General features: G+C 46.8%; 2 protein-coding genes across 5 annotated transcripts in view; both read left to right on the top strand.

Annotated features, from left to right (window-relative positions):
* Positions 1-17,016, top strand: part of PPP2R2A (protein phosphatase 2 regulatory subunit Balpha) — a 19,851-nt gene extending 2,835 nt beyond the window's left edge. The window contains exons 1-10 of one of the 3 annotated variants that reach the window (XM_040414867.1): positions 1,299-1,425; positions 4,249-4,323; positions 7,079-7,170; positions 7,446-7,608; positions 10,351-10,463; positions 10,552-10,729; positions 12,489-12,653; positions 14,360-14,529; positions 15,731-15,822; positions 15,909-17,016. In XM_040414867.1, coding sequence (XP_040270801.1) covers positions 1,377-1,425; positions 4,249-4,323; positions 7,079-7,170; positions 7,446-7,608; positions 10,351-10,463; positions 10,552-10,729; positions 12,489-12,653; positions 14,360-14,529; positions 15,731-15,822; positions 15,909-16,188 — 1,377 coding nt within the window. In that variant the 5' untranslated portion in view covers positions 1,299-1,376 and the 3' untranslated portion in view covers positions 16,189-17,016. Of the gene's footprint in view, positions 1-1,298; positions 1,426-4,223; positions 4,324-7,078; positions 7,171-7,445; positions 7,609-10,350; positions 10,464-10,551; positions 10,730-12,488; positions 12,654-14,359; positions 14,530-15,730; positions 15,823-15,908 lie in introns of those variants that run through there. The other 2 variants (XM_040414869.1, XM_040414868.1) reach the window with 2 other exon arrangements.
* A 15,192-nt stretch (positions 17,017-32,208) lies between these two features.
* Positions 32,209-53,624, top strand: BNIP3L (BCL2 interacting protein 3 like). Of its 2 annotated transcripts, XM_040414866.1 has the most exons (6): positions 32,209-32,346; positions 39,690-39,870; positions 41,603-41,669; positions 45,908-46,011; positions 48,601-48,750; positions 52,933-53,624. In XM_040414866.1, exons 1-6 carry the CDS (start codon positions 32,307-32,309, stop codon positions 52,979-52,981), a joined length of 591 nt encoding a protein of 196 aa, XP_040270800.1. In that variant the 5' UTR covers positions 32,209-32,306; the 3' UTR covers positions 52,982-53,624. The 2 variants fall into 2 exon arrangements, with proteins under 2 accessions (XP_040270800.1, XP_040270799.1); XM_040414865.1 differs by lacking the exon at positions 32,209-32,346 and having other exon boundaries at positions 39,111-39,870.
* Positions 53,625-71,832: the final 18,208 nt, after the last annotated feature.

Below are 71,832 nucleotides of genomic sequence, written 5' to 3'. Positions count from 1 at the left end.
CGGGCTGACCAGCGGTGGCAGCGGTTACTCCAGGCTGCGGGCTGACCAGCGGTGGCAGCGGTTACTCCAGGCTGTGGGCTGACCAGCGGTGGCAGCGGTTACTCCAGGCTGTGGGCTGACCAGCGGTGGCAGCGGTTACTCCAGGCTGTGGGCTGACCAGTGGTGGCAGCGGTTACTCCAGACTTGTGGTAAAACTACAACACGCCAGGATACACACTTGCTTGGCTGTTCTCAGAACTGCATAGATATGAATGGAGCATGCTGGGAGTCGTAGTTTTACCAAAGCTGGAGTGCCGAAGGTTGGCCATCACTGCTGTGAGCCGACCAGTGGTTACTCCAGGCTGCGGGCTGACCAGTGGTGGCAGTGTATACTCTAGGCTGTGGTCTGACCAGTGGTGGCAGTGTATACTCTAGGCTGTGGTCTGACCAGTGGTGGCAGTGTATACTCTAGGCTGTGGTCTGACCAGTGGTGGCAGTGTATACTCTAGGCTGTGGTCTGACCAGTGGTGGCAGTGTATACTCTAGGCTGTGGTCTGACCAGTGGTGGCAGTGTATACTCCAGGCTGTGAGCTGACCAAAAATAGCGTCGTCTACTTTAGGTTGTGGGCTGACCGGCGACAGCAGCGCTTACCTGCAGCCACCACTAGATGGAGTTTTAATGACCACACAGTGAGCTCCCTCTAGTGGTGGCTGCGCACAGCCATTGTTATAGATCTATGATGTTGGGCTCTGTCGTCACATTTACAACCAGATCTCTTCTGTTGTGGGACATCTGCGCTGTGTTCCGGGGTCTGCAGAAGTTTGATTGGGGGAGTTGATACGGCCAGTGGTGTCCTCTTTTAGAGCCTCTTATACAGATGGTACAAGTGAGACCCAGAGGGTGTGATGGGAGTGATTGTCCTGGTGAGGGTGGTGGTTCCTTATGCCATGGTTGCCCATTCTGGCTGGCGCTTCCATCAGTATAGCCCATCCATGACTGCCCCCTAACAAGCAGCAGGACTTCCAGTCTCCTCTGACCCCTTTTTTGGGACCGGATGCCTGCTCCCCACACCCGACCCGGCCTCGTCATCCTGCGCGGGGGGGGGGGGTTCCAGTCTTTATGTGCTCGTACATTGTGTTGGTCACCCCCCCCCCTCCCTCTTCTTTCCCTCCAGAAGTAAATCTGACAAAGCACATCAGTCACGGAGCTGGTTTAACCCCCTGTTAGCTGGTGGACTTTCCTTCTGTGCCGGGCATGTTACTACAGGGCCTGATCCTCCCCAGGGCCAGGAGGTTGAGACACAGCTCCTTCCTGTGCCAGCGGAACCAGGAACTGTCTGTGGCCAGGGGCGGTCCTGGGTTTCTGTGAATGGCAGCCGCGGTCCCAGGAGCAATCCATGTTTCTGAAGTTTTCTCCGAGAGCCGTCTTCCTGGGCAGTGTATCCGGTAGGAGTGGTAGTGCGAGGACTAGGAAATGCTTGCAGCGAGGGCTCCATAAAAACTGAGGTGTGCCGCCACAGGCTTCTCGCTTTCTGTATCACCTTGGCACAGAGCGATTCCTGGCAGCACGGCTGGGGGTTGTAGTCTCTCCATGTGGTGCATGGTTGGCCTCCTCTTCCTTTCAGTCTCTGTAATGGAGCTTTATGGCTATAGAACATCATGAGGGTCGCAGAGGTCGGACCCCCGCCCATCGTAAAATCGTGGTGTTCGGCCATCACTGTGAGAAGGGAGGCTCCGGGTAATGTAGGGCTGTTTTTAGATTTTACGTAATGTGCTGTGTGTTATTCTACATCGTAGCAGTTTTGTGACTTTTGGGTTATTTGAGGGGTTGTCCTGCCTGGCACCCCCAGCCGATCACCAGAGCGCTGCGGCCTTTTCCTAGGCCAGCGACGTCACATGGTCCTAGGCTGCAGTACCACGCGTGGCCACTATACAGTGGATGGCGCTGTACTCAGTAAGGGTACTTTCACACTTGCGTTGTTTGATCCCGGCAGGCAGTTCCGTTGCCTGAACTGACTGCCTGATCAGGCAAACTGTATGCAAACGCATGTCATTTTTTCTGACTGATCAGGCATTTTTCAGACTGATTAGGATCCTGATCAGTCTGAAAAATGCCTGATCAGTCAGAAAAATGCATTGCAATACCGGATCCGTTTTTACGGTGTCATCCGGCAAAATGGATCCGGTATTAAATTTTTTTTCTTATTTTTAAAGGTCTGCGCATGCGCAGACCGGAAGGACGGATCTGGCACTAATACATTCCTACGGAAACAATGCCGGATCCGGCGTTCAGGCAAGTCTTCAGTTTTTTTCGCCGGAGATAAAACCGTAGCATGCTGCGGTTTTCTCTTTTGCCTGATCAGTCAAAATGACTGAACTGAAGACATCCTGATGCATCCTGAACGGATTACTCTCCATTCAGAATGCATGGGGATATGCCTGATCAGTTCTTTTCCGGTATAGAACCCCTGTGACGGAACTCTATGCCGGAAAAGAATAACACTAGTGTGAAAGTACGGTACCCTACGCTGCCAGGAGGCTTATGGGTAGCCTGGGGATAGATTCTCCAGCAACTTCATAGAGTATGCGTGTCCGCCTTGCCATTCAAACAGGGCAACACCGGGCCCCTTTTCGCATAATCTGTGGGGCCCCAGCGCTTCTGAGGATAGGGGATTACCCCTTTAACGTGACAGAACAGAGCGGCCGTCATCTGAATGCCTGTCCGTCCTTTATGTTAGTGTGTGAGAATGTTTAAATAATCTTTTTATGTTAAACATATATATATATATTTTTTTTTAATGTTGGAGTTATATTTGATTTTTCATGTCAATATAAGTTTTGGTTTGTACAGATCTGTTTTCTGCAGTTATCTGCTTATCACAGGCAGGATTACAGTTACAGATATCACCTATATATGAGATAACACAGGATCCACCATTCACAATAGGTGATATTGCATCTTATTTGCTCCCTCCTGACCTCTGCACAGGACCATGCCTAGAAAACTCTACTATAGAAGTCAATGGGGTCCGCTCCTGTCCATTGTAGTCCCTGGTGGCTGCTGTGAAGCACATCTCTAAATTCTGTTAAGAACAGCTCAGGCAAGATGGCCGCCCCCGTAATTTTCAGGAGACAGAATAAATAAATCTGTAATCAGAGAATAAAAAGATTAGAAAAAAGGAGATGTTAGGCCCCTTTCACACGGGCGAGATTTCCGCGCGGGTGCGATGCGTGAGGTGAACGCATTGCACCTGCACTGAATCCGGACCCATTAATTTCTATGGGGCTGTTCACATGAGCGGTGATTTTCACGCATCACTTGTGCGTTGCGTGAAAATCGCAGCAAGCTCCTCTTTGTGCGTTTTTCACGTAACGCAGGCCCCAAAGAAATGAATGGGGTTGCGTGAAAATCGCAAGCAAGTGCGGATGCGGTGCGATTTTCACACACGGTTGCTAGGAGACGATCGGGTTGGGGACCCGATCATTATTATTTTCCCTTATAACATGGTTATAAGGGAAAATAATAGCATTCTGAATACAGAATGCATAGTACAATAGCGCTGGAGGGGTTAAAAAAATAATTTAACTCCCCTTAATCCACTTGTTCGCGCAGCCGGCTTCTCTTCTGTCTATCTGTGAGCAATAGGTCCTTTTGATGACGTCACTACGCTCATCACATGGTCCATCACATGATCTTTTGCCATGGTGATGGATCATGTGATGAACGCAGTGACGTCACCACAGGTCCTATTCCTCACAGATGAAGACAGAAGAGATGCCGGCTGCGCGAACAAGTGGATTAAGGGGAGTTAAATTATTATTTTTTAACCCCTCCAGCCCTATTCTACTTTGCATTCTGTATTAAGAATGCTATTATTTTCCCTTTATAACCATGTTATAAGGGAAAATAATACAATCTACACTACAACTAACCCAAACCTGAACTTCTGTGAAGAAGTTCGAGTCTGGGTACCACAGTCACTTTTTTATCAAAACACATTGCGATAAAAACTGAACATCGGAACGCAATCGCAGTCAAAACTGACTGCAATTGGGTACCTACTCGCGCGGGTTTGCCGCAATGCACCGGGACGCATCCGGACCTAATCCGGACACGCTCGTCTGCAAGGGGCCTTACTATCCGGTTTTAATTGGTGACCCATTCCTTTTAAAGGGTGGTGCAGCCTGTGCTCTCCGGTCTGTCTGCAGCATCCAGACTGTAGTACGTATTTTGGTCTCTTCTAATGGCCGCTTTTCTTCTTTCCCCAGGAGCTGGTGGAGGCAATGATATTCAGTGGTGTTTTTCTCAGGTGAAGGGAGCTGTGGAAGACGATGTCTCCGAAGGTAAGACTGACTAAACTGCTGGCGTCCCTGTACTGTACACAGACCGTACAGTGGGCCGTGGTCTGACCTCTGCCTCGCTTTATCTTTGTGGTCTTCGAAGTGCTGGACCACCAGAAGGTGTGTCACTAGAAATTGTCATTGGAGGTGAGGTGACAAGGAAACGGTGCGGGCGGCCACTGTCCCCAGAGTTCTCCCGTCACCCCATGTAATTATAGGAGGGAACCTGTTGGGTCACATTACTGTGCCTCTTCTGTGCCCGCTTCCCACGGTGTTGGGTGGAGGGACTGGGCCACGCTGAATTTGTCAGTGGTAGATACTACTTGTTGTATTGCTCCTACAGAATTAGACTACTCCCCTCAGCATTTCCGTGTGTTTCCCTGTACACATTGAGGTGCCAATATCCTTCGTCCTGACTTACAGAAGGCCTTTGGTCTTGTGCGGTCCTCCACATCGGAGACCATCAGCAAGCAGGCATCTACTGCCGGATCCTGCTATCAGTGGAAACCAGTCTGGCGCTGAATGGGGGTTGAGCGGCGGTGACATCCGTGCCCTACTCCAGCGGCGTTTCCCTGTGCTGCTCCTAGGAAGTGGCAGTTCACTTTTCGCCTTCTCCCTCGCAGTAAGCGTCGCGAGCTTGACTTGCAGGTTTTTCCGTGATTACTTTGGCGTTTTGCAGGATAACTTTGCATTCTCCACCCAGAAGTAAACTCCCAGACCTGTTCTCCCAGACTTGCCTGGAACAGGTTTGGACTTGGCAGCGGTATGTAATGCCGCTGTGCAGCACACTTGGCGGGTTTCTTCTCACAACTTCTCCAGGTCCAAGATGTCACTGATGGACCCCTCCCTCCTGCAGGGCTGACTGGGGTGATAATTCTGGCTCCAGAGCAGGGATGCCCAATCTGCGGCCCTCCAGCTGTTGCAAAACTACAAGTCCCAACATGCTCTGATATCTGTAGGCTGTCCAGGCATGCTGGGAGTTGTAGTTTTCCAAGAGCTGGAGGGCCGCTGGTTGGGCATCCCTGGTCTAGAGCCTTCCATCATCCATAGCTGTATAAATGAACGCCCGCATGCCCCGTGGTAATCTGCCACTGCTGCCGGATGAAAGGATTTTCCCTGCTGTCAGAATTGTACGGTTGCTGCTGGGCTATGTAGTTCTCCCTTATACTGGTGGAGGTAATGCTGGGTAATGAACTTTACCTTCAGTGAGCCGGGACACCACACGACCCTGAATCTTGCTGCAGGACAGGGGTCTGCAACCTCAGGCACTGCAGCTGTTGTGGAACTACAACTCCCAGGGTGTATGGGACTTTCCTGAACCACTGTGCTGGGAGTCGTAGTTTCACCGGAAGTTGCTCTGCCCTTGTATAACGTATATTCTCCATATCTATTTGTCCTTATGGCAGCCCTCCCCCGCCCGGCACTCTTTCCTGCCAGTGTTGTCATGGGGAGCATGGATGTGGATCAGACAGAGTGGTCACCACCGGTAGTTTTATGGGGGGTGTTGGTGGTGGGGCCGCAATCGCACTTTATTGATTTTAGACTAAACTCCTCTCTGACAATTTAAATTTTTACTTTTTTTTCCTGCAGTGTAAATGTGACTGCACCGATCTGCTCCTTGTAAAGTTGGGTGCTTCTTGAATCCCTGTGGATAAATTGGGGTGCATCGGTCTTATTGACAGAGGGTGCGCTCTCTGCTTTATCTATAGGACCCCGGGTGCCGTGCAGAGTCTCTACTGGTCACATGATTGGTAGCTGATGTTGGCTACCAAGCTGCACATGACCGGTAGAGTCCGCTGCCCGGGACTCTGGATGGCACAATATGCAGGTTATAAATTAAGGGGTGACGGTTTAGTATTAGCCCCCACTATGTTCATTTCATAGGAGTAAAAGTGTGTGTGTGGGGGGGGGTCAGCTTCTTCTTAATTCCAGTCTACTGCAGACTTAAAGGGCCTGGCCCATCTCACACATTGGTGGCATATTGCTAGGGTCTGCCACCAATGTCTGATAGGTCACACCCGTAGAACAGAGCCCGCCAGTGAAGGGGCATGTGCGGCCGCCCTCCATTCATTTCTGTGGTAGTTCAAAAAATGGCCTAACGGCATGCTCGGCTATTTTCGGGAGTCCAATAGAAATGAATGCTAAGAGCACTGCGCAAGTGTGGCCGCCGATCCATTCACTTCTGTAGAGCCAGCGCTCAGTTGTTTCCGGCCCTCCCACAGAAATGAATGGAGGGCGGTCGCACATGCGCAGTCTGCTCTCCTTCACTTTGTGGGCTCCGTTCTATAGATAGGTGCGGCGACATTAGTGGAATACCCTAGCGCAGTGATAGTTAACCTCCGGCACTCCAGCTGTGGTGAAACTACAACTCCCAGAATGCTCCATTCATTTCTTTGAAGTTCTGAGAACAGCCAAGCTAGTGTACATCTTGGGGGTTGTAGTTTTACCACCACTGACGTGCCAGAGGTTCGCCATCACAGCCCTAGCGATATGCCAGCAATGTGTGAGGTGGGTGAGCCCCTTTAGAACTGACGCATTCTCGTAGCTCTGCTGTAGGGGATGGGTTTGTAGAAATCCACAGGCTTTTGCTGCAGGATCAACCCCATCCACATGTTCAAATCTGCCATATGTGAATATACCCCAGCGAACATGTCACGGTCCCTAGAGGCATCACTGCTCTGCATCCTAATAATCAGCCATGTTCGCCTCCACCTTCCAGTATTTATGACATACGTATGTGATGCTTCTGTCGTTGCAGCCGATATCATATCTACAGTAGAATTTAATCATTCTGGAGAATTATTAGCCACTGGAGATAAAGGAGGACGTGTGGTCATCTTCCAGCAGGAGGCAAGTATGGTCAGATGCTTGTTTTTACTGTGAGTACTTCTCCTGCCCATACTGCGGTGAATATAGTAACCTGATCAGCCCTGTCCTCTGCTGCACTGCTGAGCCGCGGGCGTCTGAGGGGCGTTCCCGGCCCTGGAGCTGTTCGCTTTCCTAACATTCCTATTCTGTCTTATGAGACAAGGGGACTGCTGCCATCTAGTGGTGCCGAGCAGACGTGCATGTGAGTTGTGAAAACCTATGCCGAGCTGACTGATCCCATGTGTTGTTCCCTACAGAGCAAAAGCCCTTATCATAGAGGGGAGTATAGTGTCTATAGCACTTTCCAGAGCCACGAGCCAGAATTTGACTACTTGAAGAGTTTAGAAATTGAAGAAAAGATCAACAAGATCCGATGGTTACCGCAGAAGAATGCGGCACAGTTCCTGTTGTCTACAAACGGTGAGTCTCCGCTTTGCTGTTTTACATTTAAACCCAAATACAAGCTGAACTCTTAGGCCCCTTGCAGACGAGCGTTCCTCCCGCAGCGAGTCCGCATCGCAGCACCCGTCCTAACCTCCCACCACTGACTGGATTCACATAGCATTATAATGATTTATGATGCTACGTAACCCTTAGGCGCCTTTCACACGGGCGAGTATTCCGCGCGGATGCGATGCGCGAGTTGAACGCATTGCACCCGCACTCAATCCCGACCCATTAATTTCTATGGGGCTGTTCACATGAGCGGTGATTTTCACGCATCACTTGTGCGTTGCGTGAAAATCGCAGCATGCTCCTCTTTGTGCGTTTTTCACGTAACGCAGGCCCCATAGAAATTAATGGGGTTGCGTGAAAGTCGCAAGCATCCGCAAGCAAATGCGGATGCGGTGCGATTTTCACGCACGGTTGCTAGGAGACTATCGGGATGGAGACCCGATCTTTATTATTTTCCCTTATAACATGGTTATAAGGGAAAATAATAGCATTCTGAATACAGAATGCAAAGTACAATAGCACTGGAGGGGTTAAAAAAAATAAATTATATAATTTAACTCACCTTAGTCCACTTGATCGCGCAGCCCGGCTTCTCGTTTGTCTCCTTTCCTGAACAGGACCTGTGGTGAGCATTAATTACAGGTAAAGGACCTGTGGTGACGTCACTCCAGTCATCACATGGTCCATCACATGATCTTCTACCATGGTGATGGATCATGTGATGACCGGAGTGACGTCACCACAGGTCCTGTTCCTGCAATGAATGCTCACCACAGGTCCTGTTCAGCAAAGAAGACCGAAGAGATGCCGGGCTGCGCGATCAAGTGGACTAAGGGGAGTTAAAAAAAAAAAAATTTTTAACCCCTCCAGCGCTATTTTACTTTGCATTCTGTATTCAGAATGCTATTATTTTCCCTTATAACCATGTTATAAGGGAAAATAATACAATCTACAGAACACCGATCCCAAGCCCGAACTTCTGTGAATAAGTTCGGGTTTGCGTACCAAACACGCGCGATTTTTCTCACGCGAGTGCAAAACGCATTACAATGTTTTGCACTCGCGCGGAAAAATCGCGCGTGTTCCCGCAAAGCCCGTGTAAAAGGGGCCTTACAGTTCTGGAATGTATGGCAGCATGCCAGTGTTATCCAATACATTCCAGAACTGTAAGGGTTACATAGCATCATAAATCAATATAATGCTGTGTGACCCCCGGCAGCTCTGGGAGGTCAGGCCGGGTGCTGCGATGCGGACTCGCTGCGGGAGAAACGCTCGTCTGCAAGGGGCCTTAAGGTGCAGATTTAGTAAGACTGCGACAGTCTTTATAGCCTCTGCACTGCTGGAGGATGCGCCAAATTTATGATGAGGCACAGGCTTTAGCATAAATGAGGCACATCCTGCGGCTGTCCGTGCGCCTAAACAGAACTCTGCGGCTACTCTGAGCTGCCATACATTTCTGGCTTTATTTGCACCAGAAAACTGTCGCAAGAGAGGTGATAAATCTCCCCCTAAAAGTCATACCCGTACGATGAGCGTAGATGCCTGGCGCCTTGTGAAACGTCGTCCAGAGCCTTACACTTGCAGGCACCTTCATGCAACTTTTATCAGTTCAAATTTGTAGCCTAACTCAAGAAAAGGCTTAGACACACCAGACCTACTGAAAACGTCAGGATGTGCAAATCTCATACGTGTTGCTTTCGTCTGCACGCACATAGCTTCACGTATTCTCCAGAACTGAACAGCCCAAAAAAAAAAAAAACGCCTGCACCTCGGAGTCAAGACGTGTCCAGCTTAGGAAAAGGGAGTGAGTAGATGTCGCCGCTTTCCTTCCTTTTACTAGAGAGATCCCTCACCCAAATAGTGACAAATACAGAGCATATCCCTCACCCAGTGACAAATACAGAGCATATAGCCTGTACGATTGGTAAGAGGGGTGATGCCTGGAAGAAAAGTTCTGGTATTCGTGATAAAGCCAGCCGTAGAGTTCAGTTGATGGACAGTCATCGAGCTGACATCCCAGACACCATATCAGCTTGTCCATGAATGTGAAGTGGTGGTGCCGTACTTCTGGGCTGTAATGATACAATGACTTTAAGGGTCCATTCACACGACAACACTGCAGAACTGATGCAGACCCAGAACGGGTGCAGACCCATTCTTTTCAGTGGGGCTGCAAAAGATGCGGATGGCGCGCCATATACTGTCCGCATCCGTAGTTCCGTTCTGTGGCCCCGCAAAAGAGAGAGCTTGTCCTATTCTTTCAAATTGCGGAACGCACACATGCCTGTACCCGTGTTTTGCGGACTGCAAAACACTTACGGTCGTGTGAATGGACCCTGACAGTGCCTAAACCATGAGAACACCCTTGTCTACAGTCAGAGACAGGAAGCCTGGGTATAGCTAGCCCTGGATATAGGAGTGGATACCATTGTGTCTCGGACAATGTTCTGTCAGCGGAACGCAGCAGCTGTCACACTGTAGCAAACCAGCAGAGAATCAGTTCAGGCCGTTCAGCTCGCAGAGCATTGTCTAGAGATGGTACACTATTGTATTCACTTCTCAGCTGAGAGCAGAACTGGCTATGGACTGCCTCTGGGTGTAAACGAGAGGGTTTTCATTCACTGACCTAAAGTATGTTAGTAAATTTGTAGAACTTTTCATCTATAAAGTGGTTAACCTCGCCAGTTTTTTTTCCTCCCCTCACAGATAAAACTATCAAGCTGTGGAAAATCAGTGAACGTGACAAAAGACCAGAAGGTTACAACCTTAAGGAGGAGAATGGGAGGTATAGGGATCCGACCACTGTGACCACTCTCAGGGTGCGTTCTTCTCTCCTCCCTGTTAATATTGTGCGCTGTGTAGCTGGTTCTGTGGTGCCTGGAATGAGCCTGTGTGTTTTTGTTTTAGGTGCCAGTTTTCCGCCCCATGGACCTGATGGTTGAAGCTAGTCCTCGTAGAATCTTCGCCAACGCTCATACGTATCACATCAATTCCATCTCTGTCAACAGCGACTATGAGACTTATCTGTCGGCAGACGACCTTCGGGTCAATCTTTGGCACTTGGAGATCACAGACAGGAGCTTTAGTATCCTTTTTCCAAATATAAAAAAAACGTTTCTGCTCCAACAGCTCGTTTTGCTGAGTGACGATGCTTTCCCTGGTCATTTACATCCAGTGGCTGCTACAGGGTTAACTAAAAGGGTTATTTGTGACATTGATAGTCTATCCGTAGCATAGGTGATTGTCAGGTCAGTGGGGTGTCTGACTCTGCACCCGTGTCGATCATCTGTTTGAAGGGACAGGGGTGCTACTGTGAATACCCCATTCTCCTTTATGTACCAGACACAGTGCCATATTTTTTTAAAGTACCAGACTGTGCCCGAACCCATCCATTTGGGCTGTATTGAATTGTAATTCCCTTTAAACAACGGCATGGCAGAGGGGCTGAGGGCTGCACCCCACCGATCTAAAATTGATGACCTAGCTTAAAGGGTTTCTACCACCACATTTTGACCTAATCTGTCTGACACTAGCGATCTTTGCTATGCAAATGAGCCTCTAGGTGCTATGGGGGCGTCTTTTCAGCACCTAGAGGCTCCGTCTACTCACCATGTCTGCCGCCCAGCTCGTCCCTCCAGCCTGTCCATCTCCTCTAGATTGACAGCCTCCATCGCAGCCGAATTCTCGCGCCTGCGCCGTGTGCGTCTGTATTTGGCGCAGTGACTGTCGGGCCGCGCCCTGCGCCGCCATCTCCACTGCGCCGATGACGTCAGAGTGCTCCCAGGAACAGACGACGCCCGGCCTCAAGCAGTGGAGTTGCGCAGGGAGCGGTGTGACGGTCACTGCGCCTGCGCCGAATACAGACGCACACGGCGCGAGAATTCGGCCGCGATGGAGGCTGTCAATCTAGAGGAGATGGGCGGGCTGAGGGACGAGCTGGGCGGCAGAGATGGTGAGTGGACGGAGCCTCTAGGTGCTGGAAAGACGCCCCCATAGCACCTAGAGGCTCATTTGCATAGCAATAAAAGTTCGTTTTTTAGGGTAACCGCTGCAGAGAAAGGTATTACAATAGCATGGCAAGGTACAGCAGACACTAGCAGATCGCTAGTGCCTGACAGCTAATTAGGTCAAAATGTGGTGGTAGAAACCCTTTAAGGATAGCCCATCAGTTTTTAAGGGGGATTCTGGTTATTAGATTGGTTGGGGTCCCAGAAGTTGGATTGCAAGTACTGGGGCCCCGTCCCTCCTGCAGCCACATTGAAATGAGTGAGGCGGTCATGCGTGCAGCCGCTCCATTCATTGTACTGTCCTCTCCGGAACTCCCATAGAAATGAATCGAGCAGCCACACGCATGTGCGACGACTCTCCATTTATTTCAGTGGGGGTACGGGTCCCCAGTTTTCGTGATCAGTGGGGGGAACCAGTGGTAGCCTTCCCCCACCAATATAAGAGTTATCCCCTATCCAGCTGTGGTAAAACTACAACTCCCAAGATGTAAACTTGCTTGGCTGTTCTCAGAACTCCATAGAAATAAATGGAGCATGCTGGGAGTCGTAGTTTCACCACAGCTGGAGTGCCCGAGGTTAGCCATCACTGACCTATCCTGTGGTTTCGGGATAACTTCAAACAACTGGAATACCCCATTAAGTCTTGAGTAACCCCTTTTAAGCATTGGCTTCAGTCATTGAAATGAGTGGCCCTCGGTGCAGTCCCAGGAGGGCCTAGTCTGCATGTTATCAGCTCTCCGCTGTGACGCAGTCTCTATTATAGGGCATGGAAAATGCCAGAAAACAAATCCGTTTATACTCCACCTCTGCGCGTGTTTCCTTCACTCCCTGCTCCAGATATCGTAGATATTAAACCTGCCAATATGGAAGAGTTAACAGAAGTGATCACGGCCGCCGAGTTCCACCCGCATCACTGCAACACTTTTGTATACAGCAGCAGCAAAGGCACCATCCGCCTGTGTGATATGCGCGAGTCGGCGCTGTGCGATCGCCACTCCAAGCGTAAGTTATAAAACGTGAGGCACCACGGTTATGAGAAATATGTTTTTTTACAGCTTTTGTAGAATAAGCCCTGCATGGGGGTCCTGTGCCGCTTTAAACTGGAGCTTAGCTTAGTGGCATGATCAAAGGCAGCCCCCTCCTCAATCAGGCCACCAGGAGAACCCCTGTGCAAGACCTGGGGACCGAGAAGGGACCCCAGGACTGTCTGTACACCAAGTGGCGTCCTCACAAATGTATTGGCACGCAGGGGTCTGAGACTCCATTAGACGTATAAAATAAAGCTGTAAGACGGTAAACACTTAAAAGGGTTTTTTGACATTTTAATACTGATGGCCAATCTTCTGGATAGGTCATTATCTGATCGGTGGGGGTCCGACACCCGTGCCCCCCCCCCCCCCCCCGATCAGCTGTTTTGAGAAGGCACCTGCACTCCCTGTGAGTCCCACGGCCTTCTCGCAGCTCGCCAAGCGCAGCACCAGACATTGTATAGCGCCTGTGCTTGGTATCGCTCTCAGCCTCAATCATTTGAATGGGGCTGAACCGCTCCTAGGCCACGTGACAGATAAACGTGTCGTCACTGGACCTAGGAAGAGCTGAGAGAAGGCCACGGTGCTCACAGGAGAGCTGCTGCCTTCTCAAACGGCTGCCGGGACCCCCACCGTTCAGATACTGATGACCCGTCCTGAGGATAGTTTTCAGTTTTGTAAGTTCGGGTATGTATTGAATTCCGTCATAATAGAAGTATATGCCCAGCATAACAGGTCCGTATGGTTTCCGTTATGCCGGAGTCTTCTCCAAAACTGAAGTTCGCTCCTCACTAGTCATCAGTATTAAAATCTCGGAAAACCCCATTAAAGACTTTAGACACATTCTGGGCAATATTTATTTTATTTTTTTTACTCATTTTGGGCTAAAAATATTTTTTTTCAGTTGCTCTTTATTAAAAATGTTCAGCTGTTTTTGAGATACAGGGGTTAAAAATCTGTTTGCAGTGTCACTTCTCAGTTGGCTCATGTGTAGCTCTTATCTCTGATCTCTTGACCTCATAAACGCTCATGTCAGCCATAGTCTTATCAGTTTGCTCAGAGTTTATCTATAATCGGTGTTTATGTTGTCAATTGGACTTAATTAAAAATTATCTTTAGCCCAAAATGAGTAAAAAAAAAAACTGCCCTAAAGGTGTCCATAGCCTTTAACCCCTTAGAGACCACCCACTGTCTTTTGTGGTCGCTGTTTAGAGGGAGCTGAGCACTCTTGCTCCACAAAGGAACATCTTTGATTCTTAGAGCAGCTGTGTGCTCTACAGACAGGATCGGAGGTATCTCCGATCCCAACTATTGACCCGTTGATTGGCACAGTCTGTGACCACAGCATGATCAAAGAGGATTTCTATTTCTGATTGGGTCCCAGTGATCCGAATGGAGCCTGGGTAAGCCCTCTGCAGTGGGAAACTAGAAAGGACCACACCTGCGATGCTAGGGAGGCTTGTCGCCGTCTACATGGGGAGCCAGGTAAGTAGAATCAGTGGGAGGGGGGGGGGGGTCATTTTCAGCCTCTGATAACCCCTTTAAGGAGAAAAAAGATTCTTCCCATTCCCTTTTAGTCCTAAGCATTAAATTAAGAGCAAGATGGCCATATCCAAGAAAAGCTCTGGTCTCCAATATTCCCGGTATTGCAGGGGTTAACATTTATTTTTTTTCTTCCAGTGTTCGAGGAGCCTGAAGATCCCAGCAATCGGTCCTTCTTCTCCGAGATCATCTCTTCCATTTCTGATGTGAAGTTCAGCCACAATGGGCGATACATGATGACCAGGGACTACTTGTCAGTCAAAATCTGGGACTTGAACATGGAGAGCCGTCCCGTGGAAACCTATCAGGTGACTGGGAAGCTGCAGGGAGCCGGGAGAGCTGTAAATGCTTCACATAGATGGAGGGGAGCGCAAAGTGGAAGCCTTTCAGTTTCCCTCTTCCGTTCAGCAATTTCTTGGTTACAACCTTAGGCCAGCGCACAATAAGACCGCGACTCGCTGTTGCATTGAGGTCATGTGTCTGTTTTCGGGTATAATTTGGATGAGTCCAAGGCGTTTTATTGCCCCTAGACCAATTTGCGATTGTGGTCGTGTGACTGTATGAAACTCTGTGACCATGACTATTGTAAAAGAAAGGGTTTTTGGTAGTGGATTGCAACTTCTCGCATGGAGCTCAATCTAAAAAGTTGTGTCAATGGCCTTTATCACGTAGAGAAAGTTAACACAAGGCACTTCCTAATGTATTGTCCATATTGCCTCCTTTGCTGGCTGGATTCATTTGTCCATCACAATATACACTGCTCCTTTCAACTGGTAATGCCCACCACTACACGCTGCTGCGCATGCGTGTCTATGCGCACTCCCACGGTCACGCTGGCTCTTTTTCCTACAGTGTGCAAGCGTGTCCACCGCTGCTGGATTGCAGGGTGGTCGTACCCATGGAAACAAGAAGTGTATAATGAAATGGAAAAAGGAGTAAAGGAAGCAATATGGACAATCACAATCCGTTAGTAAGAGCCTTGTAACTTTCTCTACATGATAAATGCCATGTGCTGAAGGGAGACGACCCCTTTCAGCATGCCGCAGACAAACCGGAGGCATTTTCTTGGCTGTGGAGCTCTGCACTCCAGTCCTCAGGTGCTCACACCAGTTCATGATTTCAGCCCCCCGGCAGTTCCATCAGATTTGCTTTCAAAACTATGGAAGCCCCAGCTGCCCCGTCCGGTTTTGGTCGGGTGTCGAGAATTTCTCCGTACACTGCCCGACCCTCTGGTGATCGGCTGATATCACCAGGGGCATCCCATTGCAGATGAGGAATGTAATGTTGCAAGGTTCCCTTGGAGAACCATGCAATACATTGCATCCACCGGAGAGAGAGGGCTGCTTTTTGCAGCAGCTCTCCATTTTGACTCATGAGGAGTCTCCATCCTGCAGCAAATCGAACCACAGGCAGCATCTGCGTGGTCATTGCATGTTCTGTCCGTGTTTGCGGAATGTGCCCTAGTGCCTATTGCTGTGAGTCCGTCCTAATAGCGCTCTGCTTCCACAGGTACATGAATACCTCAGGAGCAAGCTCTGCTCCTTATACGAGAACGACTGCATCTTCGACAAGTTTGAGTGCTGCTGGAACGGGCCTGACAAGTAAGTAGAGCCCAGCGCGCCCCTTGTACCCTGTAGCACTTCGCACCCGCTGTTGTATAACTCGTCCCGCTCTTCCCCCCTCGCAGTGTTGTCATGACCGGCTCCTACAACAACTTTTTCCGAATGTTTGACCGCAACACCAAACGCGACATTACCCTTGAGGCCTCACGGGAGAACAGCAAGCCACGTATGGTGCTGAAACCGCGCAAGGTGTGCGCCAGCGGCAAGCGGAAGAAGGACGAGATCACGGTGGACAGTCTGGACTTCAACAAGAAGATCCTGCACACAGCCTGGCACCCTAAAGAGAACATCATTGCCGTGGCCACCACCAATAACCTGTATATATTCCAGGACCGGGTCAATTAGTACTGGCCTCTTCCATACAGGACAGTCCTTTAGTCCAGCTAGTTCCAATAGTCGAGCCTAGAATTCGTACCCCCATCCAAAACTGAAGAAAACTTCTGACCGTGCGGGAACTCTTGGCAGTCCCTCCCTGTCTGACTTTTCCAGTGTTTAAGGTGCCATTGATTATCCTTTTTATAGCTGCGCAGGGTGCACCCTGCTTCTGCTGTCTTCTCGCCCTGTGGGGGTCACAGCAGGAATTACTGTATTATTATTTTTGTTTCTCTTTTTAACCGTCTTGCCTGATTTTGTAGGTTTCATTTTGTCAGTTTTTTTTTTTTTTTGTATTATGTTCAGATGTCAATTGCAGTACCAGCCTGCACTCCTGTCCAGTTCCTTCTGTAGGACCTGGAGTGATCGGGGGGGGGCTTAATCTGTGCATTTGTTTTTCCCATCTTCACATTCTTTCTTTTTTTTTTTTTTCAGCTCTTGTGTTTTTTTACACCCTCCCTTCCCCCTTCCTTTATGTCCTTCTGGCAGTCTTTGAAGTTCATTCTTCTGTACCTAAACGTCCCGTTCCCTGCTCTTCTTCCTCACCTTGCCCTGCGCTGGTGTAAATCCAACTGCTAGGAAAGCACACAGGGAATTTGGGTTGACCCGTGGCAGGGTTGGAGGGGGTAGGGGGGCAAGGCTATGACTGAGAGTTGTCTTGGTCACTCATTTGTTAATGGCGACCTGACTGTAATCACTTCTTGCCTTGTCTGGTGGCGAAAAAGGGGAGGGGGGGAAAACAAAAGGACTTAAAAAAAAATATATAAAAAAAAAAAATTATGGAAAAAAAAAGCCAAAAAACGAAGGATAAAAAAACTACTGAATAAAAGACAATTTAAAAAAATGTGTTATTGGAGTCATTCAAAAAAAGTCATCGCTTGATTATTACCATGACAAGAAAAATTCACTATAAGGCCTCTTTCACACGGGCGTTGCGGGAAAATGTGCGGGTGCGTTGCGGGAACACCCGCGATTTTTCCGCGCGAGTGCAAAACATTGTAATGCGTTTTGCACTTGCGTGAGAAAAATCACGCATGTTTGGTACCCAAACCCGAACTACTTCACAGTAGTTCGGGCTTGGGTTAGGTGTTGTGTAGATGTTATTATTTTCCCTTATAACATGGTTATAAGGGGAAATAATAGCATTCTGAATACAGAATGCATAGTAGGTGATCAATTGAGGGTTAAAAAAAAATATAAAAATTAACTCACCTTCTCCTCTTGTTCGCGTAGTTCCCGGTCTCTTTTTTACTTCTTTAATGATGAGCTGTGGGCTAAAGGACCTTTGGTGACGTCAGATCACATGCTCCAATCACATGGTACATCACCGTGGTGAGGGACCATGTGATTGGAGCATGTGATCTGACGTCACCACAGGTCCTAGCCGGTAGTTCATCATTAAAGAAGTAAAGAATAGACCGGGAGCTACGCGAACAAGAGGAGAAGGTGAGTTAATTTTTTTTATATTTTTTTTTAACCCTCAATTGATCACCTACTAAGCATTCTGTATTCAGAATGCTATTATTTTCCCTTATAACCATGCTATAAGGGAAAATAATACAGAGAATAGACTGTCACCTAGCAACCATGCGTGAAAATCGCACCGCATCTGCACTTGCTTGCGGATGCTTGCGATTTTCACGCAACCCCATTCACTTCTATGGGGCCTGCGTTGTGTGAAAAACGCAGAATATAGAGCATGCTGCGATTTTCACGCAACGCACAAGTGATGTGTGAAAATCACCGCTCATCTGAACAGCCCCATAGAAATGAATGGGTCCGGATTCAGTGCGGGTGCAATGCGTTCACCTCACGCATCGTATCCGCGCGGAATACTCGCCCGTGTGAAAGGGGCCTAAGGGGCGCTCTCTGCTAAGTTTAATATTTTAAGGGCTCTCCTCTACATTAAAGGGGGGTCTCCAGACTACAGGTATTGATGACCCCAGGAAAGGTAATCAATATCAGATCGGTGGGGGTCTGACTCCTGGCATCCCTGCGGTGGTGCTTCTGTGATCGCCACATCACTTCCCTACAGAATGATTGGGACAAACTGCACTAATTACACCACTACTACAGTGTAGAGCAGGGGTAGACGACCTCCAGCACTCCAGATGTTGTGAAACTACCACTCCCAGTATGTACACTTGCTCTGCTTTTCTCAGAACTCTCATAGAAATGAATGGAACATGCTGGGAATTGTAGTTTCACAACAGCTGGGGTGCCGAAGGTTGCCTACGCCTGGTGTAGGAGGTGTGCAGCACTCGCGTGTTGGCCCCTTCGAACAGCTGATCGGCGGAGGTGCTGGACATCAGACCCCTGCCGATCTGACATTGATGAATATGCTTGAGCATGGGCCATCTACAGTCGTGGCCAAAAGTTTTGAGAATGACACAAATATTAGTTTTCACAAAGTTTGCTGCTAAACTGCTTTTAGATCTTTGTTTCAGTTGTTTCTGTGATGTAGTGAAATATAATTACACGCACTTCATACGTTTCAAAGGCTTTTATCGACAATTACATGACATTTATGCAAAGAGTCAGTATTTGCAGTGTTGGCCCTTCTTTTTCAGGACCTCTGCAATTCGACTGGGCATGCTCTCAATCAACTTCTGGGCCAATTCCTGACTGATAGCAACCCATTCTTTCATAATCACTTCTTGGAGTTTGTCAGAATTAGTAGGTTTTTGTTTGTCCACCCGCCTCTTGAGGATTGACCACAAGTTCTCAATGGGATTAAGATCTGGGGAGTTTCCAGGCCATGGACCCAAAATGTCAACGTTTTGGTCCTCGAGCCACTTAGTTATCACTTTTGCCTTATGGCACGGTGCTCCATCGTGCTGGAAAATGCATTGTTCTTCACCAAACTGTTGTTGGATTGTTGGAAGAAGTTGCTGTTGGAGGGTGTTTTGGTACCATTCTTTATTCATGGCTGTGTTTTTGGGCAAAATTGTGAGTGAGCCCACTCCCTTGGATGAGAAGCAACCCCACACATGAATGGTCTCAGGATGCTTTACTGTTGGCATGATACAGGACTGATGGTAGCGCTCACCTTTTCTTCTCCGGACAAGCCTTTTTCCAGATGCCCCAAACAATCGGAAAGAGGCTTCATCTGAGAATATGACTTTGCCCCAGTCCTCAGCCGTCCATTCACCATACTTTCTGCAGAAGATCAATCTGTCCCTGATGTTTTTTTTGGAGAGAAGTGGCTTCTTTGCTGCCCTTCTTGACACCAAGCCATCTTCCAAAAGTCTTCTCCTCACTGTGCGTGCAGATGCGCTCACACCTGCCTGCTGCCATTCCTGAGCAAGCTCTGCACTGGTGGCACTCCGATAGCGCAGCTGAATCCTCTTTAGGAGACAATCCTGGCGCTTGCTGGACTTTCTTGGACGCCCTGAAGCCTTCTTAACAAGAATTGAACCTCTTTCCCTTGAAGTTCTTGATGATCCTATAAATTGTTGATTGAGGTGCAATCTTAGTAGCCACAATATCCTTGCCTGTGAAGCCATTTTTATGCAACGCAATGATGGCTGCACGCGTTTATTTGCAGGTCACCATGATTAACAATGGAAGAACAATGATTTCAAGCATCACCCTCCTTTTAATATGTCAAGTCTGTCATTTTAACCCAATCAGCCTGACATAATGATCTCCAGCCTTGTGCTCGTCAACATTCTCACCTGAGTTAACAAGACGATTACTGAAATGATCTTAGCAGGTACTTTAATGACAGCAATGAAATGCAGTGTTTTTTTGGGGATTAAGTTAATTTTCATGGCAAAGAAGGACTATGGAATTCATCTGATCACTCTTCATAACATTCTGGAGTATATGCAAATTGCTATTATAAAAACTTAAGCAGCAACTTTTCCAATATTTATGTAATTCTCAAAACTTTTGGCCACGACTGTATATGCGAGCACTCCTTTAAAATCCGTCGCAGAAATCCTTAGCAGAACGGAAAATCTGCAACATGAGAAAACTTCCGCCCCTTCCATGTGCGCTGTGGATTTGGGGTTTGCGGAATCCGGAGCCAGCTTTCCTTGCCTGAACTCACAGTTAGAGATATTCACACGCAGATTTCTTGTAGGAATTTCTGCCAATGGAAAATCCGTTGCGCTCATCTGAATGAGGTGGTTTTGATCTCAAGCGCGTGAATATCTGCAGGCCCCGTTCAGATGACTGAGACGGTCACAGAAAATTCTCAAAACCCGTCTCCTGCGTGTGCGCAGCAAGTCAGTGTATGTAGCAGATTTAACCCTGCGGTCATTTCTCTCAACATGTCTGTTTTAGTACATACATCCCTCTGAAATCACATTCTGGAACATCTGTTCCTCTGATATTCCTCCTGGAACTCTATGTAAAATGACAGTTGGATTTGTCTGTCTCCTCACACACTGTTAGGGCTCATGCACATAACCGTATGTATTTTGTGGTCTGCAAAAAATAAAATAAAAAAATGACTGTGTTACATCCTATTTGACTGTGGATCCTTGGTAACAATGCCTGTCCTTGTCTGCAAGGACATGTTCTATTTTTTCGTGGAATGGACTTGCAGATGTACGAATTGGGAATGCGCAGAGCTTTTTTTTTTTTGTTTCCCCGTTGAAATGAATGGTTCTGCATAAGGACCATAAAAAAAAACACTGAATGGACATGAACGAAAAAATGCGTTTGTGTGCATGAGCCCTAAGGCTGGGTTCACATGGAGGATTACGGCGGTTGACCCGGAAAATAAACGGAAATGACTCCATGTGCCTTCCGTGTCCACATGTCCGTACCGCAAAAAATGGAACATGTCCTATAGTCTGCATTACGGACAAGGATAGGACTGTTCTATTAGGGCCCTGCTGTTCCGTTCCATAAAATACGGAATGTACAGTCGTGGCCAAAAGTTTTGAGAATTACATAGATATTGGAAATTGGAAAAGTTGCTGCTTAAGTTTTTATAATAGCAATTTGCATATACTCCAGAATGTTATGAAGAGTGATCAGATGAATTGCATAGTCCTATTTTGCCATGAAAATTAACTTAATCCCAAAAAAACTTTCCACTGCATTTCATTGATGTCATTAATGGACCTGCTAAGATCATTTCAGTAATCGTCTTGTTAACTCAGGTGAGAATGTTGACGAGCACAAGGCTGGAGATCATTATGTCAGGCTGATTGGGTTAAAATGGCAGACTTGACATGTTAAAAGGAGTGTGATGCTTGAAATCATTGTTCTTCCATTGTTAACCACGGTGACCTGCAAAGAAACGCTTGCAGCCATCATTGCGTTGCATAAAAATGGCTTCACAGGCAAGGATATTGTGGCTACTAAGATTGCACCTCAATCAACAATTTATAAGATCATCAAGAACTTCAAGGAAAGAGGTTCAATTCTTGTTAAGAAGGCTTCAGGGCGTCCAAGAAAGTCCAGCAAGCGCCAGGATCGTCTCCTAAAGAGGATTCAGCTGCGGGATCGGAGTGCCACCAGTGCAGAGCTTGCTCAGGAATGGCAGCAGGCAGGTGTGAGCACATCTGCACGCACAGTGAGGCGAAGACTTTTGGAAGATGGCCTGGGGTCAAGAAGGGCAGCAAAGAAGCCACTTCTCTTCAAAAGAAACATCAGGGACAGATTGATCTTCTGCAGAAAGTATGGTGAATGGACTGCTGAGGACTGGGGCAAAGTCATATTCTCCGATGAAGCCTCTTTCCGATTGTTTGGGGCATCTGGAAAAAGGCTTGTCCGGAGAAGAAAAGGTGAGAGCTTCCATCAGTCCTGTGTCATGCCAACAGTAAAGAATCCTGAGACCATTCATGTGTGGGGTTGCTTCTCATCCAAGGGAGTGGGCTCACTCACAATTTTGCCCAAAAACACAGCCATAAATAAAGAATGGTACCAAAACACCCTCCAACAGCAACTTCTTCCAACAATCCAACAACAGTTTGGTGAAGAACAATGCATTTTCCAGCACGATGGAGCACCGTGCCATAAGGCAAAAGTGATAACTAAGTGGCTCGAGGACCAAAACGTTGACATTTTGGGTCCATGGCCTGGAAACTCCCCAGATCTTAATCCCATTGAGAACTTGTGGTCAATCCTCAAGAGGCGGGTGGACAAACAAAAACCCACTAATTCTGACAAACTCCAAGAAGTGATTATGAAAGAATGGGTTGCTATCAGTCAGGAATTGGCCCAGAAGTTGATTGAGAGCATGCCCAGTCGAATTGCAGAGGTCCTGAAAAAGAAGGGCCAACACTGCAAATACTGACTCTTTGCATAAATGTCATGTAATTGTCGATAAAAGCCTTTGAAACGTATGAAGTGCGTGTAATTATATTTCACTACATCACAGAAACAACTGAAACAAAGATCTAAAAGCAGTTTAGCAGCAAACTTTGTGAAAACTAATATTTGTGTCATTCTCAAAACTTTTGGCCACGACTGTACATGGCTGGTATCAGTGTTTTGCGGATCCGCAATTTTCGGACTGTAAAACATCCAATGATCGTGTGTATGAACCCAAAATGTGTTTTCCCTACAGAGAAGGTGATGTCACCTAACAAAAAACACCAAGATCTCCAGCACGCTGCGGTTTTAGAAAGATGCCAGAAAGACAAAAATATCACCACCTAAGGAAAAAAAACACCACCGTGTGTCTTGCGTCTCATATTTCCCGTAGACCTTCAGCTAACAGCTGGAGTTGGCATTTTTACCGCAAAGTGCTAAAAACGCAAGAGTCCAAAAAATACCAGCAAACACCTGTGTGAATTCACCCCATTTATTTCACGCTTCCACCAGTCTGCGCAGATCTCAGGGATGTTGGGGTCACAGCTGCCTACTGATGCCGTCGGCCAGGTGGACTTGCATGGTAAAGGTTTGGTGTGTGTTGAGATCTCTGGGAGCGGGCACCGTTAGAGTACTTGGATATACCGGTCAGTATACACCGCTCAGACGTAGATCTGATTAGTGTGTATATAGTAAAACCCCCCCCCCCCCCCCCCCAAATACAGCACCTGTGCTTTAACCCCTTAAGGACACAGCCTTATTTCACCTTAAGGACTTGGCCATTTTTTGCAAATCTGACCAGTGTCCCTTTAAGTGGTGAGACCTTAAATTTTTTTTGACTTATCCAGGCCATTTTGAGGGATGTTACAAGGTTTAGAAGCAAATCTTGAAATCTTTCAGAAATTTTAAAAAACCCACTTTTTAGGGACCAGTTCAGGTCTAAAGTCACTTACATAATAGAAACCACCCAAAAATGACCCCATTCTAGAAACTACACCCCTCAAGGTATTCAAAACAGATTCTACAAACGTCGTTAACCCTTTAGGTGTGTCACAAGAGTTAATAGCAAATGGTGATAAAATTTCAGAATTTAGATTTTTTGCCAAATTTTCCATTTTAATCCATTTTTTCCAGTAACAAAGCAAGGGTTAACAGCCAAACAAAATGCTATATTTATTGCCCCGATTCTGTAGTTTGCAGAAACACCCTATATGTGGCCATAAATTACTGTACGGGCACACAGTAGGGCGTAGAGGGAAAGGTGCGCCGTATGGTTTTTGGAAGGCAGATTTTGCTGGACTGTTTTTTTTTTTACACCATGTCCCATTTGAAGCCCCCCTGATGCACCCCTAGAGTAGAAACTCCATATAAGTGACCCCATCTAAGAAACTACACCCCTCAAGGTATTCAAAACTGATTTTACAAACTTTGTTAACCCTTTAGGTGTTGCACAAGATTTAATGGAAAATAGAGATACAATTTCAAAATTTAACTTTTTTAGCAGATTTTCCATTTTAATATTTTTTTTCCAGTTACAAAGCAAGGGTTAACAGCCAAACAAAACTCAATATTTATGGCCCTGATTCTGTAGTTTACAGAAATACCCCATATGTGGTCGTAAACTGCTGTACCGGCACACGGCAGGGCGCAGAAGGAAAGGAATGCCATACGGTTTTGGAAGGCAGATTTTGCTGGACTGTTTTTTTTGACACCATGTCCTATTTGAAGCCCCCCTGATGCACTCCTAGAGTAGAAACTCCAAAAAGTGACCCCATTTTAGAAACTACGGTATAGGGTGGCAGTATTGTTGGTACTAGTTTAGGGTACATATGATTTTTGGTTGCTCTATATTACACTTTTTGTGAGGCAAGGTAACAAGAAATAGCTTTTTTGGCACCGTTGTTTTTTTTGTTATTTACAACATTAATCTGACAGGTTAGATCATGTGGTAATTTTATAGAGCAGGTTGTCACGGACGCGGCGATACCTAATATGTATACTTTTTTTTATTTATGTAAGTTTTACACAATGATTTCATTTTTGAAACAAAAAAAATCATGTTTTAGTGTCGCCATAGTTTAGGTAGGGTCTTATTTTTTTGTGGGATGAGATGACTGTTTGATTGGCACTATTTTGGGGTGCATATGACTTTTTGATCGCTTGCTATTACACTTTTTGTGGTGTAAGATGACAAAAAATGGCTTTTTTTACACCGTTTTTATTTTTACGGTGGTCAACTGAGGGGTTGGGTCATTTGATATTTTTATAGAGCCGGTCGATACGGACGCAGCGATACCTAATATGTATACTTTTTTTTTATTTATGTAAGTTTTACACAATGATTTCATTTTTGAAACAAAAAAAATCATGTTTTAGTGTTTCCATAGTCTAAGAGCCATAGTTTTTTCAGTTTTTGGGCGATTATCTTGGTTAGGGTATGATTTTTGCGGGATGAGATGACGGTTTGATTGGTACTATTTTGGCATACATGCGACTTTTTTGATCACTTTTATTACCTTTTTTGGGAAGTAAGGTGGGCAAAATTTCTATTTCCTCATAGTTTTTATTTTTTTATTTTTATGGCGTTCACCGTGCAGGGAAAGTAACATGACAGTTTTATAGATCAGGTCGTTACGGACGCGGCGATACCTAATATGTGTAGTGTATTTTATTCAGTGATAAATGTGTTTTTTTTATCTTTACTTTTTTCACTATTTTTTATTTTTTTTTGACCCAGACCCACTTGGTTCTTGAAGATCCAGTGGGTCTGATTTCTGTATAATACAGTACAGTACACTAGTGTATTGTACTGTATTTTACTTACACTTTGTCTGAACAGATCTATGCCTTTAGCACAGATCTGTTCAGCACCATGGACAGCAGGATGCCGGAGAAGGCGTCCTGTTGCCATGGGAACCTTCCCCGTCTGCCACAACTGAGCAGACGGGGAAGGAGGGGGGCGGGGGGCTCCCTCCCTCCCTCTGTTACCCCATCCTGTCTGGGGGCTGCAAAGGCACAGCAGCCCCCCGATGGGAGAGGGAGGGAGCTCCCTGACTGTTAATCTTTTCCATACAGCGGTCCGTACGGACCGCGGTATGGAAAGGGTTAAACGGCTGACATCACAGCACAGATGTCAGCCGTTTATACCAGAGTGTCAGCAATGTGCTGACACTATGGTATACCCACTGGACGCCAATGAATATTCAAGAGGAGGCGGGCGGGGGATCGCGATCCCGTCTGCCGCACCGCCCGCAACCACCTCCCCCTGCACCACCCGCCGGCATAAAATCATTCAGGGGTGCAGGGGGGGTGAAAAATCTATATTTTCGGCATATTAAAGCTTCTGATCCCCGCTGTCAGAAACTGCAGAAAGCGCTGCAAACCGCAGGTCTGAATTGACCTGCGGTTTGCTGCGATCGCCGACACGGGGGGGTCAATGATTTGAGCAGGCACCTTGTTCCAATCACCGCCCGCCGGGCGGCAGTGATTGGAACAACACATGACGTACCGGTACGTCATGTGTCCTTAACCACCTCAGCTCCCCTAGCTTAAACACCCTTAATGACCAGACCACTTTTTACACTTCTGACCTACACTACTTTCACGGTTTATTGCTCGGTCATGCAACTTACCACCCAAATGAAATTTACCTCCTTTTCTTCTCACTAATAGAGCTTTCATTTGGTGGTATTTCACTGCTGCTGACATTTTTACTTTTTTGTTATTAATCGAAATTTACCAAAATTTTTGCAAAAAAATGACATTTTTCACTTTCAGTTGTAAAATTTTTCTAAAAAAAATACATTTCTATATAAATTTTTCTCTAAATTTATTGTTCTACATGTCTTTTATTTTAAAAAAATGTTTGGGTAAACATTTTACAAACTATGGTACAAAAATCTGAATTTCCGCTTTTTGAAGCAGCTCTGACTTTCTGAGCACCTGTCATGTTTCCTGAGGTTCTACAATGCCCAGACAGTAGAAAACCCCCACAAATGACCCCATTTCGGAAAGTAGACACCCTAAGGTATTCGCTGATGGGCATAGTGAGTTTATGGAAGTTTTTATTTTTTGTCCCAAGTTAGTGGAATATGAGACTTTGTAAGAAAAAAAAAAAAAGAAAGAAATCAATTTCCGCTAACTTGTGCCCAAAAAAAAATATCTTCTATGAACTCGCCATGCCCCTCAAAATTGATCTTTTTATAGCGCCGCAGCGATTTTACGGTGTTTTTGCAGTGATCATAAAAAAAAAAATTCTGTCACTGCGGTTGCAGAAAGGCAAAATGCGGAAAGGCATTTTCTATATAGTTCTGGCAATGTGCAGATCCGCAAAATGCGGACAGCACATTGCTGGTGTCTGTGTTTTGCAGATCCGCGGTGTCCGTGTTTTCCGGATCCGCAAAACACATACGGACGTCTGAATGGAGCCTTACAGGGGGGTGATCAATGACAGGGGGGTGATCTGGGAGTCTATATGGGGTGATCACCCCCCTGTAAGGCTCCATTCAGACGTCTGTATGTGTTTTGCGGATCCGTGGATCCACAAAACACATACGGACGTCTAAATGGAGCCTTACAGGGGGGTGATCAATGACAGGGGGGTGATCAGGGAGTCTAATATGGGGTGATCACCCCCCTGTCATTGATCACCCCCCCTGTCAGGCTCCATTCAGACGTCCGTATGGGTTTTGTGGATCCGTGGATCCGTAAAACACATACGGACATCTGAATGGAGCCTGACAGGGGGGTGATCAATGACAGGGGGGTGATCAGGGAGTCTAATATGGGGTGATCAGGGTTTAATAAGGGGTTAATAAGTGACGGGGGGGGTGTAGTGTAGTGGTGTTTGGTGCTACATATTACTGAGCTGCCTGTGTCCTCTGGTGGTCGATCCAAGCAAAAGGGACCACCAGAGGACCAGGTAGCAGGTATATTAGACGCTGTTATCAAAACAGCATCTAGTATACCTTTTAAAGGGTTAAAAGAATCGGATCTACAGCCTGCCAGTGAATGATCGCCGCTGGCAGGCTGCAGATCCACTCGATTACCTGCAGTTCCTGTGAACGCGCGCGCCTTCACAGGAAATCTCGCGTCTCGCGAGATGACGCGCCGGCGCGTCCACTCGGAATAACAGGGCTGCCGCAAAGACGCAATCCTGTGTCCTGTAGTGGTTAAGGGGTTAAAGGTGATGTACACCTTCGGAGGCAATTTTTTTTTATGATTGCATTTTACTCATTTTGGGCTAAAAATAATTTTTTCAACTGGTCTTTATTAAAAATGTTGAGTCGTTCTGTCACAAAGGGTTAACTGTTTTTCTAGTGGTGTGACTGGTACTTTCCCTTTGTGCATCAACTACTAAGAGGTCATAAGCATTAAGCAATTTTTTTAAAGGTCCCTTTACACGGGATGATATTACAGCAGATTGTCGGGGAGGAAGCGTTCCTTCCCGACAATCTGCTGATTGCTAGCGGAGGAGAACACTGCTATTACATGCAGTGATCTCCTCCACAGTATGGGGAGGAGTGATTGCTAACGCCATCGCTCTTCCCTGCACTGACTGGGTGTTTGCCGGCAGCAGAATGTGATCACACAGCACCATCTAATGCTGGTAAACGATTATTTTTTGGGTGCACACAAGCAATCGGATTACCTGATGAACAAGTGTTTCGCGATTCTCGGCCCGTGTGAAGGACCCTTCAGGGCTTTACAGAAAGGTCAGGCAGAGGCACACAGCAGTATCAATCTGTAGTCCAGACAGCACAATCCCCCTCTCACACGGAGCGTGATTCCCGTAAGGGACACGCTCCTATGAAAGAGCCCTAAGCCACATTCTTATCAGTAAGATAAGAACTGAGATATAATGTGTGTTTAGGAGGTCAGAGATAAGGAGCCTGTCAGATTAGCTTGCTGACGGAGCAGAGATCCTGCCACTAGAGAATATCAGCCCTGTACAGAGAAAAGGGCTCCATATTTGTAATAAAGACCAATTGAAAAAATTATTTGTAGCTCAAAATGAGTACAATGCAATAATAATAATACAAAGGTGTATATTAGGGTGTTTCATTTTTCCAAAGATGTGATTTTCATATGACTTTGCTTACTCCCAGAGTCTCAGTGATGTAAAAGATATATATGCCAAATTTCAAGAAGATTGGATAATATTTAGGGGTTGCACACACTGATCCCTTTTATTACTACTCTCACTCCTGTACCTAGGAGGTTGGTCTAAAAACGACTTCAATTGAATATTCCTCAACGAGAATTGAAAGGAATGAAACGGGTTGCACATTTTGACAGCCTCATATGTTCGCTTTTTGCACGAGGCAATTGTAAGTCGATGGGCTCCATAGAATGATTTGGGTAGGCTACAGCTTCTGAGCACTTACCCAGATGCAGACGTAAAAAAAAAGTGCTCTCACAGTTGCTAAGAGACACCTTTGGTATCTGTCAGAAACAAACGTAGGATTGGCTTTTGTGGACGAATGTATTAATCAAAATATGCCCAAAAATTTTGAAACCAAACCTGCGAAGGAAAAGGAAATGAAACGATTAGAGGGTAAAAATCTAGTTTTTTGAAGGAAAAGACCTGAGCTATTTAGTTACTAATATAACAAAGACGTTCGTTGAATTGTTTGGGATCCACGACGAGACAGAATACTGCAGTGATTCTCTAAGGCCCCCTTCACATGGGCGTTGCTGGTGAGGGCCGGATGCGATGCAGGTGCGTTCAGGAAAAATTGTGCGAGTGCGCATTCCATTTCAGTCAGTTTTGACTGCGATTGCGTTCTGTTGTTCAGTTTTTTCCGCGCGAGTGCAATGCGTTTTGCACACAACCGTAAGTATTTTGCAGTCCGCAAAACATACGGATGACGTCCATGTGCATTCTGTATTTTGCAGAACGGAACAGCTGGCCCCTAATAGAACAGTCCTATCCTTGTCCGTAATGTGGACAATAATAGGACATGTTCTATTTTTTTGCGGAAAGGACATACGGAAACGGAATGCACACGGAGTGACTTTAATTTTTTTTGCGGACCCATTAAAATGAATGGTTCCGTATACGGTAAAAAAAAAAAAAAAAGGAATGAAGACGGAAAGAAAATACATTTGTGTGCATGAGGTCTAAGGGCTGGGCATCAAATTTTCAATAGATGGTTCCACAAAAACGGAACGGATACGGAAGACATACGGATGCATTCCGTTTTTTTTTTGCAGAACCATTGACTTGAATGGAGCCACGGATCGTTATTTGTGGACAATAGGGCAAGTTCTATCTTTCAGCGGAACGGAAATGGAGTACATTCCGTTTTTTTTTTTTTGGCGGAACCATTGAAATGAATGTTTCCGCATACGGACTGCAAACGGAATCCGCAAAAACGGAACTGAAAAAAGAGGCATTCCAATTAAGGACACAGGTTGTGACAGTATGATTAGTGGGGGATCGACTGCTCACACGCTCTCCAATCATGACAACGGCGATCCCACCGGGTGACCACCGCTCCATTCACTGTCAGCTATCTGGCCGGACCACCAAAGTGATGCTGGTGCACTACTGCACCTATGACACAGGACCCCCAGTGATCGTACATTTAACCGACCCCTTTAACCAAAGGGAGTGTTCCGACTGTAGACATTTCCATCATATCCATGAGGTCGGCGTTCTTCTAGTTGGAGATGGATGCGGCAGCTGATCGATGTCTAGGGGGGAGAACCCCTTCGAATGCCGTCTGATCTATTCCTCTTCTCTACAGACCGCTCCTTACCAGAGGTGGCCCCCGCACCCCCCAATCAGCTTACAGTCCAATTAGATAATGGGCGTCCTCGTTACGGTCTTAGTGATTAGATGTGCTGAGCCGTTGATGATCCAGGACACGGCGTCTCTGTGTGGTTCTTGGTGACATCAGTGCAGTAGTGCCACGACTAGCCCTTAGGGGGCATGCTTCTTGTGTCATGTATTATGGGGGTCCTTCATTCAGCACATGTAATGTACTCCCCACGTCCCGCACTAGTATAGGATCGGGATGTTTACCCTGTATAGGATCGTACATAGGGTCTCCGGTGTAGAAGTAGGATGGACACTTGAATTCCTTCTGATGGGTGGTCCTGAAGGTCGGAAATATTTATGGTCTATTCTTAGGCAAAGAAGTATCTCCCACGGGAAGAGGACCAGCTCGCCAGCGCCATCTTGTGGAAGTGGCTCCCTACGAGGCAAAATCCCATCTTTTAACAAATCTTATCCAAAGGCTTGTTAAAAATTCGGATTTTGACTCCTAGGGAGCCACTTCCACAAGATGGCACTGGCGAGCTGGTCCTCTTTACTTGAGAGAGATTATTTTTCCATAGGGCCCTTCCGGTAAGCCTCCATACAGGGCTGGGCTCCTTCAGGAGGGGCGATACCCTGCCGAAGCTGGTCTGTTCTTAAAGCTGGAAGTCCCGACTCCTGGGACCCCCGACGAGTAGCCTTCAAGTGAATGGGGCTAGGCTGCAATACCAAGCACGGCCACTATGCAATGGACGGCGCTGTGAGGAGGCTGCGTCGTCGTCTGTCGGACCCCCACCCATCTGAGCTGCTCTATGGCGTGTCAAATGCCCCAAACAGCTCCTCGAAAGTGGAAAATGGGGGTTAACTGCCGTCCAGCCACGATTTTTAGGTTTTCAGTGGTGTCAGACTTTCCTAGGAGGGGTGGAATACGCTGCAGGCTTTCTGTGTCTGCTGCATCCCCCGTGTATAACAATTCTGGAGCCTCTATTCTCGGGACTATGTTCTGCCGTTCCTCTATTATTCCCAATAAAAGTTGCCAGCAGTCAGTAATTCAGGTCCAGCTGGCTGGCGCCGGTCCCTATCCGATCACGGCCAGTGTCAGACCGCGCAGGACACATTCAGATGGAATACTTGCTCGTGTGAAAGAGGCCTAAACCTACATTGGGCGCTGCTTTCCAGAAAAATGGCAAGTGAGCTTAAAGGGTTACTCCATAATTGCCTGAGGATGAACGGAGGTGATGGCGAGGGTATGGAAGGATTATTCTGAATGGTTGCTATGGGCAACGAGGGCCGTTTTCCTTCACACCAGTTTTTATAACTCTCCCCCTCTGTCTGAACAGGGCCTGAGAGAGTAACACTAGTTTTAGGGTGAAAGGTTTGGTCCGGTTGCTACGGCAACAAAGAGACTTTTAAAACTTGAGTCTTTTTATTTTTTTTCATTGATTCTTGTACATTCACACTGCGTTTTTTGCTGCAGTTTTACAGTTTGAATTCCTGCCCCATTGAATGGAGCAACACGACTTCCACCTGCATCCGTCCGGTCTTTTGGGTGCGGAATCCATGTGAACAGGGGCTTAACACCGCAGATTTAAAGTATTTTTATTCATTTGTTTACAAAAATCACAGCAAAATAGATTCTGATAAGGGCTCATGACGTCCGTGTGCATTCCGTTTTTTGCGCAACGGAACAGCCGGCCCCTAATAGAACAGTCCTATCCTTGTCCGTAATATGGACAATAGGAAATGCCGCATGTGCTAAATCAAACACATAGGGGATAATGCACATATATGTAAAAAAAAAACGCAGGATGTGCTAAAATCCTTTCCTATGTCTTCGAAAACCGCTGCAAAACCGCACCCTGAACGCAACACACAAGACCGTTTCGCTGCCACGTAACTTTATAGCCATCAAAGAGTTAAACTAGTTCTGAGAATCATCTGACCACTCGACCCCGCCCCAATCCTCAGGTGATGCTGCGGGGTGACGTCAGACGGGGCGTGGCTACGCAGTGCGGCGCCTTCTCTACCCTAACGGACAGAAGCTGCTGCCGCCGTCATGTCGGACAACAACAACGGGGAGGAACCCGCGTTGCACGGTGAGTGCGCTCCGGTCTCCCCGGTAGCCGGCCGCGGTGTCCAGTCCGGAGGGAGGAGGCGGAAATAGACGTTCAGTCCCCGGGCGCTCGGCGTCTGCGAGATAGAGACGGGGGACAAGGCAGCCAGACAAACACGAGGAGTAGCCAATCAGGGCCGAGCACGGGGTGTATGGGCGGGGTTTAGGGGAAAGAATGATCGAGTTTGGCCAATGGGGAAGCAGGGGCGGGCATGACTGGGCGGGGCCATGAGGAGGATGTACACAGTGTTGTTATTGTCGTGTCTGGGCTGGTGTTCCTGGGTCTTGTAGTCCTCCCGTCACGTGACCCCCCCTCCCTACTGATCCCATAGTGTTTATCTCTGCCCTTCACACTGTGGCCCTCCTGTTATTGTGCTACTACAACTCCCATTAGGCACCACAACAGTTGGCCGGGCCACAGGCACTCCATGTGTGATACCTGCCTGTCACCTGCAGCGCCTCACTGTGGTGAATGTGGGTAATGTGACTGGTCAGTGCTCAGAGATCATCATCATGAAGACACAATGTGATGAATGTGTGATCATATCAGAAGGGATGACATCACGTGACCACTGGTTGTGTCATGTGTGGAGGAGGAGTCTGTCTATCATCTATCTCAAATAAGCTTTATTGGCAGGACTAAAGGCATAATAGCGTTGCCAAAGCAAGTGGGGAATAATTGGGTAGGTTGGGGGGTGGGGGTATAGGAGTCCATGGCATATCAGGCTCCTCTCAGTCTATGGAAACGTATGAATCGGTTGGTCATCAGGTGTTACTGTTTCATAAACCAAGCCCCAGTGTGGAGAGTCTTCCTTTCTCCTCCATGGAGGTGAAGTCTGAGCAGAGATCAGTCAGTCTCCTGAAGTAAGCGTCCCTGCAGCAGGAAGTGGGCCTCATCCTCCACCATCTCCTGGTCACACTGCGGGCACTGTTCTGTCGGTGCTACCCGGATTCGATGAGCAGGCTGTGGCGCTCAGTCTGTACCGGCTGTTGGGGAGTTTCTCGAGACATGGGGCCAGTTTGTACCACCACTGCAGGCTCTGGTACACCATCAGCTTCTGGGATGTTCTTATGTATTGTCTTCTGAGTTTCCCCCTTGGTCAGGCTGGGCTGGTTGGCGGCCCGGTCAGGCTGGGCTGGTTGGCGGCCCGGTCAGGCTGGGCTGGTTGGCGGCCCGGTCAGGCTGGGCTGGTTGGCGGCCCGGTCAGGCTGGGCTGGTTGGCGGCCCGGTCAGGCTGGGCTGGTTGGCGGCCCGGTCAGGCTGGGCTGGTTGGCGGCCCGGTCAGGCTGGGCTGGTTGGCGGCCCGGTCAGGCTGGGCTGGTTGGCGGCCCGGTCAGGCTGGCCTGGTTGGCGGCCCGGTCAGGCTGGCCTGGTTGGCGGCCCGGTCAGGCTGGCCTGGTTGGCGGCCCGGTCAGGCTGGGCTGGTTGGCGGCCCGGTCAGGCTGGGCTGGTTGGCGGCCCGGTCAGGCTGGGCTGGTTGGCGGCCCGGTCAGGCTGGGCTGGTTGGCGGCCCGGTCAGGCTGGGCTGGTTGGCGGCCCGGTCAGGCTGGGCTGGTTGGCGGCCCGGTCAGGCTGGGCTGGTTGGCGGCCCGGTCAGGCTGGGCTGGTTGGTGGCCCGGTCAGGCTGGGCTGGTTGGCGGCCCGGTCAGGCTGGGCTGGTTGGTGGCCCAGGGCTGGGCTGGTTGGGGGAGTCCACTGGTTTCGCCTCATATCTATAAAAATTTGTGTAGGGTTCATCCGGGTCTCCACACCCAAGGTTTTTTTTTGGTCTTTGTTGTTAGCATTTGCCTCGCGATTTTAATAGTTGTTAACCCCATTCTCTAGGGTCATCATGGGTTTGGGTTGTCCACACGCCACCTTCACACTCTTCATAAGTCGTATAGTCCATGACTCTGCGATTCTGAAGACTGAGTGAAGGGGTGGATATATATGCAGCCATAGGGATATGGACACCTCCAATATGTCCGGTATAGCAGGCAGAGTTGTTTTTGGGGTGGGTGTTGGTATTAGATACCACATGTAATGGAGTTTTAAGCTCACAGATGTGACCACATAAGTGGGTTGTGCACAGTTAAGATCCACGCTCTGGTCTGGTTGATTTTAGCCCAAAAATCTTTGGCATGACCAGTATGAGTATCAGACCAGTGCGTAGGATACCAATAACTTGTGATTATGCATCACCCTCTATGTGGATCACTGTATGGACACATACATGCTCTTTAACACGTTCTTTCATTTATCATTTATTACTTATTAATTTCATTTCTAATATATTTTATATTTTTATTTTAATTTTCATTATTTGGGTCAACACAATCACAAACAACATGGTGACATATGGAGGGATTTCTATCCTAGAAGTGTGTAGATGTATTTGTTGGATCTTTCTCCTTCTTTTTGATCTGATATTTTAGTATGTTCGTTGCTTGTTAATTGCAACATCACAAATTCATATTATGGTGCACTGGAGGGATCACACTATTATGGCTCGGTAGGAGGCGTCCTGTATATGCCCATATCTGTCACTGATAGGACGGCATTATCATAGACTCAATCTATTGAGGATGATATGTACGGTGATATTAATGCAGAATCATGGGTTGACGAGTACACCATTTAAGAATAACGCTGCCTAATCATGTTTCCCATATATATATATATTATAGAGATGCCTTTCTGAATCATGTAGTGAGAGATTGTGAATTGATTATGAATTATCAATTAGAATCAGTATAAGTAATCATGTACGGTAATTAGAAAACCCTAATGTATTTTCATATATTGTGTGGATTTAGGTGTTGATGATATTCGTAGGATACGCGGTGTATAATATTATCAGTTTTGTATGTCACATTATGAGTCTACGTTTTTAGACATATAATTTAGCAATCATTTTCAGTATATTTATTAACATTTGGTGACACTTTTATTGGGGTTTGAAATATTGTTCCTGGTTTTTGTCTATTTCTATTCGTTGTCTTGAACTCCAGTGAGGGCGGCCGCTCCTTTTACTCCTCCGTTTCCTCTTTCCCGTGTTCTGCTCTCTATATGTATATTATTTAGATCATTGCGTACTCTATGACGTCATTCCTGACATGCGCATTGCTCTTATGGGGGCGGAGACACGAACCCGCGACACTTGTGACGCGGTTGCGTGTCAACATCTTCATCACATGATCGCTGCACGAACACGTGACATAACGTAGATCACGCGCTTTCTTTACGCGCTGGGCGTCAACATTCCAGGTCACTTCCGGACGGAGAAGTAGGATCATTAACATGTGCGGAGTGATTGGCTGACTGCTGTATATAACCCATGTCCCCCAGTGATGACGCTACCCCCTGACGAAGGTACGCCGAAACGCGCGTTGGGGTTGGCGGCTGGCCCCATCCTGGAGGAGACACAGCATGGGTAACTGTCCGATGTCCTTTTGATCATAGATGATTTGTTTGCATTAGCACTTTACTCTCATGTATTACATAATGGACTGATATATGGACTTGTATCCGCTGTATGTTTCCTCCAGTGATGTCCTTTTAATCATGTTTGTGAAATATATGTGATTTTGTAATAAAGTATCAATTCATTATAAGCGGTCTGGCATTTTTTGTAGGTTTATATGGGCTGGTTGGCGGCCCGGTCAGGCTGGGCTGGTTGGCGGCGCGGTCAGGCTGGGCTGGTTGGCGGCCCGCTCCGGCTGGGCTGGTTGGCGGCCCGGTCAGGTTCGGGTGAGTTGTTCTGGGGCTTCTTGGTGTAGCAAGGCTTTGTGATGGTAGGAGCTTGGACGGTAGATCCTCCTCCAGTGCTCATTCAGTGGAGGAGATCACCTCCACAGTATGAGGACGAGGGATCGCTGTTGCGTACAGAATCATGGTTTAGACCACACGATCTACTGCCCATATGCGATGATTGATGTGCCTGCACGAATGACGGGATCACCAGATGAATGAATGCTTCTCTCGTTCATCATATGGCGGCACATTCAGACGGGCGGACTGTCGGGAACGAGCGTTGGCAGGACCGTTCGTCCCCGTTTATCTGCCTGATTATCGGGCAGTGTAAATCCACCTGTTGGTCCCATTCACATGACTGTGTGAGGGCCGTGTCTGTTTTGCGGATCCACAAAACTCCAGCACCGGCCGTGTACACAATCCGCAATGCGGTGCAGACTTCAATAAATCCTCAAGATGCGTCCAAAGATAGGACATGCCCCATCTTTTGCCGCACGGCTGAGGGACTAGGAAGCCCTTCAGAAGCGGTTTGCGGTCCGTAAAATGGACACGGTCATGTGACTAGGGCTTTACAGACATGATGTCCACAGTGGTCACACGCATCCGGCCATCTTAAACTATGGCGCAATTATGGCATCCGGCATAATTTCCGCCTCTTTTCTTATGCTGGTAAAATCGTCCCCTCTGTGTGTTAATACCTTACCATTTCAAGATCTCTGCTTGTTGTCTGAAATTCTTTTTGGCCATAAGACCTTAGGCTAGGTCTACACGGCGACATTTGTCGCACCAATGTCGCGCAACAATTTTTATAATGATAGTCTATGGTGTCGCACTGCGACGCGACAGTCGCAAAAAATCTATTTGAGATGGATTTTTCTGCGACACCGCATAGACTATCATTGTAAAAATTGTCGCGCGACATTGGTGTGTCGCAGTGTAGTTGTGCCCTATCTGTCGCACGACTTATTGTCGTCGTGTAGACCTAGCCTTAAACTTCCCACAGCTGAGACTTTGGCTACATGCACACGACCATTCCGTTTTTTAACGGTCCACAAACCGCGGATACGCAAAAAAAAACTGAAGCCGCACGTGTGCCTTCCGCAATTTACGGAACGGGCGGCCCATTGTAGAAATGCCTATTCTTGTCTGCAAAACGGACAAGAATAGGACATGCTATATTTTTTTTGCGGGGCCACGGAACGGTGTCCGCATCTTTTGCGGCCCCCTTGAAGGGAATGGGTCCGCACCCGAGCCGCAAAAACTGCGGCTCAGATGCGGACCCGAAAAACGGTCGTGTGCATGAGGCCTTTGCTTGATTCCCCGGTCCTTCTCCTGCACAGGGCACCTGTAGCAGGTATTATATATGCCTGGATGCATCCTGCGGAGCTGACCGTGTAGTCATCCAGGTGCAGGGGGGGGGGGGCATGGTCTGACGCTGATGCTGCCTTTGATGTTAATGGGGCCGGTCACTCCATTGTGTCTGGCAGCCATTAACCTGCGTCTCTCCTGAAGATCCTTTGTGCCGAGCGGCGTATAAATAGAGTCTGACCATACTGAGAGGATTAGCGGGATCTCCGGGGCGAATGTGGCAGAGATGCCAGCGTGCGTGCAGAACTGCACATTGTAGGAGCCGTGTGTCGCTCTGCCCACACCCCGAGGTCTCCGCAGGCCGCCCTCGCCCCCCTCCTCCATCTCTGGCTGTCTGGGAGTATTTCAGGACAGAGATTTACAGAGGAAAGCAGGACGGATTATGTGGAGACTGGGGGGGAGGAATGGTTGTCAGAGTTGTCAGGTCCACCCAGCGCCTGTCTGGTGGGTCAGGATATATATATATACTATTGTACCGCTCCGTCACATAGGACGGTAGTTTTGGCGACGCTCATCAGTACATCAATTAAAAAGATATACCCGCTGAACATATGCCAGGGGGCGCATCAGCTTAATGGACGGCTATGGAATCAGCACCCGAACCGGACTGTGGGGCTGAGCTGCAGTACCGGGTACAGCCTATGCACAAGTGTGGCGCTGTTTGGAGGAAAGCAGCCATGTTTTTTTCTAATTCTATACAACCCCTTTAACCAATGCGTGAAGTTGGGACTAAAACATTATTATTTTTGCTTTTGTGGCAGCTATATGAGAGTTCATACTGATGGATGAAACATGACCTGCGTTACGTGCTGCTAGGCCATATTTCACCCACAGTTACCCCATAAACCTTGTGTGCAAAATTAGAGCGGGGCAGAGACATCCAATAATGAAATCTGTCTAAAAGAGCTGTCTTACCCATAGCAACCAATCACAGCGCTGCTTTCATTTTTCCAAAGCACTATAAGAAATGAAAGCTGCGATGTGATTGGTTGCTATGGGCAACAAAGACAGTTTCACTTTTGAAGTACTTTGCTGGACATGGCAGCTAATCACCGCGCTGCTTTCATTTTTCCAGAGCAGTATAAGAAATGAGAGCTGAGCTGTGATTGGCTGCTTCGGGCAACCAAGACAGTTTCTATGGTTCAGCAAAAAAACAGAATGCTGTCCGCAAAAAATCAGATCCACATTTTTGCGGACAGCATACGGCCGTCTGAATGAGCCCTAAATCTCATGTGAAGGACCTTGGTGTGCATGACAACCAATCACAGCACTGCTTTCATTGTACTGACCGGTTGCTATGAGCAACAGTGGCGGTTTTGCTGTGTGGCTTGATTCATGCGCAGCATTTTGTTGCGTTTTTTGCGGAAATGGAGCGGATTTTCACTGTATGGGGTGTAATCCTCCGTAAATCCGCAGCAAAATCACCTCAGATTTGCGGTGAGAGCCACAAAGGCGGCTATAGATGTCTCAGAAGTGACTGTGGAGCTGAGCTGCAGTACTAGGTACAGCCCACGGACGGGTGTGGCGCTGTTTGGAAGAAAGCAGCCATGTTTTTTTCTCTCTATATACAACTTCTTTAACCGATGGGTGAATTTGGGACTTAAATATTATTATTTTGCTTTCGAGGCAGCCATATGAACGATCCAATCCGCGGATGAAACGCGACGCCTGTTGACATGACCCTGGTTCCTGCGTTACGTGCCGCCACGCCATAGTTCACCCATGGAAGCTGTAGGACCTCTCACAAGGGCAGCCACCCAGCTTTCCTAGACTCCTGATTGTGTCGTAGTACACGTTGTCCGACTCTGACAACTTTAGGATTTCTGAGGTGTTGAGTCAGAAACGTTCTGTGCCGCTGCGCTTCGTGCATAGTGATCCCATGATGCAGCTGTTACATCAGGTACGTGGCCCTGGCAAGGGTTAAACCCGGCATAGCTGTAACGTCACGCGCTGGGAAGTTTAAAGGATGCTGCCCGGTGACGGCAGGAGGTATTCACTGTCGGGACGTTGTGTGGAGCTGGTACACGTGAGGCCGGCCTCTGGGCATGTTCTAGACCTGTCAGAGCAGCAGGGACTGTGTGTTGCTGGGCTGCTGTGTCACGTAATTCGGGTGCAGCCGCTCAGGAGGTTTATCTGGAGCTCCGGCCCGGTGCCTGCTGCGTGTGATAAGGGTAGACGCTCGCCCCTCATCCTGGCTGACCAGACGAGTCCATATCTCCTCACAGGTTCCTGGGTGGAGATCCAAATGAACAGCAACGGGAACAACCTGGACAGCAACAGGAATGGAGGTCTGGAGCATGTACCCTCATCCTCCTCCATCCACAACGGGGACATGGAGAAGATCCTCCTGGACGCCCAGCACGAGTCCGGACAGAGCAGTTCCCGGAGTAGCTCGCAGTGCGAGAGGTGAGTGCTCCTCCGTCCTGGCCTTCCACCTCCAGGCGCCTAGATTGCTTGGGGTCCACTAGTGATTCGTGGCCAGTTAACCACTTAACCACCAGAGTGTTTCGGTTTTTTATGACCGCACGCTTTTTAGCGATTTGTGCTCTAACTTTTATTTCTTGCTGTCTTTTCATTGTGACACGTTGTGCTGTTTTCGATAACACTTTTTATGGTAGTTTTAAAAAAATAAATTGTTTTTATTATTTAACATACCATAATATATTACAAAATAGTAAAAAAAAAAAATATTTGTACAGTGACAGAACAAAAAATATTTTCTGCCATTTTTCTTATTTTTACATACACTGTACAGTAAAGTTTATTCTGTGGGTCAGTACCATGACAGGGTTACCAAGTATTTTTATTTTTTTTAACTTTTGAATACATTAAAAACTTTTTTTTTTTTAATTGCTTTGGTTTGGACACTCATTACTTTTGTTTATTCTCCCATCAAAGATACTGTGTTTTTGTTTTTTGTTGCGGCCTGAGCCCTAGTTTTTATGGGTATGATTTTGTGGTGTATATACAACTTTTTATTCCATTTTTTTTAAGAGTATTTTTTTAATTTTTTTTGCACTGTTCATCGCGCCAGATAAATAACATGATATATTTTTTTTTGGAACATTTTTCAGAAGTAGCGATGCGAATTATGTTTTTTTTTTTTTTTTAATATTGGAAAATGTTATTTTGAAAAATAGTTACATTTTGGATTTTTTTTTATTTTTTTTTTAATGTTAAGTCCCCCTTAGGGGGCTTAAACCTATAATAGGTTGGATTATACAAGCAATCACCACAAAATGCAATGCGGGCAGCATGTTATAGAGCAGGAGGAGCTGAGCAGGTCTCTAATCGGTGGGTAATGGCTGCCTATGTCACAGAGGGATGACTGTCAATCACTGATAGGACCGCCTTCTTGACTCCTAAGCTCAGAAAGAGCAGAGATTTAGATGAATACATTTCAAGTTTTATTGAATCTTTTCCCATAAAACGACATATCGATCTGCTCAGCTCCTCCTGCTCTATAACATTCTGCCTTCGGCTTGCACTGTATGTCGTGATGACAGGTTCCCTTTAAATGTAACAGTCATGGTAATGCAGACAGACGACAGGTGGTACAAGCGTTCATCTCCATACAGCTTGCTGTATTGTCGGCAGTACATCCCTGCTCATACACGGAGATGTGCTGCTGAAAAACAGGCAAACTGGATGCGGAAGTAAAGCTGGTTGGCCCATTGAGCGGCTTTAAAGGGGTTATCCTCAGGTCTTCAATATCTGATTGGTGAGGTCTGACTCCAAGAACCCCACCGATCAGCTGTATGAAGAGGCCGCAGTGCACAGCTCAGTCCTATTCAAGTGAATGGGACTGAGCTGCAATACCAAGCACGGCCACTAGACGATGTATGGAGATGAAATCCAACATCTCGATCCTTCTCTTCCCCATCACCTGCCATGAGAGGAGAGTCAGGAGGCCCCCACACATAGGAGATGGTCGGCCAGTCTTGACAAAATCACCTATTAATTGAAGACCTGCTCCCTCTCACGTGTAACCTCCGCCTCCGGTGTCCTCCTACCATTGATATTACACCGTATTCCTCTCCGCTTCGTCTCCAGCTTCCCTGATCTCCCTCTAGTACCATTAATACCCCCTTCTCGCAGTATGTCATTCCTGACTTATGTTTTTCTTCCCCTCCTGCAGCCCCTCGCCTGAAGAAGGTCAGATAACCTTTGATGTGGAGATGCACACCAGTAAAGACAGCTTCCAGGTACTGATCCATCCATCTCCTAGGTCTCTGTTTCTAGGACTCAGTGTGCCGCCTCGTCACTGTCAGAATATGGACACACAGAGTCCTGTGGGAGCATCTGAGGTTCTCGTCTGTACTTGCCCTTCTTTACTGCCATTGATATGGGCTCTCCCCTCTACTGCATGAGGACAGGGCGAGCACCCCATAGAGACATGGCATGTACCCCTGAGTTGGGAAGCTAGCCTTCATATCAGGGGTTAAGCAGTCTGGAGGTGGAGCTTTACTACTGAGGGTTCTCTTGTGCTTGGTACCAAGTTGTGCCAGGATCACTAGGGGAATGTCGTGTAAAATCAGCCGCGTCACTGGGGTCTTAAAAGAGACGCTGTCCCTGGATATTACTTTATAAGCTAAACTCATCGCTATTGAATATACAGCAGAATAGAGCACAGGTGACGTTTTCTCTGACTGTAGACGTTCTCTTTCCTCATGTTCTCCGGTCTGTCCATACCACCATGACAACTTCTTCCAGGCACATGTCGTCTCTGTAGAGTTCGCTGTCCGGACATCTAAGGTTCCTCACTTTTCCATTATCCTCATCGCCTGTACAACGTCAGCTACCTACCCCGGTGGCTTAAAGGGGTTGTCCCACTTCAGCAAATGGCATTTCTTATGTAGAGAAAGTTAATACAAGGCAGTTACTAATGTATTGTGATTGTCCATGTTGCCTCCTTTGCCGGCTGGATACATTATTCACTGCTTGTTTCCATGGTTACGGCCACCCTGCAATCCACACTATAGGTAAAAACCAGCCTCTCTGGTGGCCAGGACCATTAAAGCTCACATAGGCTGGTGCTTTTTTTGATGGAGTGCAAGCACGACCACCACTAATGGATTGCAGGGTGGTCATAACCATGGAAACAAGCAGTGTATAATGTGATGGAAAAATGACTCCAGCCAGCAAAGGAGGCAATATGGATAACAACAATACATTAGTAAGTGCTTTGTATTAACTTTCTCTACAAGATATATGTTATTTGCTGAAGTGAGAGGACCCCTTTAACAGTGCCATCCATCTGCTGCCCCCCATTACTGTGCTGACCAGTGCCCAGAATAATGTACTGCAGAAATATTAGCACCATACAGATAGTCCCCCTGAAAAAAACTACACATAGTCCCCTTAAAAATAGTTCCACACTGTCCTGAGAAATATTTGTGCCAAGCTAATAATGCCCATGAAGTCTGCTGAAAAACAATGTGGCAAGTATACGGCGTCCCTGACAGTAACAGTGCCCAAGCAGTACTTCCAGAAAGTGGCAATGCCAAGATGAGTGCCAGAACAGTAATAATGATTCCAAAAAACAACCGTGCCACTCAGAGTGCCCTCAAAAATAAATTTCCCCCTACAGTGCCCCCAAAAGGACTGTGCCAGGGTGTCCTCCCATAGTAATAGTGCCCCCATAAGTAAATGAGCCCCTCATAGTGCCACTAATAGTAATCTTTCTCCCCCGAGTGCCCTATTAGTAGTGCTCTCCAAACGTACCCCCTTTAGTAATAGTGCTCCCCCAGTAGCAGTGTTGTCTGGCAGCGGCTTTCTCCTCTCTTGGCACTGGGAAGACATGCATGCTCGGTACCAAGCATGTATGTGTATCTGGGGCAGAGGACTAGGTGTATTGACACCCTAACTCTTGTCCCATGTAGCCTCCTGTGGTGTGGGGCAGGTCACATGCCTCTTCCGGCATGGTGCAGACAGGACCGATGACATCATCATTCCACCTGAGGATTCTGTATAGCAGGTTGGCACACACAGGCACAGAACCAGGCTCTATGGGCCAAGGATAAACTGTATTGCGCAGATCTGATAGAACGGATGCCACCCGTCAGGACTTGTCGCCAGTCTCTGGTATAAAGGATAATGTTCTTTCAGTTCCATATTATTAGTGTTTGTTAACCCTTTAATAGATGGGGCATTGTCCTCTAAATAGGTCCTCTTAAAGTTCATTCCAGACCTGCCGCTCACGGATGTGATTAGTCGTTTAACCGGAATTTCTGTATCTGATAAAATATTCTTACCGGTTAGAAGCGCCTCATCAGACGTCTCTGCCGTTACGTCACTTGCCAGTTTGATGTAGGACCTAGTCCTGGACTGAAGGACCTCCCCTAAGCATGAGCCCCATGCCCCCCTTGTGCTTCAGCATATTCACTGCTGCGCCATTTAAAGTCTATGGGGCTGATGCAGATACTTGACCTCTGCTCCTGAACGCTGGTGGTCCCTGCATATGGGGGGTACGTTTTTATTACCGGGAACCCCTTTTAACGGGGGGTTTCTGGTTATAATGATTTTTAAGCAGCAAATGTCCACAGTCTGCCCCTTGAAACAGAAGATTCATGCTCCATGCCGCTCCGGTCCTCCGCGCTGTTCACATCTGGTTGTCCATGGGCACGGTCACATGCAACGCTTCAGCAGTGACGGGGTGTATGTGAGGCCACATCACCGATGAAGCCGCTCGCTTTCGGTCACCATGCCCGCGCAGTGACCGGAGAATGGAGGCAGAGCGGCATGGAGCCGCTAAGCGCAAATCTTCCATTTCCGGAGGCAGACAGCGGGCACAAGAATCTGAATTACCGGAAAACCTCTTTAAGGAGGCTGTAAAGATGATTTGTCACTTTCCTAGGAGGGAGGGTCCTCTCAGTGCTTCATACGATGAAGGATTTCTACATAGGAATGACATTAAACACCTTGCACAGTCATTAAGACAATGCGGGAAATCGGTGATTAAATGGGCGCATCCAAGCGTTGAGTAACCCTGACGGAGCGTATTTATGGAGCAGAAGAACCTGTCCGGTGACAATCCCTCACCCCCGGCCTTCTGTGCTCCTTATGGCGTGTATCCTTTAGTATATGATGGCATATGTGGCACAAGGGATCGGCCCTATTGGGGCAACACATTATTCCTTCCCCCCTCAAAATTGGCAATGGCGCTCTGTGCCCCATGGAGATGCCCTGCGTCCATATCCGCTTCCTCCTACATCAGGAACCGCTGTCAGCCTGTTATGTACGGGAATGAAGTAGGTGAACCGCATTAGCAATTCTAATGGCGGGTTTACACGGCCCGACGAGCAGACAATTATCGGGAAGGACACATTCCTGATAATGACCTGCTCATCAGCGGAGGAAAGAGCTGCATTTACGTGTACCGATCACCTCCACTGTGTGAGGACGAGCGATGGCGACTGCTATCTGTCATCCCCATACAGGTATATTGTTTCTGGGCAGCAGATCCCTGTTCACACCGCACCGAAAAGATGATTGAGGCGTCCGCACCGAAGAGCTTATAACCTGATGAACAAACGTTTCGCACATTCATCCAGTGATCTGCGGCACCTTCACAGGGGCAGATTATCTGGAATTAAAGTTCGTTCCTGATAATCGACCGTAACGTCGGGCTGTGTACACCCGCCATAAAGGACACATTCCAGTATAATCCCTTTATCCTGAGATCTCGCCATCTGTCCTGGGTAGCTGGCGTGCCTCCAGCATGGAGGGACCGGAATGAAGGTAGGTGGCCTCTTAAAGGGGATTTTCCTGCAAATAACACATCCTTTATCCAAAGTTTAGCAGATGGGACCCCAGCGATCATGAGAACAAGTGAATGGAGCGGTACTGCATATGTGTGACCACCGCTCCATTCACTTCTATGGGACTGCAGAGTACGGAGCTCTATCAGCTGTCCCATAGAGTGGAGCAGTGGTCAGGTGTGTGTAGAATTGCTCCATTCACATGGGGAATCGGGGGGGGGGGGGGGGGGGGGGCCTCTGTTCTAGTGTCTTATGGTGTTTGTGGAAAAGCCCCTTTAAGACCGCCATCCCACTGATCTCACAACTCCCAGGAAGCTGAGATAGGGGAGCTGTTTGCCGAGTCTTCACACTGTAGAGCTGCTTTAGCGGTTCCTGCCGGTGACCTGGAGGCAACTCTGTGATCATGGAGCTCTATAGGGGTTAAAAAATATAAGCCAAGGCCCCAATTTCTGCTATTGATCTCTCTGCAAATCTGCAGCCGATGGGCAGGGAATAATCGGTGACCTCGGTGTTCCCTCCCCGTCACATGCAGATTTAGGGAAAGTCCCTATAGACCCCATCAAACAGCTCCCCGTGTCTCAGCTTCCTGTAAGTTCTCATAGGCCCACCCTAGAGAATAATAGTAATCCTGCCATCACTCTGTGTAGATCTGCTATCTTACCGCAGCTGCGCCTTTCTTTCAGTCTGAAGAAGACGACGGAGAGGCAGAGAAAGAAGAAGAAGTGCTGAAGAAGAGCGCAGACTGGGTATCCGACTGGTCGAGTAGACCCGAAAACATCCCCCCAAAGTAAGCTGCTCAGCCATGTGCGGAAATAGTCGGCATATTTGTGTGATTTCCCCCCCCCTGGCCAGATCTCGTCACACCGTCCCCCTGTCCTCCTCCAGCAAAGCTTTCACATGTGGTAGGAAGAAGTGTGTCTAGTGTGTCCACAGCTGCACCACGTGAGGACACTAAAGGAGCAGAACCAGGCACTTTTTATTGGAAACTGTGTGGATTGCGGCGCTTTTTCTTCTGTGCAAAAAAAAAAAGTGGGAAATGCATCGGAACTTGAATGTTCCCTCTGGCCTTGGACACGTGGCTGTAATATGGCTTTATGACAGTTACGTGGAGTTAGAATATGGCAGCCATAGAAATCTATACGGGCCGTACCTCAGTATTCACCCCTAGAAGCATTGGAGGCTCCGGACTGCGGTGCGTGAGGCCTGAAGGCGATGTTCACATCTCATTTTTTTTTTTATCTACATTGGGAAAGCTCCTGAACATATCCATTTACCCGACTGATGTTGTAAGAGTGCCCCTTTAGTCTCATCAGAGATGGTTAAATTTATAGAAAAGTGCAGTGTATAGCGGGCGATGGATGCTGCTGTATGCCTGTACCATGGCAGACATCTAAGGCTACTTTTACACTCTCGTTGTTGCGTTTCAGAGGATCTCAATACCGGAAAAATTAGTTTCCGTTTGGTCCTCATGCATTCTGAATGCATCAGGATGTCCTCCGTTCCGGCAGCATTCCGTTTTGTGAGCGGACACAAAACCGCTGCAAGGTCATAAAAACTGATCTGACATTGAAAACAATGTAAGGCTACTTTCACACTAGCGTTTTCTGCGGATCCATCATGGAGCTGCAAAAACGCTTCCGTTACCATAATACTACCACATGCATCCGTCATGAACGGATCCGGTTGTATTATGTCTTCTATAGCCATGACGGGTCCGTCTTGAACACCATTGAAAGTCGATGGGGGACGGATCCGTTTTCTATTGTGTCAGAGAAAACGTATCCATCCCCATTGACTTACATTGTGGGCCAGGACGGATCCGTTTGGCTCTGCTTCGTCAGACGGACACCAAAGCAAGCAGCCTCCAGAGCGGAATGGAGACGGAACGGAGGCAAACTGATGCATTCTGAGGGGATCCTTTTCCATTCAGAATGTATTAGGGCAAAACTGATCCGTTTTGGACCGCTTGTGAGAGCCCTGAACGGATTTCAGAACGGAAACCAAAACGCCAGTGTGAAAGTAGCCTAAGCCAATAGTGACAGATCTGGATCCGCCACCCATTGACTTTAAATGTATTTTATTGACGGATCTGTTTTTTTTTTTTCAATTTTGATTTCACATAACCGCATCCTAACGGAACGGTGCATCCTGATGTGCAACATCCAAACGGATCCGTTTAATTCCGGTATTGAAATAATCTCCCGCATCTCAATACCGGAATTAGCAGCGCAAGTGTGACCGTAGCTTTAGCTTTCCGTCAGAGGTATGTGTTGGGGACACTCCCGATGTATTCATCTGGCGGAGGCGCAGACGTGATGTGAACAGAGGCTTAGTCTTAGGCTGGGTTCAGACCTGGTGGATTTGCGTCGCAGACTTTTTGGAGCAAGATTAAAGGGATCTGTCAACTCTCCTGAAATAGCAGTTCTGGGGCATCTGTCACATAGAACTTTGCATTGTGCTATTCCTTTATTATTCCTGTTGGAAATATATGAATACATTGAAAAGGAGGTGTCAGCTTAAAACGGTCCAGTCAGTGCTGACAGTGTGAGGGCTCATTCAGACGACCGAATAAGTTTGCAGAATGGGTGCGAACCCATTCATTTCAATAGGGCCGCAAAGGATGCGGACAGCACACCATATGCTGTCCGCATCCGTGGTTCCGTTCCACTGATAAGAATAGGCATTTTCTACTATGGTTGCGGCCATGTGCGGTCCGCAAATTGCGGAACGTACACAGCCAGTATCCACAAAGCACTACAGCCCTTAGACTGTGTGGGGACACACGGCATTGACGGGGGAATGGTGCAGCACAGAGTTATGGGATGCCCCGGAATTGTCATGGCTGAATACAAGTAGACGTGTCTGAAGACATGACAAATGGGGTATTCCCAGAATGAAAACTTATCACCTGTCCGATCAATGGGGGTCACACCGATGGGTTCCCCCAGTGATGAGGGTAGTAGGGGTTCTGTGCCCCCCCCCATTTAAATGGAGCAGACACACTGCTGTTCCATTCATCCTCTATGCAACTATTGAAGATGGCTGAGTACAGCTAGCTCCATTCAAAGGGAGGACACAGGACCCCCTGTTCTTGTGATTGGTAGTGGTCCCCGTGGTCATACCATCACCGACCAGACGCTTGTCCTGTTGATAGGTGACAAGTTGTCATTCTGAGACGCCCCCTTTACCGATGGAGCAGCGGTGAACCAAACCCAGACTTTTTTAATTCAAAGCAAGTCAATTCTTTCGGCAGATTTTCGACTCCGGTTTGACCCCTTTCAGGGTGAGATCCGCTTGTAACAAGTTATCAGGTCCTCCGATGACACCTTTAGTATAGGCCCTGTAATAACTTCTCTGCTGTTTGTTGTCTCGCCAGGGAATTTCATTTCCGACACCCCAAGAGGTCCGTGTCTCTGAGTATGAGGAAGACGGGAGCCATGAAGAAAGGAGGCATTTTCTCTGCAGAATTCCTGAAAGTTTTCATCCCCTCTCTTTTCATCTCCCATGTCCTTGCCCTGGGGCTGGGGTAAGTCTCATCGTCTGGGTTGTTGATTGTGAACTGACTACTGCATGTTACTACTGTGCTCGCTGACAACCACCAGTCCATAGAGATTACTGGTAACTGTGCAAAGATGTAACGTGGTTCACTAAAGATAACCACTGCCACGTGGAAAGTAAATCTGCAGGCGTAACTCCCCAGTGATGTATCTGACTAGTACTAGTCCCATATGGTGTCCGTGATGTATCTGACTAGTACAGTCGTGGCCAAAAGTTTTGAGAATTACATAAATATTGGAAATTGGAAAAGTTGCTGCTTAAGTTTTTATAATAGCAATTTGCATATACTCCAGAATGTTATGAAGAGTGATCAGATAAATTGCATAGTCCTTCTTTGCCATGAAAATTAACTTAATCCCAAAAAACCTTTCCACTGCATTTCATTGCTGTCATTAAAGGACCTGCTGAGATCATTTCAGTAATCGTCTTGTTAACTCAGGTGAGAATGTTGACGAGCACAAGGCTGGAGATCATTATGTCAGGCTGATTGGGTTAAAATGACAGACTTGACCTGTTAAAAGGAGGGTGATGCTTGAAATCATTGTTCTTCCATTGTTAACCATGGTGACCTGCAAAGAAACGCGTGCAGCCATCATTGCGTTGCATAAAAATGGCTTCACAGGCAAGGATATTGTGGCTACTAAGATTGCACCTCAATCAACAATTTATAGGATCATCAAGAACTTCAAGGAAAGAGGTTCAATTCTTGTTAAGAAGGCTTCAGGGCGTCCAAGAAAGTCCAGCAAGCGCCAGGATCGGAGTGCCACCAGTGCAGAGCTTGCTCAGGAATGGCAGCAGGCAGGTGTGAGCGCATCTGCACGCACAGTGAGGCGAAGACTTTTGGAAGATGGCCTGGTGTCAAGAAGGGCAGCAAAGAAGCCACTTCTCTCCAAAAAAACCATCAGGGACAGATTGATCTTCTGCAGAAAGTATGGTGAATGGACTGCTGAGGACTGGGGCAAAGTCATATTCTCCGATGAAGCCTCTTTCCGATTGTTTGGGGCATCTGGAAAAAGGCTTGTCCGGAGAAGAAAAGGTGAGCGCTACCATCAGTCCTGTGTCATGCCAACAGTAAAGCATCCTGAGACCATTCATGTGTGGGGTTGCTTCTCATCCAAGGGAGTGGGCTCACTCACAATTTTGCCCAAAAACACAGCCATGAATAAAGAATGGTACCAAAACACCCTCCAACAGCAACTTCTTCCAACAATCCAACAACAGTTTGGTGAAGAACAATGCATTTTCCAGCACGATGGAGCACCGTGCCATAAGGCAAAAGTGATAACTAAGTGGCTCGGGGACCAAAACGTTGACATTTTGGGTCCATGGCCTGGAAACTCCTCAGATCTTAATCCCATTGAGAACTTGTGGTCAATCCTCAAGAGGCGGGTGGACAAACAAAAACCCACTAATTCTGACAAACTCCAAGAAGTGATTATGAAAGAATGGGTTGCTATCAGTCAGGAATTGGCCCAGAAGTTGATTGAGAGCATGCCCAGTCGAATTGCAGAGGTCCTGAAAAAGAAGGGCCAACACCGCAAATACTGACTCTTTGCATAAATGTCATGTAATTGTCGATAAAAGCCTTTGAAACGTATGAAGTGCGTGTAATTATATTTCACTACATCACAGAAACAACTGAAACAAAGATCTAAAAGCAGTTTAGCAGCAAACTTTGTGAAAACTAATATTTGTGTCATTCTCAAAACTTTTGGCCACGACTGTACTAGTCCCATATGGTGTCAGTAATGTATCTGACTAGTACTAGTCCCATATGGTGTCAGTGATGTATCTGACTAGTACTAGTCCCATATGGTGTCCGTGATGTATCTGACTAGTACTAGTCCCATATGGTGTCAGTGATGTATCTGACTAGTACTAGTCCCATATGGTGTCAGTGATGTATCTGACTAGTACTAGTCCCATATGGTGTCAGTGATGTATCTGACTAGTACTAGTCCCATATGGTGTCAGTGATGTATCTGACTAGTACTAGTCCCATATGGTGTCCGTGATGTATCTGACTAGTACTAGTCCCATATGGTGTCAGTGATGTATCTGACTAGTACTAGTCCCATATGGTGTCAGTGATGTATCTGACTAGTACTAGTCCCATATGGTGTCCGTGATGTATCTGACTAGTACTAGTCCCATATGGTGTCCGTGATGTATCTGACTAGTACTAGTCCCATATGGTGTCAGTGATGTATATGACTAGTACTAGTGCCCATGTGGTGATATTGCTGACTAGTACTAGATTCTCTTATATATCTGATTAGCGTTGCCGCTCAGATGATCAGTGATGTATGTGATCCCTGATGATCAGTGATGTATGTGATCCCTGATGATCAGTGATGTATGTGATCCCTGATGATCAGTGATGTATGTGATCCCTGATGATCAGTGATGTATGTGATCCCTGGCGATCAGATGGTCACATTGACCACTGTGTATAAAGAGGAACCTGCCAGTCGGCCGTTGGAGGGCAGGAGAGACCACATGGATACTCCTTCCTCAGGATTAACCACACCATTATCCTACATACAGATTGTACATCACTGCCACTACAGCATGCTGCTCTCTGGGGTTAGCACCAGCTTGCTGACAGGTTCCTTTAAAAGTGAGTCTGTGATCATCATAACATGATTCAGTAGCCTGCTCAGAGACCTCTGTAGACGGCAGGGTTCAGAGTTGTTGCTCCTCGGTACAGAGTATGATTCTGGTTTGTTGTGTGGACTGCCTGCAGAATATCTCTCCTGTCGCATCCACGAGCATTTCCCTGAAGACTCCCCAGTAGCTGGATCCTGCCTCGCAATGAGTCGGCTTCATTTATATGAAGCTGGAAAATTCTTTAAAGTGGTTGTTCGCATTTCACATTATTTCTTTTTCCTAAAACACCATTTTTTCCCCTGCGAATTTGGTAAAAATGTGACAGCAACGTGTATGTTTAAGCCCTGACTGATCACTTTGGAAGGCTCTCTGAGGCCACCTAGTGGTAGCCTGAAGGCACGTACAACATGATTTTCATGGTATTTTTTTTTTTTTTAAGGGTTTTTTAAAAAATAACATGAAGTTTGTGCACTTTATGTACTTGCCCTATTAGGTGTCCTGACGCAGATGGCATTCATGAAAATCTCAATTTCTGTGCAATGTGTTTATATATAGACCTGCTAATATGCTCCCATACACTGAGAATCCACACCCCCTCGTTGACCAAGGCTTTTTTTTGTTCTGATTTTTAAAGGGGTTATCTACCCCCTATAATGTCCCCCCTAGTGCGGGCATTAGAAGTTTAACTTTTGAAAAGTATTTAGACAGTGAGTTTGTGTATGCTTTAATTATAAAAGGTTGCTCAAAAGTTTCCTTTAAAGTGCACCTGTTGTTGCAGATAATTTTTAAGAATAGGCTTTCATAGGTATGTACATGAGGACTGGCACTATTTCTGACCATTATATGACTTGTATATAGCATTTATTAGCAGTTTCCCCTCTGTGGGCTCCATCTGTAGTTGTCCGTTCTCCCTGAGCTAGTAGGTAGAGACTAGCTGTTATGATGTCTCTAATACACAGCACACACAGAAGAGGAGATCCTGCTCCCCCACAGAACCAGCAGCAGTGATAGAGGACATTATACAGAAATAATAAGCAGTGTAGTTGTGTATCAAGCACGGGGGCGAGACAGAAAACCAGAAGCAACATCTCTGTCTGTCTGTGCCTCTTTTTGTACAGCAGCTTCTTGCTCCCCCACCTCCCCACACCATAGAAGCAGAATCGGTCTGAAGTCTCTTAGGCCCACCAGAGGAAATGATTGAGGACCTATCCTCTGTGTATACAGGACCTGTTTTATTAGGGGTCCATTATTGTCAGAGCTTGGGTCTGGTATTTTGGTGGGCCAGTCCTGCCCTGCATGTAACCTGATCTCTCAGTGTAGCTGAAAATCTGTCTAGTCTCTGCCTCTGACTAGATGCAGCTGATAAGTGGGGAAAGAGGCATTACCTCTAAGATATATTACAAAGTTTCTTATTTTCACTTGTACCATTGACTTGTGCAAAGTTTGTTGACCATATGAATACTATATGCACGGAAATATAATACTTAAACAATTTGCTGAGTGTCCACGTCTCACTGTTATCTATGTTTTGTCATTGCAGCATTTATATTGGGAAAAGATTGACCCTCCCATCCACCAGTTCTTATTGATGGAGCATGATCTGGAATTGATCCCCCGACCCCCTGAAGGTGTGTTCCTGTCACATTTGTGCATTTTGAACTTTGCACCATGTTAAGCATGACTTAAAGCACCCCCTTCTCGTCACCCATCTTTACAAACCTGGGAGCCCTTTCTTGCAACCTCGGGGAGGTTCAGAGCACCGAGCTTAACGTGAAGAACCCAACTCAACAAGAAATCGGCTCATCTCCTGGCCCTCCCATTTGAGAGTCCCTCAGAGAAGAAGTGTCTGACTACAGCCAGCCATGTTGATATGGTCACTGTCTGGCTCAGACCAGAAATGTTCTCCTTGTGGACAACCCTTGCAAGCGACGAAAAACCCACCAGGTCATGTCTACCACGGGCCCCAGTGCAAACAACAAGAGCCCCAGATGTTTAACTTGATCACCCTGTAGCCTTCCGGTGACAGCACCTTCACCATCAGAGAGATGACCGCGTATCTGGCCCCATCAAAGCCCGTGGGGCTTATCGACCGTTCTATTTGGATTGCATGATGTTACCAATGGGGAATTTTGGAATCGCCTTGATCCCTACTCAGGACTGCCACAGAATATTACAAGTGGGGACTTGAGGCTTGGCTAAGAAACGTTCATTTATTTTTAGATTGTGTGATTTCAAAAAAGAAAATAATTAGCCTGCCAATTCATAGAGAAAGCATCAAGTAGAAGCAATTCCAAGTGTGAATTGTGCCGATGATCTCATAGATACATGGCTCTCCCTGGAGACTAGACACCCTGCCCTCTGGGGTATATACAGTGAGGAACAGAAGTATTTGAACACCCTGCGAAGTTCTCCCACTTAGAAATCATGGAGGGGTCTGAAATTTACATTGTAGGTGCATTCCCACTCTGAGAGACAGAATAAAATAAAATAAAAATCCCATTGTATGATTTTTAAAGAATATATTTGTCTTGCATTGCTGAACATAAGTATTTGAACACCTGAGAAAATCGGTGTTACTATTTGGTACAGAAGCCTTTGTTTGCAATTACAGAGGTCAGACGTTTCCTGTAGTTCTTGACCAGGTTTGCACACACTGCAGCAGGGATTTTGGCCCACTCCTCCACACAGATCTCCTTTTAGATCTGTCAGGTTTCGGGGCTGTCGCTGAGCAACACGGAGTTTCAGCTCCCTCCAAAGATGTTCTATTGGATTTAGGTCTGGAGACTGGCTAGGCCACTCCAGAACCTTGATATGCTTCTTACGGAGCCGCTCCTTGGTTATCCTGGCTGTGTGCTTCGGGTCGTTGTCATGTTGGAAGACCCAGCCACGACCCATCTTCAATGCTCTGACTGAGGCAAGGAGGTTGCTGCTCAAAATCTCACAATAAATGTCCCCATTTATCCTCTCCTTAGTACAGTGCAGTCGTCCTGTCCCCTTCGCAGAAAAGCATCCCCAAAGCATGATGATACTACCCCCATGCTTCACAGTAGGGATGGTGTTCTTGGGATGCAACTCATCCTTCTTTTTCCTCCAAACACGACGAGTGAAGTTTAGACCAAAAAGTTCTACATTGGTCTCATCTGACCACATGACTTTCTCCCATGCCTCCTCTAGATCATCCAGATGGTCATTGACAAACTTCAGACGGGCCTGGACATGTGATGACTTGAGCAGGGGAACCTTCCGTGCAATGCATGATTTGAAACCATGACGGCGTAGTGTTCTACCGACAGTGACCTTTGAAACTGTGGTCCCAGCTCTCTTCATGTCATTGACCAGCTCCTCCCTTGTAGTTCTGGGCTGATTCCTCACCTTTCTTATCATCGGTGATACCCCACAAGGTGAGATCTTGCATCGAGCCCCAGTCCGAGGGAGACTGACAGTCGTCTTTAGCCTCTTCCATTTTCTAACAATTGCTCCAACAGTTGATCTATTTTCACCAAGCTGCTTGGCAATTGCCCTGTAGCCCTTTCCAGCCTCGTGGAGGTCCACAATTTTGTCTTTGGTGTCTTTGGACAGCTCTTTGGTCTTGCCCATGGTAGTAGTTGGCGGCTGACTGACTGTGGGGTAGACAGCGGTCATTAAAGAGCTCAGACGGGTGCTACTAAGTTAGATTAATGAGTGGAGTAGAGGTGGACTTTTTAAAGGCACAGTAACAGATCTTTGAGCCAGCCAGAATTCCTGCTGTTTTTTTTTTTTTTTATTCTGTCTCTCAGAGTGGGAATGCACCTACAATGTGAATTTCAGATCCCTCCATGATTTATAGGTGGGAGAACTTGCAAAATCGCAGGGTGTTAAAATACTTCTGTTCCTCACGGTATACTGACACATAGCTGTATTTGTATGTAGATATACTAATCACACTGAACACCCCTCCTAACCCTGATATCAGCCAGGACCTAGGACCTGGATGACACTCTGCCCCCTATTAGTATGGTCAGGTCCTACACATTCTCCCTCATAATGTCACCAGTGTTTACCTTTTGTGGCCTGGATGCCAAGATAGTGATTTTCTCTCTCTTTCTCCTGAAGTTTATGTATTTGTTGTTCGTCTTTAACATACAAAATGTGAATTTGTATTGAGTAGAAAATACGGAGGAGCGTTTAATTGTAAGACATCCATCCCGCGTGGCCATCCCCCCCCCTTCCCCAATCTTCATGTAGCTGTATAATACACAATCACAAGCCAGTATGGAAAGTAATAATAGACTGTTTGGAGGAGAAGGCGAGATGAAGACCCCAAATGTGAAAAACTGGAGGACTGGCTTGTGATGTGGAGAGTACTCGGGGGGGGGCCTTGTGAAGGAACGTAGGGTGGACTAACATTGAGCGTGTTAACAGTATACTTCTGGCTACTGTTAGTCAAGGGACTCTTCAGTGCAAGCTATTAAACTTTCATGTCAAGGATTGTGTAATGCCACCAGTTATCAGGGTCCTATAATATACATATACAGTAATATATGCAAATGAAGACTAGTGGCAAATGTAGCAAATATAGGAGACCAGCTGATCTCCAGTAGAGGGTATCAGCCCTGATGCCCATATGTCTGGGTTGGCAGATGTGCCAGTAATCCAATGTTTAGACAGATTGGATGAGTACATTTTGTCCTGTCCAATCCTTTTATGTTTCCAAAGACCCCACTTCACTTGTCCTGCCCCCTAGGAGTTTGATAATCTTACAGGGAACCAGTCACAGGGGTAGGCGCCCATTAAACTGAGGTTATCTGTATGATGTCCTAACTAGGCAGAACTCGGGGAACAATCATGGTGGTAAACCTTATGCTTTTATAGAGCAATCATGAAAGGGGTTCTCCAGGAACGATTTGAAATGAGGGGAGGAGCCTCACTACGCTTTGGCACTTGCATATACTGCACACTTGGTGAGCGTTCCTGTCAGGCTGCTCAGCCATGATGACTTAGGCAGGATCACATCATTACGTCTATTGTAGAGCAGTGCAGTGTGTAGTAAGACCCTTCAGGCTGCTCAGCCATGATGGCATATCATAGCCAGGATCACATCATTACATCTATTGTAGAGCAGTATAGTGAGGCTCAGCCCCCTAGGCAGTGAGGCAACCAGTCCTCAAATTCTAGGACATTTTTCTGGCGGCCATTTAAAATTATTCCCGGAGAACCCCTTTGAGGAGACTTATTCTACAGCGGTGTAAAAAAAAACCATGTACTAGGTATTTACACCTGAAGAATTAATTTAACAGGTCATTTAGGAGATTTATCAAGACCGGCGCTTTCTGCACCAGTCTTGATCTCCCTTGCGCCGCCGAAGGATGTGCCTAATTTGACGAACCTCACACCTTGTCGTAAATTAGCCGCATCCTCCGGCAGTCCGTGCGTCTAAACAGAAATCTACGGCAGCTGCCGTAGATTTATGGCTTCATTTGCTCTAGGAAACTGGTATAAATGAAGATAGATTTGTTGGGGGGTCTGGGCAGCTCCTCCTGCTCTATAACCTGCTGCATTGATTTGTCACGCTGACGGGTTCCCTTTAACAGAAAGCTGTCATAAGCACAAAGGACTGCCGTACTATAACACTGTATTGCATGTTCACGTTCCCTAGGGGGTGCTAAAGAAAAAAAGTAAACTAAAAAAATAAAAATATATATATATATCACCCCACCTCCTTCCCAATTTTACTAATAAAAATAAACAAAAACTATACATAATTGGTATCGCCATGGCCAAAAAGTCAGGACTGTTAAAATCTAAAAAATATTTATCACTCATGGTGGGAAAAAAAAATGAAAATCCCTGAATGCCCATTAATCACTTTTGCCCCTTGAGAACAATTCTACAAAAGTGATCAAAAAGCAGTATTTACCCCAAAATTGTATCTATACAAATTACAGCTTACCCAGCAAAAAAACAAGCCCTCCTACAGCTCTGCAGACAGAAATATACAAATTATGGGTATCAGAATATGGTGATGCAAAGTAATTTTTTTTTTTTTTTTTAAACTAGTAAAGCATAAGAAAAACTATATAAATCTGGCATCACTGCAATGGCACCGACCCGAAGAATAGAGGTTACAGGTCGTTTTCAGCTGACAGTGAACACCGTAAAATATTACCCTAAGAAAAGTGGAATTTTTTTTTTTTTTCATTTTGATCCCACAAATAATTAAAAATTAATTGATTTTAAATGGCGCTATTGAAAAGTATGTTCCGCAAAAACCAAGCTACAGAGAAGTACCGCCATGTGACACCTCTCTAATCTGCTGATTGGCCAAGAGGTCTTGTAGGAAGGGAGGGGCATGTACAGGAAGCTATTTTGCTGCCCCCAGTCAGCACTGCAGGTCATCATACAGATCTAATGGGCCTGTCTAGAGGTGATGTGTCGTCACAATGCCAGCCCTAGGACAGTACACCAGTCTCCGCAGGTAACATGATGGATAAACCCAGACATAAAGGAAAGCTGGCCCTAATAATCATTAAAGTGTAACCGTTCTCACTGTAGATAGGGCCAGGGGTCCACTCGGTGCCCAGGTCCGCAATCCAGTGTTATATTTATATCTCCATAGATTTTATGTTTACAGGACAAAACCAATATGGCTGCCGCGATGGTTTGCACTCAGCAGAGCCCTTTCAGTGCCGTGTTTACCTTCCCCCCCCCCTCCCCTAATACCCATTAATCAGGGGGTTAAATGGGCAGTTTGGTATCTGGTTTTATATCTTCATCTATTAGAATGATAAATGTAGAAGTTAAATCCATGCCCCCGATGCTTACGACTTGCTGAGGCAACCATGTTGGAGACCACGCGCGTATGAATGAGGAGGCTTTTTGTCCACTCCGACAAGGCGCTGTCACTGGCTTCTCCCACAAACAAAATGTCTGCCTCCGTGCTGTCTAACCATCAGGCGCTGTGTACATGACGAGGCATGTACGGAAATCGACCTTACAGAGTTTCCAGGGAAATGCCTAAATTGTAGCTGTACTCATTTTGTACCATTAAAGCTCTCACTATAACCCCTTGCCTGTGTCTCGTGATTTATGGCGACGGCAGTCCTAAAATATCCAGTTCTGTCCTGAGTCCAGGGCGTTTCTTGATGTCCCACTAGAACAAGGTCTTTATGCGCAAATGGATGCCGTAGATGAGGGACCCATGCTCAGGACCCCCCTATATAAGCCATGGAGGACTCGATGGGAGGTCATTCATATAAATAGGCAGCATGCAATACCATATTTCTCCTGTAGTGGCCGCGCTCTCTGCACTTTGATTGACAGGCCAGGTGGTGAACACATGATCACGCCTGGTCCTGTCAGTCAAAGTACAGAGGCTCTAAGTGTAATGGTAACGCCCCTGTTGCTCCTAGAGGCTCATTTGCATATATGTTAAAACATAATTTTTCTCAGTGATGCGGGCACATATGAACATGGGACCAACACAGATGTCTTCAGCTGCCAAGGGCACATGTAACAGGTCAGCCAGTGTCATAGGTACAAAACTGCTGACAGATGCTCTTTAACACTTTTGCCCACTACGACATATGCATGTCACAAGCGGGCAGGGGGCTCCATAAATGGCGGGTGGCAGCTGGTTTCTACAGCTGACATGACCAAGATCGGAGATACTTCTGTCCCTGTGGCTGTTAACACCTTAGAAGCTACTGTCAGTAGTGACTGCAGCATCTAATCAGAGTTAGGGCTGTATGTTTGTTTTTTTCAGTGTTTTGCGGGCCGTTTTTAACGGTTCTGTTCTTTGTTTCAGTAGTGTTTCTGGTTCCATTCCGTTTTTCCGTTCCGTTTTTTACGTATGGCATTTACAGCATATAGTAATTACATAGAAAAAATTGGGCATAACATTTTCAATAGATGGTTCCGCAAGAACGGATACGGAAGACATACGAGGTCCATTCCGTATGTTTTCCGTTTTTTTTGCGGACCCATTCACTTGAATGTAAGAAAAAAGGAAATCCAGCTTCCAGACGACCATATAAATGCTTTAATGAAAAAACGTGCTAAAATCCGGACATGTACACCAGGTCATCCGTGCCTCCATTTCAGACCGTGACCAGGTGAGCCTCGACTGCTGCTTTTTTCTTCATTCACTTGAATGGAGCCACGGAACATGATTTGTGGGCAATAATAGGACATGTTCTATCTTTGAACGGTACAGAAATATGGAAACAAAATGCATACGGAGTACATTCCGTTTTTTTTGAGGAACCATTGAAATGAATGGTTCCGTATACGGAACGCAAAAAAAGTTCGTGTAAACGAGCCCTTAGGGTGGTTAGAATATGGAGATACAAAGCAAAATTGTATTTTTTAATCATACCAACCCATGTCACTTTTACTGCAAAGTGAACACTGTCAAAACCACTCCCAAAAACCAGTGGCGCAATTGCTTGTTTTTTTTCCATCCTACCCCACAAATATTTTTTTTTTTTTACATTTTCTTAATACAATATGCAGAACATTAAATGGAGTCATTAAAAAATAAAACTCTTTTTGCAAAAAAAAAAAAGACCATACAGGGAGTGCAGAATTATTAGGCAAGTTGTATTTTTGAGGATTAATTTTATTATTGAACAACAACCATGTTCTCAATGAACCCAAAAAACTCATTAATATCAAAGCTGAATATTTTTGGAAGTAGTTTTTAGTTTGTTTTTAGTTTTAGCTATTTTAGGGGGATATCTGTGTGTGCAGGTGACTATTACTGTGCATAATTATTAGGCAACTTAACAAAAAACTAATATATACCCATTTCAATTATTTATTTTTACCAGTGAAACCAATATAACATCTCAACATTCACAAATATACATTTCTGACATTCAAAAACAAAACAAAAACAAATCAGTGACCAATATAGCCACCTTTCTTTGCAAGGACACTCAAAAGCCTGCCATCCATGGATTCTGTCAGTGTTTTGATCTGTTCACCATCAACATTGCGTGCAGCAGCAACCACAGCCTCCCAGACACTGTTCAGAGAGGTGTACTGTTTCCCTCCTTGTAAATCTCACATTTGATGATGGACCACAGGTTCTCAATGGGGTTCAGATCAGGTGAAGAAGGAGGCCATGTCATTAGATTTTCTTCTTTTATACCCTTTCTTGCCAGCCACGCTGTGGAGTACTTGGACGCGTGTGATGGAGCATTGTCCTGCATGAAAATCATGTTTTTCTTGAAGGATGCAGACTTCTTCCTGTACCACTGCTTGAAGAAGGTGTCTTCCAGAAACTGGCAGTAGGACTGGGAGTTGAGCTTGACTCCATCCTCAACCCGAAAAGACCCCACAAGCTCATCTTTGATGATACCAGCCCAAACCAGTACTCCACCTCCACCTTACTGGCGTCTGAGTCGGACTGGAGCTCTCTGCCCTTTACCAATCCAGCCACGGGCCCATCCATCTGGCCCATCAAGACTCACTCTCATTTCATCAGTCCATAAAACCTTAGAAAAATCAGTCTTGAGATATTTCTTGGCCCAGTCTTGACGTTTCAGCTTGTGTGTCTTGTTCAGTGGTGGTCGTCTTTCAGCCTTTCTTACCTTGGCCATGTCTCTGAGTATTGCACACCTTGTGCTTTTGGGCACTCCAGTGATGTTGCAGCTCTGAAATATGGCCAAACTGGTGGCAAGTGGCATCTTGGCAGCTGCACGCTTGACTTTTCTCAGTTCATGGGCAGTTATTTTGCGCCTTGGTTTTTCCACACGCTTCTTGCGACCCTGTTGACTATTTTGAATGAAACGCTTGATTGTTCGATGATCACGCTTCAGAAGCTTTGCAATTTTAAGAGTGCTGCATCCCTCTGCAAGATATCTCACTATTTTTGACTTTTCTGAGCCTGTCAAGTCCTTCTTTTGACCCATTTTGCCAAAGGAAAGGAAGTTGCCTAATAATTATGCACACCTGATATAGGGTGTTGATGTCATTAGACCACACCCCTTCTCATTACAGAGATGCACATCACCTAATATGCTGAATTGGTAGTAGGCTTTCGAACCTATACAGCTTGGAGTAAGACAACATGCATAAAGAGGATGATGTGGTCAAAATACTCATTTGCCTAATAATTCTGCACTCCCTGTATGTCTACAGAAAAATAAAAAAAGATATGGCTCTTGGAAGATGGGGGGCGAAAAGGGCGAAATCAAAATTGGCTTGTCCTTCAAAGGTTAATAAATTTGGCCCTTTTTAGGACTCCCCTGACACCCGCTTTCCTAGACACTTTTTAAATGTGTTTAGAAAGGTGTCTGAAACACGTAAAAAAAATCTGGTGCTCGCCAGTATTTTATGCCAAAAATAGGCAAATTTCTTATAGTAAATAACCCCCTAAGTGTTTTATGTCTTTAAAAAATATGATTTTAATTATTTAAATAATTTTAGGAGTTAAAAATACACTGCTCAAAAAAATAAAGGGAACACAAAAATAACACATCCTAGATCTGAATTAATTAAATATTCTTCTGCAATACTTTGTTCTTTACATAGTTGAATGTGCTGACAACAAAATCGCACAAAAATTAAAAAATGGAAATCAAATTTTTCAACCCATGGAGGTCTGGATTTGGAGTCACACTCAAAATTAAAGTGGAAAAACACACTACAGGCTGATCCAACTTTGATGTAATGTGCTTAAAACAAGTCAAAATGAGGCTCAGTAGTGTGTGTGGCCTCCACGTGCCTGTATGACCTCCCTACAACGCCTGTGCATGCTCCTGATGAGGTGGCGGACGGTCTCCTGAGGGATCTCCTCCCAGACCTGGACTAAAACATCTGCCAACTCTTGGACAGTCTGTGGTGCAACGTGATGTTGGTGGATAGAGCGAGACATGATGTCCCAGATGTGCTCAATTGGATTCAGGTCTGGGGAACGGGCGGGCCAGTCCATAGCATCAATGCCTTTGTCTTGCAGGAACTGCTGACACACTCCAGCCACATGAGGTCTAGCATTGTCTTGCATTAGGAGGAACTCAGGGCCAACCGCACCAGCATATGGTCTCACAAGGGGTCTGAGGATCTCATCTCGGTACCTAATGGCATTCAGGCTACCTCTGGCGAGCCCATGGAGGGCTGTGCGGCCCTCCAAAGAAATGCCACCCCACACCATTACTGACCCAATGCCAAACCGGTCATGCTGGAGGATGTTGCAGGCAGCAGAACGTTCTCCACGGCGTCTCCAGACTCTGTCACATCTGTCACATGTGCTCAGTGTGAACCTGCTTTCATCTGTGAAGAGCACAGGGCGCCAGTGGCGTATTTGCCAATCTTGGTGTTCTCTGGCAAATGCCAAACGTCCTGCACGGTGTTGGGCTGACACATGCACATTTGTGGCCTGCTGGAGGTCATTTTGCAGGGCTCTGGCAGTGCTCCTCCTGTTTCTCCTTGCACAAAGGCGGAGGTAGCGGTCCTGCTGCTGGGTTGTTGCCCTCCTACGGCCTCCTCCACGACTCCTGAAGTACTGGCCTGTCTCCTGGTAGCGCCTCCATGCTCTGGACACTACGCTGACAGACACAGCAAACCTTCTTGCCACAGCTCGCATTGATGTGCCATCCTGGATAAGCTGCACTACCTGAGCAACTTGTGTGGGTTGTAGACTCCGTCTCATGCTACCACTAGAGTGAAAGCACCACCAGCATTCAAAAGTGACCAAAACATCAGCCAGGAAGCATAGGAACTGAGAAGTGGTCTGTGGTGACCACCTGCGGAACCACTCCTTTATTGGGGGTGTCTTGCTAATTGCCTATAATTTCCACCTGTTGTCTATCCCATTTGCACAACAGCATGTGAAATTGATTGTCACTCAGTGTTGCTTCCTAAGTGGACAGTTTGATTTCACAGAAGTGTGATTGACTTGGAGTTACATTGTGTTGTTTAAGTGTTCCCTTTATTTTTTTGAGCAGTGTAATTTTTACACATAAATGTTTGTGGGATTACTACCGGACTTGGCCACTAGAGGGCAGATAAATAATGTTTTACAGCTATTTGCAGCTTGAGTTTCCCAGCGATCATCTCTTGTAGAAATGAAGGGGCCAGGAGGAGGAGACCATTTACACCAGTGTTTTGAACTTGGTATTACTTTTTAATAACTCTAATACCATTGCATTCAGGAAAATGCTTGCTTTCGACAACCCCTTTTAATTTTTTTTGTCGCAAGGGGCCCTCAACAATACATTGATTTCAGGGCTCCCCTAGGACCCCAGCGCGCAGCTGTAATCTGTGGTGTAACCTGCAGGCAGGTGTTCAATTTCCCTGCAACGTCCCTGCAGGTGGAATTAAGTATTACACAGTTTTCTATAAAAAACACAGTGTGTATCCGCATTTTTTGCAGCCCCATTTAAACGGATGGTTCCGCATCCAATCCATAAAAAATACGGTTGTGTGCATGGAGCCTAATCGGTGAGGGTCATGAGTGCTCACTTTTGGGCTAATCATTTGCATCATAGGAACAGATATCCGAAAAAACCCTGATGGACCCCTATGAATTTATAATGGGGTCTGTCGTTTTAGTGAATAAAGCGCTGTGCATTTGACCTGACCGTATCAGTTTCGCGGTCTGCAAACCCCAGATCCGCAAAACACGCATCCTGGTTGTGTGCATGTACGGCTCTGGGCGGGTGTTTAAAGATGGCGCCCACTCCTGCCCGCTGCGGGCACCATAGCTGCGGGTGGCTGCCTGCTTCTTTTAGCAAACACCCGTGGCTCATGTCTGCAACCTACAGTAATGCCGATCGTGGACATTTAACCCATCAGATGCCGTGGTCAATCCTGACCACTGCATCTGAGCGCGCTGAAACCAAAAGTGCGCACTTTCGGTTATGCTCCGGCTCCCCATGTGGCGATCGGAGGAGCCTGAGCGTGTATGCAGCAGCCCCTGTCTTTATGAATGACAGGAGGCTGCTGCATAGTATTTCCTATGGAGCCCTTGCCTGTAATAGGGCTCCATAGGAAAGTAGTGAAATCATCATAGATTCCTTAGCAAATGCATTGGAGTCTATGATAATAGCAATCAGATGATTGATTGTTCTAGTTCCCTATGGCAGTGTTTCCCAACCAGCGTGCCTCCAGCTGTTGCAAAACTGCAACTCCCAGCATGCCCGGGCTGTGCGGGCATGCTGGGAGTTGTAGTTTTGCAACAGCTGGAGGCACACTGGTTTGGAAACACTGCCCTATGGGAACTATAAAAAAAAGTGTAAAAAAAAAAAATATAAAACATAAAAATTCAAATCAGCCCCCTTTTCCCAAAATAAAAATAAAAGAATTAAAAAATACACATCATGGGTGTCGCAATGTGCGAAAACGCCCGTAGTATAAAGATATATTCCCCATACGGCAAACAGCAAAACAGAAAAATGGCCGATTCACAGTTTTTGGTCGCTTCATTTTCTACCAAAACATTAAATAAAAAGTGATCAAAAAGTCAAACACACCCCAGAATGAATCAATGAAAAGTCCAGATCGCATCACAAAAAATGAGCCCCCATACAGCTCCGTACACATAATTACAAAAAAGGTATGGGGGTCAAAATATGGCGACAAGAAAATGATAGTTTTTTTTCCCACATAAATTTTTTTTTATCACTATCAAAACGCAATAAAAACTATACATATAAGGTATCGCTGGATACTGACAAGTAGAATAAAAGTAACCGGTCAGTTTTATTGAACATCGAACGTCGTAAATAAAACAAAAAACGTAAAACTGTGGTGGAATTGCTTTTTTTTTTTTTTTTTTTTTTTTTTGCAATTTCAGCCCATTTGGATTTTTTTTTTTTTCACTTTCCACTACATCATATGCAATATTAAATGGTGGCGTTGGAAAGTACAACTTGTCCTGCAAAAAACAAGCCCTCATATGGCTATGTGAACAGACAAAAAAGTTATGGCTCTAGGGAGGCAGGGAGCGCAAAACGAAATGCAAAAAAACCCAAAAACTGAAAGGGTTAATAGAAATCTCCTATTCTTGTCTGCAAAACGTTGTTTTTTTCAGAACTGCGCTATGGACATACGAATGAGCCCCCATTGAAATGAACAGGTCCGCATCCTATCCACGCCAAAAATATGATCATGTGCATGAGGCCTTGGGGCCTCATATATTTCTTCTGCATTTTTTGCCAGTCGGATTGCGGACCCATTCACTTCAATGGGGCCGCAAAAGATGCGGAGAGCACACCGTGCGCTGTCCGCATCCGTATGTCGGCCCTGCAAAAAGAAATTGAACGTTTCCTATTCTTGTCCATTTCACGGACAAGGATAGGACAGTTCTAAAGAGGTCCGGACGTATCCGTAATTTACTGACTGCAAAAACGGCTTCAGCCGTGTGCGTGAGCCCTTAGAGTCAGATAAGAGTTTAGAAAGCCCTTTTAGGCCTCATGCACACAACAGTATTTTTTCACGGTCCGCAAAACGGGGTTCCGTGATCCGTTTCCGTTTTTGTTTCCGTGTGTCTTCCTTGATTTTTGGAGAATCACCAGACATGAAGGAAAGTAAAAAAAAAGTTTTAGTTTTAGTGTCCGACTGGCCGTGCGGAGCCAAACGGATCCGTCCTGACTTACAATGCAAGTCAATGACGTTGACACAATATGGTGCAATTGCAAACGGATCCGTCCCCCATTGACTTTCAATGTAAAGTCAGGAGTCCCTATTAATATACCATCGGATCAGAGTTTTCTCCAATCCGATGGTATATTTTAACTTGAAGCGTCCCCATCACCATGGGAACGCCTCTATGTTAGAATATACCATCGGATTTGAGTTACATCGTGAAAACTCAGATCCGACAGTATATTCTAACACAGAGGCGTTCCCATAGTGATGGGGACGCTTCAAGTTAGAATATACTAAGAACTGTGTACATGACTGCCCCCTACTGCGTGGCAGCACCCGATCTCTTACAGGGGGCTGTGATCCGCACAATTAACCCCTCAGGTGCCGCACCCCCCTCCCTCCCCAGTTTTAAATTCATTGGTGGCCAGTGCGGCCCTCCCTCCCTCCCTCCCCTGTATTAAATTCATTGGTGGCCAGGGCGGCCTCCCCTCTTCCCCCCCCCCCCCCTTATTAAAATCACCCCCCCATCATTGGTGGCAGTGGAGAGTTCCGATCGGAGTCCCAGTTTAATCGCTGGGGCTCCGATCGGTTACCATGGAAACCAGGACGCTACTGCAGTCCTGGCTGCCATGGTTACTTAGCAATTTTAGAAGCATTAGGCCTCTTTCAGACGGGCGTTGCCGGAACACGCGCAATTTTTCCGCGCGAGTGCAAAACATTGTAATGAGTTTTGCACTCGCGTGAGAAAAATCGCGCATGTTTGGTACCCAAACCCGAACTTCTTCACAGAAGTTCGGGCTTGGCATCGGGGTTGTGTAGATTGTATTATTTTCCCTTATAACATGGTTATAAGGGAAAATAATAGCATTCTGAATACAGAATGCATAATACAATAGCGCTGGAGGGGTTAAAAAAAAATAATTTAACTCACCTTAGTCCACTTGATCGCCCGGCATCTCCTTCTGTCGCCTTTGCTGAACAGGACCTGTGGTGACGTCACTCCGGTCATCACATGATCCATCACCATGGTAAAAGATCATGTGATGGATCATGTGATGACCGGAGTGATGTCACCACAGGTTCTGTTCAGCAAAGGAGACAGAAGGAGATGCCGGGCAGCACGATCAAGTGGACTAAGGTGAGTTAAATTATTATTTATTTTTTATTTTTTTAACCCCTCCAGTGCTATTTTACTATGCATTCTGTATTCAGAATGCTATTATTTTCCCTTATAACCATGTTATAAGGGAAAATAATAATGATCGGGTCTCCATCCCGATCGTCTCCTAGCCACCGCGCGTGAAAATCGCACCGCATCCGCACTTGCTTGCGGATGCTTGCGATTTTCACGCAACCCCATTCACTTCTATGGGGCCTGTGTTGCGTGAAAAACGCAGAATATAGAGCATGCTGCGATTTTCACGCAACGCACAAGTGATGCGTGAAAATCACCGCTCATGTGAACAGCCCCATAGAAATGAATGGGTCGGTATTCAGTGCGGGTGCAATGCGTTCACCTCCTGCATTGCACCCGCGCGGAATACTCGCCCGTGTGAACTGAGTCTTATACTTACCTGCGCTGTCTGTGACCGGCCGGGCGCTCCTCCTACTGGTAAGTGACAGGTCTATGCTATAAGCAATGCGCCGCACAGACCTGTCGCTTACCAGTAGGAGGAGCGCCCGGCCGGCCACAGACAGCGCAGGTAAGTATAATGCTTCTAAAATTGCTAAGTAACCATGGCAGCCAGGACTGCAGTAGCGTCCTGTTTGCCATGGTAACCGATCGGAGCCCCAGCGATTAAACTGGGACTCCGATCGGAACTCTCCGCTGCCACCAATGATGGGGGGGGCGCGGCGCGGCGCACTGGCCACCAATGAATTTAATACAGGGGAGGCAGGGCCGCACTGGCCACCAATGAATTTAATACAGGGGAGGGGGAGAGGGGGAGAGGGAGGGAGAGGGGGAGAGGGGGAGAGAGAGGGGGGGAGAGGGGGAGAGAGAGGGGGGAGGGGGAGAGAGAGGGGGGAGGGGGGGAGGGGGAGAGAGAGGGGGGAGGGGGGGGAGGGGGAGAGAGAGGGGGGAGGGGGAGAGAGAGAGGGGGGAGGGGGAGAGAGAGAGGGGGGAGGGGGAGAGAGAGGGGGGGAGGGGGGGGAGAGGGGGAGAGGGCGAGGGAGGGTTTACCTCGGACAGTTTACCGGCCGCTCATTCTCTGCCTGCCCTGATCTAGGCCTGTCCCTGACTATGATTTTGCCTGATTTAGATCCTCAGGGCTCTAACACCGGTGTCTCTAACCCCCAGGGGTCAGCTTTTAATCAAACAGCTACTACTCCAGGAGTTAGCGGCCTGGGGTTAATTGTGCGGATCACAGCCCCCTGTAAGTGATCGGGTGCTGCCAGGCAGCAGGGGGCAGTTATGTACATAGTTCTTAGTATATTCTAACTTGAAGCGTCCCCATCACCATGAGAACACCTCTGTGTTAGAATATACTGTCGGATCTGAGTTTTCACGATGTGAAAACTCAGATCTGAAAAAGCAGTTATGCAGACGGATCTGCGGATCCGTCTGTGCGAAAGTAGCCTATGGACACGGATGACAATCTTGTGTGCATCCGTGTTTTTTCACGGACCCATTGACTTGAATGGGCCCGCGAACCGTTGTCCGTCAAAAAAATAGGACAGGTCCTATTTTTTTGACGGACAGGAAATACGGATCACGGACGCGGATGAACAACGGTGCATTTTCCGAGACACGGATTCACACAACGGTCGTGTGCATGAGGCCTTACACGGTGCCGGGGCTGCTCTATTTTCTTCATGAAGCTGAATTTCTAGACTTCTATCCACATTGGGTGTGGTTTTGCACCAAGACGATTCCACTCACATCTAGTTTCCATGACAACTGCAAAATCACTTGTGAGACGCTCCGACATACATCCAGATTTCTTGCCGTAGGACGCTGCATCAGAAATTCTTAGAAAATGAGACTAAGTACGGGAGCGGCAATGACTATTCTATTAGTCATCTTCCCGGTATACAATGTGAAATGTGCCGCTGGTAGGAGACCGTTCACACATTCCTGTATGTCACATAGACTGAGATGTATAGCTAGGTGAAGAATCAGCAATTTATTTTGCCAGAAAGTCTAAAAAACTAAATCCACCAAAAATAATACACTGGGGGAGATTTATCACAGCTGGTGTAAAGAACTGGCTTACTTGCCTATAGTGACCAATCAGATTCCTCCTTTCATTTTTCACACCTCCTTTGTAAAGTGAAAGGTGGAATCTGATTGGTTGCTATAGGCAACAAAGCCTGTTTTCTATTACTCAAGTAATCCGACCATATAGTGACCAAGTAACGGCCCCATACATAATGGATGTACTAATCCTATAGATGGCGGCAGTTTAGGCCTGATCTATCCCCGGGGCTCAGGCTGGTGCAGGGACAGACCCCTTGTCTCTGACTCCATAACAGCTGTTCGTTGGATTCATTTCAGATGCAATTTTCTGCCAAAATTTTGGCGCTAATTGGTGCCTCTCAGGCAATACCCATCTCCCACGAAGCTCTGCCCCTATCTGCTAAGCCCTACCCCCTTGGTTGGCAAGTTAGAAGTGTAAAAACCTAGTTGCGCCAATTTGCACCACTTTTTAGGCTACCTGCACACACTGTGGATTACGTGTTCTTTTTCCTTGTGTGGAAACAGCGCAGCGTAATCCAGTACCAGCGAAGTGTATGGGATTAGACACCTTTGAGGTCATTTATCAAACTGGTGTAAAGTAGAACTGGCTTAGTTGCCCATAGCAACCAATTCGATTCCTCCTTTCATTTTCCAAAGGAGCTATCAAAAATGGAAGGTGGAATCTCATTGGTTGCTATGGGCAACTAAGCCAGTTCTACTTTACTCCAGTTTGATAAATGACCCCATTTGCTTTTTTGTCCAGTGCAGAACTTGATCTACTGCACGTTTGTGTGATCTGGAGGGGAGAGATCTGCGACAAAACCGTATCAAGTACACACCAAAAATAACAAGTAAAGCCTGTTAGTAAACCTGCACCCATGTGCGGACAGCCTTGTACAGATGTGAGCCAGCGGGCCAGGGTGTAAATAATATTACTATACCATTAATAATAACATTTGAGCAGTTGCAAGCCTTGAAAATCCTGCTAGAAGCCATTTATGCAGAAGGATTAGGATTTCCAAAGGGGTATTCCGATCTGGGACATTGATGGCATATATCTAGGAAACGTCCTGGAGTCCCAGAAGACATGACGAAACTACGGAAGCCTTCGGGAACTTCCCAGAAAGCAGCATTATATGACTACTTCTTGTGTATGACATCGGCAGGCCAAGCCCAAGAGTCCAAATGCACATTCAGGGGCTGCTAGTATCCTGCTAAGGTGTGTGTCTGACTGTTTCCTGGGTTGTGATCTTCTGCTGCCTGACCTGACCTGACTTCGAACCCATCGCTGCCCGCCCTGACCTCAGACTATTTACTGTATAGCTAGTACTCCATCTGCCCTGACCTCGGACAGTTTACCGGCCGCTCATTCTCTGCCTGCCCTGATCTAGGCCTGTCCCTGACTATGATTTTGCCTGATTTAGATCCTCAGGGCTCTAACACCGGTGTCTCTAACCCCCCAGGGGTCAGCTTTTAATCAAACAGCTACTACTCCAGGAGTTAGCGGCCTGGTGGTTCCCCTGCAGCGAAGTCCAGAGGTTAAGGGTCCATTCACACGTCCGTAGAATGTGTCCGCACCCGTTCCACAATTATCCGGAACGGGTGTGGACCCATTCATTCTCTATGGGGCAGGAATGGATGCGGACAGCACACAGTGCGCTGTCCGCATCCGCATTTCCGGAGCGTGGCCGCGAACTTCCGGTCCGTGGCTCTGAAAAAAAACAGAACATGTCCTATTCTTCCGGTCCGCGGCTCTGGAAAAAAATAGAACATGTCCTATTCTTCCGGTCCGCGGCTCTGGAAAAAAATAGAACATGTCCTATTCTTCCGGTCCGCGGCTCTGGAAAAAAATAGAGCATGTCCTATTCTTGTCCGCAATTGCGGACAAGAATAAGCAGTTCTATGGGGGTGCCGGCCGGGTGTATTGCGGATCCGCAATACACTACGGACGTGTGAATGGACCCAAAAGGGTGAATGTCAGGGGACTGCCAGGAAAGTGTCCTTAGGAGTAGTCCTAAGTCAAGTCTGTTGGTTGACACAGTCATTCCACACCCAATGCCAAAACGGTCATCTACTCCTGTATATACCATACCGCCAATGGCAGAAAATAGCAGTATATTGTTCTCCAACATTTCTATTCTTGCAGAAGATCTACGATTCAGTCCTCTCGGTGTAGAATCAGACTGTGACTTCCCCTCACATTTCTCCACCCTACAATTAGAACTGAACCAAATATTTCCCCGGCACTTCAGCCGGCGACCACTTCCCACAACGTGCTGGTGGAGTGTATCCAGAATCAATTAGCCTCCTGGAACTGCAGACTCGTGGGACCAAAGGTTTCTAAAGTGGGCAGGAAAACAGCATTAGATCCCAGCCGGCTCTCCGGATCAGCCACAGATAATGGAGAGAGTGAAGCCCGGGGAAGACACAGTCATACATACAACATGTAACATACATACAGGATGTACAATGTGTTGTAGAATCATCAAGTTTGGCCAACATTTACTTGCTTGCCATGTCTAGATTTTGCTGGGACGATTCCTCAAATTGATTTTGTAAGCCCTACCCAATCTTGGGTGCTTTGTTGGCCTTCCCCGGTGGTCCAATTGGTGGGGCTTAATTATTGCAATTTTTACTTTTCATATGTTGCCGATCATTTAGGGGGGAAATAGTCTTCCAGCTTGAGGTTTC

This window comes from Bufo bufo, chromosome 1 (assembly GCF_905171765.1).
Source record: "Bufo bufo chromosome 1, aBufBuf1.1, whole genome shotgun sequence".
NCBI classification, from domain to species: Eukaryota; Metazoa; Chordata; class Amphibia; order Anura; family Bufonidae; genus Bufo; species Bufo bufo.
The sequence above is the reverse complement of the archived record's forward strand: the minus strand, read 5'-3'. Positions and strand labels throughout refer to the sequence as shown.

Bases quoted from the DNA above. Each gene is read 5' to 3' on its own strand.
- BNIP3L (XM_040414865.1), top strand. From the start codon at position 39,431: ATGCTGCCCGGTGACGGCAGGAGGTATTCACTGTCGGGACGTTGTGTG. The intron at 41,670-45,907 runs GTACTGATCCAT...CCTTTCTTTCAG, and splicing joins CCAGTAAAGACAGCTTCCAG to TCTGAAGAAGACGACGGAGA. The intron at 48,751-52,932 runs GTAAGTCTCATC...TTGTCATTGCAG, and splicing joins GTCCTTGCCCTGGGGCTGGG to CATTTATATTGGGAAAAGAT.